Source organism: Ovis aries, chromosome 3 (genome assembly GCF_016772045.2).
Source record: "Ovis aries strain OAR_USU_Benz2616 breed Rambouillet chromosome 3, ARS-UI_Ramb_v3.0, whole genome shotgun sequence".
In the NCBI taxonomy this organism is placed as follows: Eukaryota; Metazoa; Chordata; class Mammalia; order Artiodactyla; family Bovidae; genus Ovis; species Ovis aries.
In genome coordinates, this window is record NC_056056.1 from 222214022 (window position 1) to 222272875 (window position 58854).

General features: G+C 54.3%; 3 long non-coding RNA genes across 3 annotated transcripts; 1 reads left to right on the forward strand and 2 right to left on the reverse strand.

The window, feature by feature from the left end:
• Window positions 1-9262: 9262 nt before the first annotated feature.
• LOC121819242 (uncharacterized) lies at window positions 9263-19513 on the forward strand. The gene is made up of 2 exons (XR_006059503.2): window positions 9263-9745; window positions 10506-19513. It is a non-coding gene; the product is annotated as an uncharacterized LOC121819242 (long non-coding RNA).
• A 16542-nt stretch (window positions 19514-36055) lies between these two features.
• Window positions 36056-37019, reverse strand: LOC105610651 (uncharacterized). Its single transcript, XR_001039592.5, has 2 exons — window positions 36856-37019; window positions 36056-36376 (listed from the first exon to the last, which is right to left on the reverse strand). It is a non-coding gene; the product is annotated as an uncharacterized LOC105610651 (long non-coding RNA).
• A 17109-nt stretch (window positions 37020-54128) lies between these two features.
• On the reverse strand, window positions 54129-55619 carry LOC121819244 (uncharacterized). Its single transcript, XR_006059505.2, has 2 exons — window positions 55445-55619; window positions 54129-54732 (listed from the first exon to the last, which is right to left on the reverse strand). It is a non-coding gene; the product is annotated as an uncharacterized LOC121819244 (long non-coding RNA).
• Window positions 55620-58854: the final 3235 nt, after the last annotated feature.

Here is a 58854-nt window from a genome sequence, read left to right on the forward strand (position 1 = left end):
CATCCCTGAGGAAAGACAGCTGCATCCAGAGGGGAAAACGGAATTCATTTGTTTGGATCTGGTGCTCTGGCTTGAGCAGACCCCCAACTCCAGTATTCTTGCCTGGAGAATTCCAGGAACAGAGAAGCCTGGCGGGCTACGGTCCATAGGGTTGCAAAGAGTTGGACACGACTGAGCGACCTGGTACGCAGCAGCAGAGCATCTTGGTCAACAGGGTAAACTGAGGCAGCTCAGAGTCCCCCTCCAGTAGCATCTGACTCCTGCAGCCTCACCGCCAGCGGTGCCCAGCCTCAGAACCTCTCTGTCTCGACAGGCAGACTCTGGGGTCCCCCTTCCAGCCAGGTGCCCCCGGGGTCACCCATGCCTCCATCCCTGAGCAGCCATGTCATGAAAGTCGCTCAGTCATGTCCGACTCTTTGTGACCTCGTGGACTGTACAGTCCATGGAATTCTCCAGGCCAGAATATTGGAGTAGGGAGCCATTCCCTTCTCCAGGCTATCTTCCCGGCCTAGGGATCGAACCCAGGTCTCCCGGGGCACCTGAAGAGGTGGACCTGCTCTCGTCACCACTGCAAGGCCTCCCGCCCCACCTTCCACAGAGCTGGCGCCAGCACGGGGCTCCGCTCACTGTGCTCCCAGGGCGGGGGACCCTGGGCAGCCCCGCCCTGTCCTGAGGGTCTGGGCACCCCCACAGTTCCCAAGCCCCCCGGAGGCCTGCAACTGTGCAGGTCAGGGTCACCAACGGATCATCTCCCCAGAGCCATTGTTTGGGGCCTGAACTCATGCTGGCTGGGGCGCTGGCTTCTAGAAGCTTCTTTTGTTGTTTTTCTTCCAGAATTATTGTCTCAGCCATACTTTTCAAAGTCTATTTTAACGTCAGAAATCTGGCCAGAATCCGTTATCCTTTCCCCAAGTCATCACCATTCTCTCTGCTGCTGCCCGGCGGGGTTGGGGGGTTTTGGTGCTAATCTTGGGGAGAAAGACCCACTCCCCCCAACACCAGGCAAGGGGTGCCAGGGGTCAGAGGGGTCCTCAGGCTCGACTGAATGATCAAGTCAGAACTGTGCCCTGAGTGAGTGTCTGAGAGCCCGGCACACCCTCGTCTCTGAAGCTTCCGTGTGCCCCCCGGGCCTCCTGCCTGCTCCCTCCTCCCCAGCACAGGGGAGTCCTGCCTCCGCTGACCCAGGCCCCGGTGCCCCAGGGCCAGCTTCGAAGGACCTTCTCAGCTCCTTGGCATTAGAAGGGCCATGGACCCACCTGTCCTGACCGCTCCTCACAGCCTCCTGCCGCCTGCTTCCTCCCACACCCCGTTCTCCCGATCAACACTATTGAGCTTCAGGTCTCACCTGTGAGGTCCCCTCCTCCAGGCAGCCTCCCCTGATGCCTCGCGCCCCCCCAGGCTCTCACAGTCCCGGGACCTGCTCCATCACCTTGCCTCCTGGTGAGCCTGAGTTCCTCGGGACAGAGGCCTGGGGTGCCACAGCGCTGGGGCACTCCTGCTGTGAGCTTGCTGCCTCCACTACTCAGAAGCCTGAGGGCCAGATGAGACAAGGGTCACAGCGGGAGGAGAGCGCGCCCCTGGTGGCTTCAGTGGTGAAGAATCCACTGGTCCGATCCCTGGCCTGGGAGGATCCCACATGCCTCGGAGCAGCTAAGCCTGGGCACCGCAATTATTGAGTCTGTGCTCTAGAGCCCGGGAGCCGCACCTTCTGAGCCCACGTGTTGCAACTGCTGAAGTCTGCACCTACAGCCCGTGCTCCGCAGCGAGAGAGGCCACCGCAGCAGGATCTCAAGCCACTAGAGGGTAGCTCCGGCTCACGGCAACTCGAGGAAAGCCCGCACAGCAACGAAGACCCCGCACGGTGGAAAATCAGTAAATAAAACTATGCAAACCAGGAGGAGGAACAGAGGAGACACTGGCAGCTGCTACCTGTGCCGGGCCCACAGTCCTCCCGTCCTGCAGCCTCGCTGGACGCCTGACCCCCAGGAAGCAGGCGTGCTGGTGGAGGGCAGCCTGGACCTGGTGGGAGGTGGGGAGAAGGGGTCTGAGCCCGAGCCGAGGGTGTGAACATCCCAGGCCTGGCAGGCGTGCTCCCTGAGGGCAGGAGTCCGTGTCATCCACGGGTGGGGGGGCCTCTGCAGGGCTGTGGGGACCAAGGAGCCTGAAGGGAGGACTCAGGGGTCCGTCGCTCAGAAAGGATTTGGTCGTGCGACCAAGAAGCCACGGGGCATGGTATGACAAGCAGAGGCAAAAGATGAAGGGAAAGAGACTTCCCTGGTGGCTGGGTGGTTAAGAATCCACCTTCCAAAGCAGAGGACATGGGTTCGATCCCTGGTCCAGGAGCCACGATCCCGCTTGCCGGGGAGCAGCTAAGCCCGTCTGCCGCAACTGGAGTTATTGTTCAGTCGCTCAGTCGTGCCCAACTCTCTGCGACTCCGTGGACTGCAGCACGCCCGGCCTCCCCGACCGTCACTCCCGGAGCTCACTCAAACTCATGTCCATCGAGCCAGTGATGCCACCCCGCCATCTCATCCTCTGTCGTCCCCTTCTCCTCCTGCCTTCAATCTTTCCCAGCATCAGGGTCTTTTCAGATGAGTTAGTTCTTCACATCAGGTGGCCAAAGTATTGGAGTTTCAGCTTCAGCATCAGTCCTTCCAATGAATATTCAGGACTGATTTCCTTTAGGATGGACTGGTTGGATCTCCTTGTAGTCCAAGGGGCTCTCAAGAGTCTTCTCCAGCACCACAGTTTAAAGCCATCAATTCTTTGGCACTCAGCCTTTTTTATTGTCCAGCTCTCATATCCATCCATGACCACTAGAAAAACCATAGCTTTGACTAGATGGACATTTGTTGGCAAAGTAATGTCTCTGCTTTTATTTATTTATTTATTTTTATTTTTTTATAATTTTAAAATCTTTAATTCTTACATGCATTCCCAAACATGAACCCCCCTCCCACCTCCCTCCCCATAACATCTCTCTGGGTCATCCTCATGCACCAGCCCCAAGCATGCTGTATCCTGCGTCAGACATAGACTGGCGATTCAATTCTTGATGTCTCTGCTTTTAATACACTGTCTAGGTTTGTCGTTACTTCCCTTCCAAGGAGTAAGCGTCTTTTAATTTCATGGCTGCAGTCACCATCCACCATGATTTTGGAGCCCGAGAAAATAAAGTATCTCACTGTTTTCATTGTTTCCCCATCTATTTGCCATGAAGTGATGGGACCGGATGCCATGATCTTCGTTTTCTGAATGCTGAGTTTTAAACATTCACTTTTTCACTCTCCTCTTTTACCTTCATCAAGAGCCTCTTTAATTCTTCTTTGCTTCCTGCCATTTGGTGTCATCTGCATATCTGAGGTTATTGATATTTCTTCCTGCAATTTCGATTCCAGCTTGTGCTTCCTCCAGCCCAGCATTATTGCATGATGCACTGTGTGTATACAGCCTGACTTACTCCTTTCCTGATTTGGAACCAGTCCATTGTTCCATGTCTGGTTCTAACTGTTGCTTCTTGACCTGCATACAGGTTTCTCAGGAGGCAGGTCAGATGCTCTGGTATTCCCATCTCTTGAAGACTTTTCCACAGTTTGTTGTGATCCACGCAGGCAAAGGCTTTAGTGTAGTCAGTGAAGCAGAAGTAGATGTTTTTCTGGAACTCTCTAGTCTTTTCTATGGTCCAGCAGATGTTGGCAATTTGACCTCTGGCTCCTCTGCCTTTCCTAAATCCAGCTCATACATCTGGAAGTTCATGGTTCACATGCTGTTGAAGCCTAGAGAGAAGGCTGCAAAGGCAGCAAAGACTCGCATAGCCAAAAATAAAAGAATAAATGAAAACGCAGTTAAGTTTTTAAAAATGAATTTAGTCTAAGTGGAGCCAGAGATAAGCTCACAGCTCTGGTTCAGAGCTCCTCAGCATCCAAGGCAACAGAGCAAAGTGGCGATTTACACAAATTCTTCCCGTGGTCAGGGTCAGAGGTGTCAGGTCTCAATCCGAATCACACCACTGGGGCACAGTGACCCCTGCCTGCCAGGCCCTCAGCACGTGCCCATCGGCCTGACCCCGGCCCAGCCCCCCGCCTGTCACTCCTGCGGGTGTACAGACGGGGGTGAGGAAGAGAGGCAGGCTGTCGTTCATGCTCAGCGGACCTGTGTGCCCACCACCCCTCGGCCTCAGCCGGTGATTCACTCCACGGCCCCCTTCCGTCTCTCCTCTTTGGCTGACCCCTTGATCCCGTGACCCTGTGATGGGAACACGGGGCCCCTGGTCACCCCGTCATCCCAGCCGGGGGCTTCCGGAGGGAGGATGGGCCTGTGCTGGCGGACTCGTCTCCGCCTGACTCCCGGGTGCTGCCACCCCTATCCTCCCCCTCCATCCCTCCCCACCACTGCCCAGCCCGAGCCTGCTCCCTGCGCCCCTGCAGACCAGCAGCGGGGTGCCCACGAAGGTTAGAAGGCGTCATTCAGAGTAAAGAGAGAGAAGCTGGTGGTTCAATTCTGTCCAGAGAGACAGCGAAGAAATTCCTTCATTTCCAGCACAGAGAGGACCGACCTATGTCGTGATGCCCATTCCAGGCGCTGGGTGAGCTGCTAACAGGTCGCCTCAGAAGATGGGGGCTTGTCGCGATTGGTTTATTACCCTCAGGGGCTCCCTGGGTCCAGGACTTGAACTGGGCTCAGTGGGAATGCCTCATCTCTGTTCCACCAGGTTGGGGGCCTTGCTGGAGGTGGCTCGGGGCCCCCAGGGGGGCTGGGATCAGGGCAGGCAGCCTCGTTCACACGTCGGGCAGGGCCAGCTCTCGCCTGAGCCCCTGTACTTGGTGGCCCCTCACCCGCTGGGTTCCTAGTGCCAGTGCGAGAGAGCCAGGCGGAGGCTGGGGTAGTCACAGCCCCGCCTCTGAACCCACCTGGTGCCCTTCCACAGTCTGTACTCACCCGGGCCATCAGGGCCTCCCCCCAAACCCGAGGGGGAGGGACTCAGACGCCACCCCTGGACGGGACCTCAGCAAGCTTCTAGAGAAAGACCACAGAGCTTCAGCCTTTGGTTTGGCGCCAAGCGGTGTTCTCTGCGCTTCTGCTGCAGGAAAGCACTGTGGCTTCCACCCCCCGCCCCACAGCCCCATGAGGAATGTTCCACAGGTACAGGCTCCCTTCCTCGGGGGGCTTGCTGTCCCCTTTCCTCTTTGCATCTGCAGACCCACTCTCTGCCCACTCCAGCCTCCCAGAGGCTGGCCTGGATGGAGGGAGGCATCGACAGTCTCCTTGAGCACTGACATCCCTTTGGGCTCAGCCAGTGGGAGGAGCCCCAGCAGGACTCAGGGTAGGGGGTCCTCTCCTGCCAGCCGGCTCCAGGTTTGGGACCCAGTGCCCCCCTCACCCTTCCACCACCAGCCCTAGAGGACTGCTCGTCCCCTGCAGCTAGTCCTTGGCTCTGCGCCCACGTCCCTTCTTTAAATGCTCCTCAACCCAAACCCAGGATGCTCTCTGCTTCTCCTTCACAGGGACTTTGCCCAACGGGGAGAGGAGATGCTTCCTCCAGCTCAGAGAGGGTGGCCCCCGGGGTGCTGCAAGCTGCCCGCAGGGGACTCCGGCTCTGAGCAGGTCACTGCCCGACGGTGGGGACAGGGCCGAGTGTTTTAACTCCAGAAGGCCCAGTGGGGGAGCCGGCGCCAACTCAGACAGCTGAATAAACAGCCACAGTCAAGTTTCCAGGCCCCCTGCAGCCTGGCTGCCCTGAGCCCTGGAGGCCACTCAAGGCCAAGAGTCAGGCTGTGTCCCTTGGTGGAGGTGGAGGCAGCCCCGCACTCCCCCGCCCGCAGCTCCTGGATCCCACAGGCCTCTGTCTGGTGGACACTGGGAGGGAGTGGGGGTTGATTGCCCCTGATGGGGGTTCAGACCCTCCTCCCAGGCCTGGCTCTGTCTGCCACCTTCACCCTGGGGCCTTCTGAATGTTCCTTCTGCTCCCTGGCCTCAGTCTCTCCATCTGTGAAATGGGCTGAAAATGCCCCCCAGCTGTCATAGGACAAACAAGGAGGTGGGTGTCGGAAGCCATGGAAATTGGGATGCAAGGTGGGGACTGGACTAGGGAAGCTCTGAGGGGTACTGTGAAGCCTCCCTAAGGGCCAGGGGTCAGGGCTGGGCCATTTGGAATTTTAAGAAAATGGCTCAGGTTGTGGACAGAGGCCGAGGAAAGGTGGGGGAGGTCCCTGTGGAGGCCAGGCAGAACTGGGCCTACCCAGGGGAAGCCGGGCCAGGGCAGGGCCTTGGTGGGAGGTGGACGGGGCCGGGACTTGGAGGGTGGGGTGGAGACCCCCATGCCCTGCTATTCCCGCTGGACCAGCCCTGGGGGGGCAGTGGCACCCTCATGGTCCTCTTTCCTCATGTCCTTGGAATCCAGGGGCCCTGCTTCCTGGCGCCCAAGGGGCTACATCAGGGAAACACACCCTTGAGGTGTCTGGCTGTCACCCTGGGGAGATCAGTTTCGACTTAACCCCAGACAATAACTTCTCAGCTTTCCTAATTGCATCCAGCTGTGCAGGGCCTCCTGCAGGCTCACGCGGCCCCGCCTCCCTCCACACCCCCTGCCTGAGATGGGAGACTCCAGGGCCGTGGTCCCTCACCTTGTGGTTCCGGGAACAAGTTTCATGGCAGACCATTTCTCCATGGGCCAGGGATGGGGATGGTGCTGGGACAGTTCCGTCTTACTGCATTTACTGTGCCCTTTACTTCTGTTGTTATGACATCAGCTCCATCTCAGATCATCAGGTATTAGATCTCAGAGGCTGGGGACCCCTGCTCCAGGGCACGGGGGCAATGAGAGCCAGGTGCCTCCTGTCTGTACCATGCCCTAGGGAGGCACAGTGGTGGTCTTGACCAGGGCTCTTAGGGAGCGTAGCTGTGTCCTTGTGGGCGCCCCAGCCCATGGGTGCCACACATCTGTGGGTGTCTATAGTAGGTGGGTACAGTGGTCATGTATGGATGTGAGAGTTGGACCATAAAGAAAGCTGAGCGCCGAAGAACTGATGCTTTTAAACTGTGGTGTTGGAGAAGAATCTTGAGAGTCCCTTGGACTACAAGGAGATCCAAACAGTCCATCCTAAAGGAAATTAGTCCTGGGTGTTCACTGGAAGGACTGATGCTGAAGCTGAAACTCCAGTACTTTGGCCACCTGATGCGAAGAGCTGACTCACTGGAAAAGACCCTGATGCTGGGAAAGATTGAAGGCAGGAGGAGAAGGGGATGACACAGGATGAGATGGTTGGATGGCATCACCGACTCAATGGACATGAGTTTGAGTAAACTCCAGGAGTTGGTGGTGGACAGGGAGCCCTGGCATGCTGCAGTCCATGGGGTCGCAAAGAGTCGGACACGACTGAGCCACTGAACTGACGGGTACCCCACCCTGCCGGGCTAGGGATTTGGACCGCCATGTGTGACTTCAGCCACCAGGGGGCAGCAGAGGGGAGCATATCTGTTCTGGGAGCCTGTGCTTTGTGCAGGGGGAGGCGGGAGGGGAACAAGGAGGCCCAGCTGGGTCACTCAGGGCCAGCAGAGGAGGCTGGGCTCGGATCCTGGCCCTGCTGCTAACTCCCGCACCCGGCCCTCCTCTGTGCACGGGCACCGCTCTGTGGCCGCTGGGTCTGTTCCAACACAGATATTCAAGCTGAAACCCAGAGACAGGCTGCCCCCGCATAGTTGCGAGGCTTGGTCCCGGGTCGTCAGGCCGGGGGGTGGACGAGCCTCCGGTCTGCAGATGGGAGCAGGGCTTGGCCGTCACACAGCCCATTGGAGGCGGAGACAGAGCCCCGGGCTGCAGACGCCGAAGCCTGCTCTCTTGCTCTGCACACCCCCAGCGTCCCCAAGCCGCCAAGCGCAGGGGTCCTGCCAGGCCTCCAGCTGGGCCCCACTCAGCGGAGGTGACCTCCTCCAGCTCCCAGGACCCAGGGAGGACCCGAGGAGGCCTGTGAGCCCTGCCTCGCCAGCTTTTGCGGGGCGGCTTCAGATCTTAAAGTCCATTCCTCCCTGCGAGAGGCCCCCGGGGGCTGCGGCGTCAGCTGGTTCCTGCGGCCTCCGTAGGTGGGGAGGGGAGTCACCTCTGGGGACCCTTCTGCGCTCAGTTGCCACGTCTCTCCCACTCTCTGCGGGCAGTTTCCATTTTGCAGGGAAGGGGGCCTAGTTTCAAAAGAAGAGGCGCAAGAGGGACGTGGCTGGAGGGGCACAAGGGTGGGCCCCAGCCGGCCTCCTCACGGGCCCGCTCGGCCCCAGCCCCGGAAGGCGGGCGGCCTCGAGCTCTCTGCCCCGTGGCGGGAAAGAACTCGCGTTCCAGGAACACGCAGCCTGGCGGGTCAGAGCCCGCATGCCGGCCAGGGCCCTCCCTCCCTCGTGGCCCAGTGAGCGTCCACTCCCGCCTAGCCAGCCCCAGCTCCCCACGGGCGCTGCAGCGGTCCCAGGCCCAGCTCTGGGCTCAGTGTGAGGCCCTGGGGCCGCGGCATCGAGGCCGGCAGAGGAATGAAGGCCCCGGGTCCCGGCCCCTGGGCGAGGCCACCAAGCATGCCACCCCACATCCTCTCCCCGCGGGGCCCTGTCGGCTCTTCGGGCGGCGGGGCCGGGAGGCCGCGGGCAGCCATCTTCCAGGCGAACTGGGGCCCGGCCAGCAGCATTTCCCGGCGGCCTCCTCCCTCGCTCCGAGCGGCATGACCTCATCGGGAAGCCATTCCGGAAAGGAGCTGCAGAGCCCCTGGGAGTGGGAGTGGAGAGGAGCTTTCCAAGGGCCCTCCTGGCAGCCTCCGGTGCCAGACCAGGGCGGGCGTCACGCCTCCGGGTGTCTGCCTGCTGGGCGACCGCTGGGAGGGCAGCTGGCTTTTGTCAGCTCTTCGGGGTGACCGGGCCAGGCGGGAGCAGGCAGGCAGCGGGGCACTGGCCCCGGGGCTGGCTGGCTACCTGGCGGGCGGAGGCAGGCTTTCAAGAGCCAGAAGCAAAGGGCTGGACGGGAGGGGAAGCCGGGCCCAAGCTGGTGGCAGAGGCCTTGGTTTCCCCTCATCCAGCACGCCCCCCCCCCGAGTTCTCGCCCTCCCCCGCCCGTGGCCCCAAGGAGCAGTGGACGTGAGTGAGCACGTGACCAGCCTCTCTGCTGCCTGCTGATCTAAACCAGAGGCCTGGCTGTCTGCAGCTGGCTCTGAATCGGCCTTTCTGGGCCATGTGGTCAGGGCTGAGAGGGGTGGGGAGCTGCGGGGGCAGCTGGGGTGCTGGGGGGAGAACTTCCCGCCCTGCCTGAGCTCAGTCCAGAAGGATGAGGCTGTGGGGCAGACCAGAGGAGCTCCCAACCCATGGTCCCAGCTCTCTTACTCCACCTAGACTCCAGAGGAACTGCTCAGAGCCTCAGTTTTCTCATCTGTGAAATGGGGCTAACAGCACCCACCCACCTACCCCAGAGAATGCTTAGAAGGGCTCTTGAAACCACATAAAGCAGAGAAGACAGGCAGACCGGCTTTTTGGGGATGCTGGTGGGCAAGCACCAGCATCAGCTTGTCCTGGGCCAGCTGCCAATCTTCATGCAGTTGGGGCCAGAATGGTTGGGGTTAGAGTCAGGGCTGTTTGGTGCACGGCCCCACTAAAACCTCCTTGCCCCAGGGTAAGTGAAACTCTGTCCTCCAGCCACACCCGACTGCGCATGTGCCCAAGCTTACCACACCTTCTTTCAGATTCTGTCTGGAGAACTCCTACTCATCCTGCAAAACTCCAGGTGAGATGCCCCCCCTCCTCTGAAATGTTTCACAGGGTTTCTCTGAGAACCAAAAAGAACACACATGTGAGAGCGCACAGGCAAGGCAAGGAGTACCATGCCCAAGGCTGTCCCCGCTATCCGTTCAAAAGGGGTCCTAACCAAGGGTGAAAGTGTGAGCAGAAAGTGCTACTCAGGAGGGGGGTTATCAGGATGGTTTTCTGGCTTAAGATTTAAGCCCAGCCTTGGCTGACGGCAGCTTCCCTGACAGCTCAGTTAATAGAGAATCCGCCTGCAATGAAGGAGACCCCAGTTCGATTCCTGGGTCAGGAAGATATGCTGGAGAAGGGATAGGCTACTCACTCCAATATTCTTGGGCTTTCCTTGTGGCTCAGCTGGTGAAGAGTCTGCCTGCAGTGTGGGAGATCTGGGTTCCATCCCTGAGTTGGGAAGATCCTCTGGAGCCCCTGGAGAAGGGAAAGGCTACCCATTCCAGTACTCTGACCTGGAGAATTCCATGGACTCTGTAGCCCATGGGGTCTCAAAGGGTCGGACATGACTGCGTGACTTTCACTCACTTGGCCGATGGCAGAGTTTTCAAAACACAGAGAATGAAACTGGAGGCTAGGAATAGGCAGTCGAGCAGCAGTGTTAAATATGGCTGCCAACGCCCTGCCTCTCCTCCCGTGGAGAGCGGAGAGGTCTCTGTCCTCTCCTCGTGGGTCTGGGGGCTGGTGGCTCCTTGGGTCTGTAGGCCGTGATGCTGCCCGTATCCCCGCAGGCTGACCGCATGAGGCTGCACAGCTGCTACTCCGGAGTCCTGAGTGACCAGGAAGGAAGGGTGTTCAACTCCTCCGAGACCTCCGGGCCCTGGGGAAGCCTGAACCACGTGGAGGGGCCACACAGAGCGGTGCTGGGAGATGGTCCTGGCCCAGGGACCAGATATGGCAGAGCAGAGCAGAGATGTCCCCACTGTGGCCTTTCAGGATAACTGGCCCACAGCCTTCATGAGGAGAATAACCATGAGCTTCATGGTTGTGGCTCTACATCCGGAGAAGGCAATGGCCCCCCACCCCAGTGCTCTCGCCTGGAAAATCCCATGGACAGGGGGAGCCTGGTGGGCTGCAGTCCATGTGGTCACGAAGAGTCGGACACAGCTGAGCGACTTCACTTTCACTTTCCACTTTCATGCATTGGAGAAGGCAATGGCCCCCCACCCCAGTGCTCTTGCCTGGAGAACCCCAGGGATGGGGGAGCCTGGTGGGCTGCCGGCTACGGTCGCACAGAGTTGGACACGGCTGAGCGACTCAGCGGCGGCAGCGGCAGCTCTGCATCGCTGTTTTGGGGTGCCTTGTCATGCAGCACTAGCCGACTGGAGCGGGGAGAAGCTCAGAACGTTCGGACCCTTCGAGCCAGCCACGCGGCCCCGTGAAGCACACCTCAGTGCTCAGGCGCTCAGTTACATCCAACTCTTTGTGACCCCACAGACTGGGGCCTGCCGGGCTCCTGTCTCCATGGGATTCTCCAGGCAAGAACACTGGAGTGGGTTGCCATTCCCTTCTCCAAGGGATCTTCCTGACCCAGGGATCAGACCCGAGTCTCCTGCATTGCCGGTGGATTCTTTACCACGGAGCCGCCTGGGAAGCAGGATCGTCCTAACCTGGAACACTGTCCCAGGAGCTGAGTCTCCTCGGATGCTCGTGGCAGCCCTCAGCCCAGCCTGACGTGTGCCCAGTTCTTCTAGGGCTTTGTTGAGTAAATACACAATGTCCAGCCTCATTCATGGTGCTGCTCCCGGGTCACTCCCCAAATCTGGAACTTCCTCAGAAGTTCCCAAGGCCTTTGCAGCGTGGGTGGCCTTGGACCCGAAGCTCTGGGGCATTATCCAGGTTCCAGGCGGCATGGTCACCCCCTGTGCCTCGGTTTCCCCACCAACGGGATCTGGCACTGAAGTCCTGACCTCTGGGACCCCTCTGGGCTCCCAGTCTGCCTGGCTGGGGGCCGAACATGTGTGTCTGCCCTGAAGCCTGCTTATCCACAGGCCTCTGCCTGCCATGGAAACAACACTCCTGACTGTACCGTCACCATTGCCTGCCCAGCCCCTGCCCGTGGACAAGCCCAAAGGCGGACACCACTGATGTTCACGGAACAAAAGAACGGGACAAGGACTGTTAAGTGAAAGGGCCCTTCCCATGCTCATTCATTCAGTTAATCATTCTCCACGCCCACCAGGACTCCCTTAGAGCAGCTCCAGGAGTCTGCTCTTACACGTCTCCTGCGATGGGGAGCTCACCACTTTTCGAGACAGCCTGTCTTATATTGGGGCTGTTCTGATCAGGGAGCAAGCCTCTGAGCTGGCCCCCTGCCTGGGCCCCAGGGGCAAGCGGCTGGAGAGAAGGAGGGGCACGTGGCAGAGGAAAGAGCCCTCAGTACCCGAGATCCTCGGAGCCCTGAGTGCCAGGAGCAGGTGAGGGGACCCCAGGGCTCCAGAGCCCCCGGGCCCCATCTGCAGCGGCCCAGCTGAGGTCCCTGGGCGGGCGGGGCCGAGTCCTGGTCTGCCCGGAGCGCAGCTGGGCCCGGGCCAGCGCGCCAGGAGGCCCGCAGAGACCGAGGCAGCGGCTGGGCAGAGCGCGGAGCAGGGCGGGACAGGGGGTCTGTGTCGTTCCGTTCCCATGGCTGCACGGCTCCTGCCCGCCTGGCTTGGCCTGGGAAACACAGGCTGGGCATGGAGCGCGGCGCCTGTGACCAGCAGGACAAAGGCTGGCTGCTGGGCCCCCACAGTAGCCTGCGGGTCTGGGGGGTGGAACGTCGGTCCAGACCAAGCTGCCAGCCCCACGGCCTACCCCTCGGAGCCCTAGAGGGTGTGCTGGGGCTGCGGGCCAGGGCGGACGCCCCCTCCCCAGCTCCCTGGCTGAGGCTCCCAGGTGACTGGGGCCTGGCAGAATCTCCTAGGATAAAGGAATAAGATGTCCCCTCCGTCGCTGGGCGAGGAGCCGGGAGACCAGGCTGCCAGCAACCACACACCCGTGGATCTCCTGCCCCTCCCAGGGGCACCGCCCCCAGAGGGCATCTCTGCCGCCTTTGCAGACAGACGCTATCTCTGGCTCTGAGTCAGACAAAGCCCAGATGCCCAGAAGCAGCCCCCCACTCAAGCATATCTGGAGCGGGCAGATGACTGCCTCCGGCCGGGGCCACACCAGCCTGTGCCCACCCCAGGCCCCCAGCACTCCCCAGGGGCCTGGAGACTGAGCTCCGGAAGCCTCAGAGGTGACTTGCCTGATGTCACCAGCTGTAATAGCCGGGTGCCCTCCTTGCCACCCTCCTTCACCCCCTCCGCATGTCTCCTGGGGTCCCCTCCCAAGTAAGCCAAGCTCACACAAGTGGTGCTTCAGGGCTGGCTCCTGGGAAAACCTGGGGGGAGCCAGGGGCTCCCAGAGGGGTCTCTGCCAGTGTTTCTGTTACCGGGCTTTGGGGTGTGCAGGGGTGTGTGGAGGTGGGACAGGTCTCCGAGCAAGGAGTCTGCACAAATCACAGCTCTCGGGCCTCCAGAAGCCCCTTGCTCACACTTTGACTGTGCCTCTGCAGCAGGTGGGGCAGTCCCCAGCATCCCTGGCCTGGGCTGAACTGCCCTCTTTGCTGGGGTCTCAGCCCCTCCCCTGGGGGCGGGCACCGTGGTGGAGGGCAGCATAGGCAGTAGGGGGAAGCTACTCGGCGCGGGCTTCGGGGACCCGGATGTCAGTTCACGATGGCCCGGAGGCCAGGAGGGGAGGGATGCAGGCCTGGGCCGGGGACTGACCCCGCCGGAGCTCTGGAACCAGAGGGACCACCAGCACGGGAAGGAGTGGACTGCAGTCAGGCAGAGCCGGTGCGCCGGCCTGCCAGCACCTCTGGATGTGGCCGGCCCGGGAGAGCCGCGACCTCGGGCCAGGCAGGTCTCCACGTCTAGAGGCCAGCCCTGAAGGGGCAAGGGCCCAGGACTGAGCACGCTGCAGGGAGGCCTTCGGAAGCTGGGGCAGAGGAGGCTCGGAGCACCCACGGTGAGGCGCTGCCCCGGGGCCTCTCCTGTCCAGCTGCCCCCACTGTGCCCACAGCCCCTCACCCTCAGCCCCCAGCCCCAGCCACTTCCCTCCTGCTGCAGGTCTGGGAAAGCCGCGCTTCCACGGTGCCAGCCTCGCGCCCCCAGAACCCCTCCCTACTTCTGCACCCTTACCCTAACCTGCGGCCCTGACCTCCCAGGCCCCCAGCCTCCAGTCCCCAGGCCTTGCCGAGCGCAGTCCCTGCCCCGGGTCTCCTCCAGTCATACCCCGGCCTCACCCACGCGCACAGCCTGCAGAGCTTGGCCACACATCCCACCCACCTCCATCTGTGCCCCTAAAACCCTCCTTTGCCCTTTCCCCAAGTCACCTCTTTGCTCTCAGCTGAGGTCTTTAGAGGCCTTCCTTGGCTCATGGCCCCAGCTCAGGGTTCTCCACCACTGACTGGCTTTGCTGCTGCAGGAGAAAGATTCCCTGGGGGCTTCCAGGGCAGGGCCACGTCTCCTCCATCTCACAGCATCCCAGGGCCCAGCAGGCCCACAGTGGACACTCGGGAGAAGGGGACAGGGAGGGAGGAGCCAACAAATGAACACGTGAACAAGCAATGAGATCGGGGTGACCGTGAACCGATTCCATCACGCTGAAGATGGTTCCTTCATGGGAAGGACCGATGCTGAAGCTGAAACTCCAACACTTTGGCCACCTGATGGAAAGAGCTGACTCATTGGAAAAGACCCTGATGCTGGGAAAGATTGAGGGCAGGAGGAGAAGCGGACGACAGAGGATGAGACGGTTGGATGGCGTCACCAACTCAATGGACATGGGTTTGGGTAGACTCCGGGAGTTGGTGATGGACAGGGGAAGCCTGGCGTGCTGCAGTCCATGGGGTTGCAAAAAGTCGGACATGACTGAGCGACTGAACTGAACTGAACTGAAGATGGTGAAGGATTTCCTTTCAAGCCCCACGAAGGGCAAGCCCTGAACTCAGAGGCTGTGGGACCAGCCCAGAAAATGTCTTTGAACTCCGAGAGAAGGAAGGAAGCCACAGGCTCCACTTAGGACCTCTAAGAGGCATTCCCAGAACACACCCAGGAAAGGGCGCTAAGGGTGAGCCGGGACCCCCTTCATCACCCCAGCGGCAGCCCTGCTGAGTCAGGGCCTGAGTCAGCCTCCACCTCCCACCTGCACCCACAGGAAGGCGGGACCTGCTGGGATCAGCCTCCTTTACCCTGGCACTGGGCTCAGGGCGAGACCTGCAGCCTTGGGTGCCTGGCAACCCGCGCCACTGCCCGGGTGGAGCTCTTTGTTGGAACTTGTGCATTCCTGAGCCCAGACATCCTTCCAGCTGTCTTCCCACAGGGCTGCCTCAGCCCATCTGATTGTCACACGGATAAGTCAGCGTCCCAGGTGCTGGGGCAGGCTGGGGCGGGGGGTGGTAGAGGCAGTCCCCTGACCTGGGGCAAGTCGCTGCCTCGCCTACCTTCTTCTCGGTAGCATGCCCTGTCACCCCGCCACCAAAGCCGCCGTCTGGGGTCCGCACCCTGCCCTCTGCACCGCCACCTGCTTATCTGGATCCCGGCCGTCGCCTCTGCCTCAGCGACAGCCGCCTCCTGCCTCTAGTGCCTGTCCCTTGGCCCCCTTCCCTCCAGCACCCAGCGCTTCCCTCTCCCTCTTGGGGGAAAAACATCCTTTGGCGCTCAGCCTTCACTGTGGTCTAGCTCTCACATCCAAACGTGACCACTGGGAAAACTGTAGCTTTGACTAGACAGACCTTGGTTGGCAAAGCGACGCTGTACAGCCGTTTATCCCTTGTTTATCCCATCTCCGTGGCTTTTGGTCTCTGACTCACCCGTGGCATAAGGAGACTGAACCTGTCCTGCAGGCCCCCAGGGGTCACTCTCAGATCGCAGGCTGGTACCCCACATCACCTGGACTTCTCTGGGCCTCATCTCTGCTACCATCTAGATCTGAGCCATGCTGTCCCTCCCCTGGGGTACCACTGGTGTCACCACCCCCCCCCCCAGCCCAGCCCCTTTCTAGCATGTTCAGACCTCACAGGTGAGTCTGCCCCCGGCCAGCCCCTCGACGCTCCCCCGCCCCTCTCCCCTTCTTGGCCAGTTTTCTGCTGACCATGATTTCAGGCCCGTGGAAAACTGCTGTGAGTGAAAAACGATTAGTTCCTGTTGCAAGGATCCATTCTCTGAATAGTGATGAGGTTACTTCTCTGTTTAACAGGTTTGTTCACTTTTAAGCGAATCTGTGTTTTTCTTTTTTCTGTATAGCAGCTCTTTTTCTATTTATATATCATATATTACAAATTCAGCTTCTTGTAGACAAAGAATGATTTTCAAAGAGATTAAAGCTTGATCTTCATGGGACCTCCTTGGCGGTAGAGTGGTTAAGACTCAGGTTTCACTGCAGGACGTGCGGGTTCAATTCCTAGTTGGCGAACTAAAAGAATTAAATTTTTAAAAGCATGATCCTCATGCAGATAGAAAATGAACACATCTAAGGTTTTGTTTAACTCACTAATTAATACAGGGACCAGTAATTTGTGAGAAACAGTTCAAAGGGGAATTTGAAGGGGAGACGTATATGTAGGCAATCAGAATTTGCTAATAGATACAAAACTTGTTAACATCCTATGAAGTACTGTTTTGGATTATCTTTGCTATGAGACAGAATACAGTTGGAGCTCTAATAAAAAATTCACTTGCGTTGTTACGGACAAAAACCATTTGCCCAATAGTCAATATTCTACAGCTTGACTTCTACTCTAACCAAGCTGGTACCTATCAACTTTTATAAGTACGTTTTGTAATGTATAATACCATTATAATCTTTGTAGAATTATTTTTAAAAACTAGTACTATAGTGACTTATAGTTTTAAAATAATTTTAGACCTTTTCTCTCTTTCCTGGATGTCCTATAATTCCATTATAGTGTAACTTGGTGTGGCATTGTGGAGATTTTTCTTTTTGTTCATTTATTTATCTTGCTTGATGTTCACTGAGCATTTTCAATCTAAGCTCTCAGATCTTTCTTCAGTTTTAGGGGATTCCTGGTTAGTTTTGTACTGAATATTAATTATTTTCCCCTCTCACTAATTTCTACTTTTGAGGATCTGAATAGATAAGTCCATGGGGGGTCACAATGAGTCAGACACAGCTGAGTGGCCGAACAGCAACCACAACAGGTAAGTGAGCAACCTCTGGCTTCGCCTCTTTGCTTCTCCGTGAGAAATCAGGTATTAACCGTATCACAGTTCCCCTTCACGGAACAAGTCGGGTTTTTGTTTTTTCTCCAAAGTTTTCAAGATTTCTCCTTTTCTCTGGCTTTCAGACTTTGACTGCGATTTACCTAGAAGTGCTTTTGCTTGTGTTTACCCTGCTTGGGTTTTTGAGCTGCTTGGGTATTTAAGTTAAATTTTCCATTAATATCAAGAGGGCTCCTTTCCTTATTTTTTTCCCTGCCCTTATATCGTTCTCCTCTCCTTCTGGAGAACAGACGTGCATTTGGACCGGTCTCTGAAGTTCTGTTCTTTTTCTTTTTTTTTCTCTCTTCCAATCCTATTTCTCTCCTTTCTTTGAGTGGAATGCTTTCTGTTGGTTTATCTTCAGGTTTGCTGATCCTTTCTTCTGCCGTCTCAGAACTGGAGCACTTCAGGTGAATTTTTTTAAATTTCACCCGTTATTGCCCGTTTCAACTCAAGAATTTCCACTAAGATCTCATCTGTCTGTGGTGGCTCCCTATCTGTTCACTCATTGGCAAGACACTTTCACTTAATTCCTTGAGCATGTTTTTCTCTAAACATGCTTTTCTTTAATTCTTTGAATTTAGAGTAGCTGCTTTGAAGTGCATGTCTGCTAAATTTGAAATCTGTGTCCACTCAAGAGTTTTTATCTGTTGACTTCCTTTGTGAGACACACTTTTAGATTCTTGGATAATGTTTGAGGTGAAAACTGGCTCCTGGAGATAATATATTGCAGCAGCCCTGGAATCAGGAGTTGAGTCCAGAAACACAAGCAGGGGCACAGCATGCCAGGAGGGACAGGCGCAGGACAGGGGAGAGCCCCAGAGTTCCTCGGAGCATTCACACCGTCATCCTCTCTGCCCAGAACAGTTCTCCTCTCCATTCTCCTCACCAAATCCTTCTCCTCGTGCAAGACTTGGCTGTAGGATTGCCCGCTGGGGAAGTCTCCCCAGTCATCCCGACCAGGTTAGGACCCCTTGTTAAACGTATTATAAGTACATCCTACGACTGGAGTAATTACAAACCTGTTTGTATACTTTTTTCTTTCATGTCTATCTCCCCACCACACTGGATGGGAAATGAGAGCAAAGGTGAGCAATGTGTTGTTGCCACGTGCCTGGCATGCAGAGAAGCTTCATAAATATTTGTTTAATGAATGAACGTTGCCCACTTTGCCTCCAGGGTATTTTCCCAATTTGCTGTCTCACCAGCAACACATAAGACTGTTCATTCCCTGAACTCTCGCCGGCACTTATGATCTTTAATAGGTAATTTCATCTTTTCATAAGCTTTTTCAATCTAATATTTGAAGATTGTAATCTTAATTGGCATCCTTTGATATTAAACTTTCTTCACCAATGTATCGGAGATTTGAACTTTCTCTTCTATAAGTTTTCTTCCCATATCTCCGCAGATATTTTGCCTTGTTGATATGCAAGGGGATTTTTGTATAATCGAATTAGAACTATTTTTTCTGGTGCATATTTTTTCTCAGTTCATTCTTTGTCTTTTGACTTTGTTTATAGTGTTTCTATATAGCAAAAATCTCCATTATTTCCTTTATGGCTCCTGACGCATGCGACATTGCTTAGGAAGATTTTTATCCACTCAGAAATTATATAAGTAAATATATTCCCTCCCAGCATATTTATGGCTCTACTGTTTTACCTTGAGATCCTTAATGCATCTCAAGTTTATTTCGGTGCAAGAAGAGAGGATGGGTCTACCGCCAGGTCATTTTTCGGAATGGTTGCCAAGTGCTCCATCCCTAACTTTTGTGCTGTAACTTGCATTGGTCTTAATAGATTGATAGAATTTAAGTGTAACAGAAAAGGAAGGGGAGAAGGTATTCCAGGTGATGGAAACACCATGGACAAATGTTATGAGAATGCTGGAAAGGATGTTTTTAATATGAATGCTGATACTGATCTAAAGAAAAAGGAGGCAAGAGATTTATATCTGCTCTTTCACCATTTGCTTTTTTACCCACTTATCTTCTATAGTGTTAAACAGATACTTTCTAGTGTACCATTAATTTTTGAACTTCTTTATACATCTTTTATATATAAAGTAATTTTGTTAGTGATGCTATAGAAATTATAATTAACATCTTATAAAAACCTAGCTTGGCTCAATACCAACTTAATGGCAAATATCAACAAAACTTTGTTCCTCTGTAACTTTGTTCTCTCCTCTTCTTTGTGCTGAAATTGTCACACAAATTCTATCTCTATGTTTTATGAGCCCATTACCACAGTTTGATATTGTTGCCTCATGCAGTTGTATTTTAAGTCAGAAGACAAGGGATTTAAAAAATGTATTTATATCGTTTTTTTAAAAAAAGGTATGCCTAAACAGAGAAGCTTATATCCCCTACCTTCATTTCTTTCTAGATTTTCTATCCTTTTTATCGATCCACACAGCCCAGTGATAGCCCTACACTTTTTTTTGAAAATATTTGCTTTGTAGCACATTTTACAGATATTAAATTCTTATTCTGCTATTTGTTGGATTCCTATTTTTAGTCCAATACTGTTCTAGGGAGTGGAAACAGAATAACGACCCGCAGGGACAGAAGCTTTGTTTCTCTGAAACTTTCCTTCTGTTCAGACACATGCTGCTCAGCTCCTCAAAGTCCTATGAACCGTGAGCGGCTGGTTCCTTCAGCACCAGAGGGTGGGAGACGGGCTCCGACACCATGGTGCTGTGGCCCCGAGATTAAGAGCATGGCAGTCCAGGAACCGAGGGAAAAACATGGGCCCAAGAAGTAGAACCAGCTCCTCGGTCATCCCCGAGCCTCAGGCTTTGTCAAGCAAGAGGTCTGGTTCCCCCAGGGATTCTTCCACCAGGGGACAAGCTGCAGATCCCACAGCCCTGAGGCCTCAGCCCTCTGCCGGTCCTTTTGGCTCCCCACGCCAGTGTACTATCAGGCACAGTGCGCGGCACCACACTAGCAGGAGGGGCCAGGCCGGGGGCAGGCGGGAGAAGCCTTTCCTGGCCATCTCTAGGGTCTCACTCTCCATCGAGCTACCGGACAGCAAGCCTTCATCTCAGGACCTGCTTTCAAGGACAGCAGATTAAGGCACATGCCATCTCAGAGAGACAGATTATGAAAAACTGAACTCACACTTTTGGATAAAGACATGCGCCATGCGGAAGCGACAGCCTGGTATATGGAGCTGTGACTAGACCCGTGCTGTCTGTCTGCTGCAGGAGCCCTTGGTCACGGGGGACTATTTACGTCAGAATCGATTCACATGAAAAAAAATTCAAAATTCAGCTCCTCGATAGCCACGGTGCAAGAACTCCCCGGTCACATACATCTAGTGGCTATTGCGGTGGGCAGTTCAGATACAGAACGCAGAAAGTTCTACTGGACGCCATTTCTCTGGGTTATTTGCAAGATGCCTGCTGCTTTGCACTAGACTGTTGGTATGGAAATGACAGTCAGTGTCTGCTCAGTTTCACCCTGTGCTTCCAGCGACCAGCAGAGACAGGGACAGAAATAGGAAAAGAGCAGAGAGAGAAAGGAGGGAGGGAGGGAGGGAAGGAAGGGAAGAAGGAGAAAGGGAGGAAAGGATGGAAGGATGGAAGAGGGGGGACTAGCTTAGCAGTGGACCCAGAAAGTGATTTCCTGCCAACCGTTTGGGACCAAGGCCTCCCTCGAGGCCTTCATGCCACTCAGCGAAGCTACCAGCTTTGGGGTCTCAATCAGTTTGACCCCTTCGGCTTGAACCCCTCTCCCGACAGCCTGGGGCAGGACAGCCCCCCCAGCAAGCTCTGCCTGGACGCCACTGATGGGTGTCGGACCTCAGACCCTGTCCTCCAGCCGCCAGCTCGTTCCACATGGTGCAGTTTGAGACCTCAGATTTGGGGACCAGAAGGTGGGGGAGAAAAGACAAAACTGACATGGTTTCCACGTCTGGGTATAGGACTGGGGGTGGAGACTGGGGGTGGAGGCTGGGGGTGGGGGTGGGGGAGTCTGAGCATCAGATAAACCCTGGCACTTCCTGAGCTTTTACTAGGGGCCCAGCACCGGGCTGTTTGCTAGCTGGCTTTACAGGGGGAAAAGATGGAGCCCGGGGAAGTGAAGTGGCCTGCTGCGGGTGCAGGACCGGTGAGCAGCAAGCCAGACTCAAGTTCAGGCCGGCGGGCTCCGGTGCTGCCGTCCTGGCCTCCAGGTCCAGGGCAAGAGCAGGACGGCGCTGGGGGTCCCCCTGAGCCGAGCATCTACATGTCCTTCCTCTCCTGGGCCCAAGAGGCTCTGAGGCTTTGCCATTGCCCCCAGGCCAGCCAGCCGCCCACCTTTACCCCCTCCCTCTGCCGGTGGCCAGCGCCCAGGGTGCAGGCAGGGGTGGGAATGGGGGTGGCGGTGGGCGGGTACTGCCCCAGCCGGAGCCCCCAGCACTGATTTCACGCTGGAGCCCAGCCTGTGATGTCGGCACTGCCAAACAATCCTCGTTAACTGCCCCTGAGGGGGACAGAAGCCAGCTCCCCTCTCTGCACGGGATCTGGGGGGACCCACCACGCCCCAGGTGCTCACAAGGAGCCAGGACGGAAAATATGACTCTCTTCCTCCCCCAGCGTGGGATCGCTTTTCCATTGCTAATTTCCGAGGAATCTGGTGAAGTAGTGGAAAGACGTAGAAGGCGGGAGACCCGGCCTGTCTGGGCTTCAGACAAGCGCGCCGCCGCGGTCTCAGTCTCCCCTCCGGTGGGTCAAGAGCCAGGGGCCGTGCTGCTCAGGGCCCCGTCCCAGTGCGGATTTGCCAAGATGCCCAGGTGCGGGTGAGGCCCGAGAGGGTCAGGGCAGCAGCTGGGGCTTGCAGCCTTCCTGGCTTTTGTTTGTTTTCAAATGTGTCTTTGGGAGTGAAGAGCAGTCAACCGTGACTTACCAATTTTCCGTGGTTCTCCCCGCCGCGCACCCCCCCCCCACCCCCAGCAGCCCTCTGCATGTCTCAGCTTTATCTCTGGAGCAGCCAGATTTTTAGCCAACTGAGGACACAGAGGAGGTGCTTTCTGCCCCTGGAGCTAACCGTGTGCCAGGCTCATTTTCATCCTTGCCCGTCCCGGGAGGCTTGCACCATGCTTGTCGCCATTTTGCAGCCATGCTAACCTGCCTGCTGGAATCAGGCCAACTCTCTCACGTCACTTCCTCCAGGAAGCCTTCCTTGATTTCCAAGCCTGGCACTGCCCTCTCCCTCCCTGCCTCCACCCCAGCTGAGTAGACCATGCCACCCAGCATGTTGGGACGTCCTCTCCCCTCGCGGCTGTGCCCACGCTGAAGGCAGCAGTCCTGGCCCCTGGCACCACACTCAGCGACACCTGCTGCTCAGCTTGTTGGAGGGACGAGGTGAGGACCTGGTCTTGCTTTCAGGGACAGAGTCCAGCTTCCGGTATCCGGGTCACACAGCTGCTGCCCAGCACCCTGAGTCTTCTGCGCTGAGGTCAAGAGAGGCCCCACCTGCGACTCCTCAAGAGCAAGAGGAGTCTTTTCACCCGCCTCAGCCCTCCCCCATCTCATTCTCCTGCCTGAACACCTCCCTTAGCCAGACCTGCTCGGAGATGTTACTTTAATTTTGGTGTCTCTCATTCTGCTGGCCACCCAGGAGGCAGAGCATAGACAGGCAAAGAAGCAGAACACTACCCGCGGGAGGGGATTTCCCTAGTGTGCATTCTTCCCGTCCTTGACCTGTTAGAAGGCTCCCCTGCCTAGAATGCTCATTCTGTGTCCCCTGAACCCGCTCGGCCTGAAGTGTGGCCCACTCTCGTCTCCAGATAAAGTTACACATCCTCCTGAAGACGTGTTAGCTCAGGCAGCCCCCTCCCGGGAGCCTTCCTAGATCCCTCCCACCATTGCTTCCTCCTCTATTCTGCTCCACCATGCACAGCGCCTCACCACCCTCCCCTCCACCCTTCCGATCCTGTCCCCCCCAATCCCCCACCCCCACCCCCGCCTCCAGCTTTGAGCTTCTTAAGGACTGGGCGGGCCTCCCAGGTGGTGCTAGTGGTAAAGAATCCATCCGCATGCAGTGCAGGAGACAGAAGAGGTGTGGGCTCAACCCCCGGGGTCGGGAAGATCCCCTGGAGGAGGGCATGGCAGCCCACTCCAGTGTTCTGGCCGGGAGAAACCCCGTGGACAGAGGAGCCTGGTGGGCTAGTCTAAAAGATTACAAAGAGTTGGACACACAAGGACTGGGCAGAGACTTCGCTAGTCCAGTGGTTAAGACTCCGCCCTTTCAATGCAGGGGGCCAAGGTCCCTGGATGGGGAACAAAGATACCACCATGCCTCAAGGCACGACCAAAAAGTTAGAAAAAACAACAGCAGGGGCAGGGGGTGGGGGTCATGCCCTTTGGGGGTCTATCCCAGCATCTGGCCCAAAGAGGTGTCAGTGTTCCAGCATCCAGCCCAAAGACATGTCAGTATGCGAGTCAGCTGCTAAGAACCAGTAACACCGGCACGGCATGTTCAGGAGCCCTGGCTTCAAAGGACGCAGCCCTGGGCTCTGCTCCATCCTTTGAAAATCCATCCTCCTCGTGTCTCTCAGACAGCGGGAACAACTTTCAGAGACTCTCTCTACAGCTCCCTTGTTCGTCACCTGGGGAAGCAAGCGGAGGCCAAGGTCACTTCGCCCTGGGCCCTCTCTGCGGCAGAACTGGGCTCCCCAGCACCTTGGTGGGAAGGGGCCTGTGCATACTGCCTGCACACACAGGGCCTCCCTCACACCTGGGCAGCCTCTGGCACCCACAGGCTCAGCCCTCGCACCCACTGCGTCTGTGACATGAGCAAGCGGGTGCGAGACCCCAAGTCCCAGGAGAACAAGCTGCCAGTCACCAGCCAGGCTCCAGGCTGCGTTAGGGGAAAATACACTGCCTGACACCACCCACCCTGGCCAGGCACCATAGTAACCATGTTCGTGAGTTACTGTGCCACAGGAGGTCCTGGTAAGGAACACGGAACTAACAAGCTACCACCAACCGGGAAACCAGTCAATCCAAAAGGAAATCAACCCTGAATACTCACTGGAAGGGCTGATGCTGAAGCTGAAGCTCCAATATTTCCACCACCTTATGCGAAGAACTGACTCATTGAAAAAGACCCTGATGCTGGGAAAGATTGAAGGCAGGAGGAGAAGGGGACAACAGAGGATTAAATGGTTGGATGGCATCACCGACTGGGTGGACATGAGTTTGAGTAAGCTCTGGCAGTTGGTGATGGACAGGGAGGCCTGGCATGCTGCAGTCGATAGGGTCACAAAGAGTCGGCCATGCCTGAGCGACTGAACTGAACTGACGGCAAAAGCCGACTCATTGGAAAAGACCCTGATGCTGGGAAAGATTGAAAGCAGGAGGAGAAGGGGGCGACAGAGGATGTGATGATTGGATGGTGTCACCGACTCAATGGACATGAGTTTGAGCAAACCGGGAGATAGTGAAGGACAAGGAAGCCTGGTGTGCTGCAGTCCACAGGGTCGCAAAGGGTCAGACAGGACTTACCCAAATGAACAACAGCAACAACTGGAAGAGTTCAATAAAGGTCAAAAAAGAGACACCGCATGTCCTACTGCCTCCCAGAATCCTTCTCACTGGCATCCATCTCGGCTGAGTAAAGCGTGCACTGCCAGGAAGGACCCTGAGTCAGAGTGATTGGCCAAAGAAAACCTGGAAAATAATCCCATCACCATAAAACTCGAGACTGAGAGCTGTGTGGCAGAGCAGTCTTCCTGGGTTCCCTTACCCTGCTGTTCTCCACCCGGGCGCCTCTTCCCAGCAAAGCCTTTCTTTGTCAGCTTGTGTATCTTCTTGGACAATTCATTGTTGAGAGTTAGACCAGAGCCCCTCTTCAGGCCCTGGAAGGGGTCCCCTTTCCTGCAACAGCTGGAACATCTGTCTCTGGGCTGGGCCTCTGTCTGCTACTGCAAATATGTCCAACTCAAATCCATAGAAGGTGTGGAATCATCTGGTCACTCACATGTGCATAAAAGCCTGCTTAAGCTTCCCAGGTGGTGCTTAAGCTTCCCAGGTGGTACCTATGCTTTCTAAGATGCCTACTTAGTCACATAATAAAGACAGTATCCCGGCCAGTGAGGTCTGATGCTGGAGAACCCACCCTTTGGCCTGGCACAACCTTTCTGGGTTCAGTTTGTGTGTACATGAGCGCTCAGTCGTGTCCGATTTTGAGGCCCCATGGACTGCAGCCCTCCCGGAGGAGAGGGAACCGGGGCAGGAACCCACCTTGGGGAGCACCAGGTTCCTCCGGGGGGAGGCGGTGATTGGGGCCACCTTTATTTTTTACCGATTACTTAGAGGATCTAAAAAATTAACATCAATCAGAGAAAGACAGGAAGGGCGGGAGAGGCAGTCACATAAACAAGCCTGCGAGATCTCCGGGCCGCAGCCGCGCGGGGGCGCGGGGGGCGCGGGGCCGGGGTCGCCGCCCGCGGGCGCGGTGGATCCGCATTGGCATTCCGCGCCGCGCCGCCGGGTGCGTGCCCGCGCCGTTCCCAGCCCGCGGCTCCGCGCGGGGACAGTGGCGCATTGTTCGCCCGGACACCCCGGGCGGCGCAGCGCCCTCGGGGCTTGGCGCGGCCCCGCCGCGATTTGCATGCGCTCCAGTCACAAAGGTTCAAGGTCAGGAGCGCGGGGCGACCGAGCCCCGCCCGGCCCAGGCGCTATTCTTCGCCCCTGGCGGCGGGAATTCCTCGCCGCCCGCGCCCGGGCCGCCCCTGCGCGTGAATGGCCGAGCGCCGCCGCCGCCGTCTGAGGCGCTTTGTGTCTCGGCCCGGCCAGCTGGGCCCGCGAGGGACGTGCCAGCTCGCCCGGCGCAGGCCCCGCGCCAGCGCCCCTCGCCCATGCTAATCAGCCTGGCAGCGCGTCCGGGCGGGCGGCCCGGTGGGCGCCCCCGCGCTCCCTGCCAGGAGGCCCTCAGCCTCCCCCTGCGGCCCCGGAGGCCCTCGAGTCTCCTGCCAGGGGTTCCCCACTCCCCGCGCCTCTGCCGGGTCCCCCGTCCCTCTCCACCACCACCCCTTCGACCACGAGACCCTCCCCTCCTCCCGCGGCGCCCGTGGGAAAGGCAGGCCCACCGTTAGGGGAGTGGCTGGCCAGCGCCCGGACAGGCCCCTGGGGCAGCCGGGGCATCCTCTCCGGGCTTCAGGTTCGTGAACAGCCCCGCGGGTTGCCCTGGAAGGTCTCCAGGGGCCCATCTGGACCGGGCTGTGTCTTCCTGCAGGCCTGAGCGAGCGGGGTGCTTAGACCACCCTCCCTGGGGTCTGGCCTCTTCTGCAGCCCTCCAGCCTGGCAGCCTGGAGGCCTTGGGCAGCCGCTCCTTCTGAAAGCCTGAGGCATTTCCAGGGCGGACTGTGCATCTCTGTGGGAGATGCCCTCGTGAGTGTCCCGCCCCTCAAGGCCACCACCCCCTGGTGTTCTGGTCCCCCACCCACTGATTTCCTGGGGGCAGAAGCTGCTATATCCCCACCTCACAGTGGCACTCAGGATGTACCTACTGTCTTCATAATCGAACGCATGGATGCCAGCCTGTGCGGGTGCAGCTGTGTGGTGGTGGAGGTGTACAGGCCATGGCGTTTGGTGTTTAAGGGAAAGAGGCAGAGAGAGAGCTTGTCTTGTGAAGCGGAATCAGGCCTCTATCAAGGGGAACCCCACTGTCTCCCAGGAGTGTCCCCATGTGTGACTGTTCGGGGAGGGTTATGAGTTGGCACGCAGGGCCCCAGTGCGGTGCGGGAGGTCTAGAAGCTGGCGCTGCAGAATCAGGGGCCCCTGGGGCACCTGCTCAGGCCTGCAGATGTGGAGGTGCGTGCTCTGGGCTCATTCCTGTGGGTCTCCAGCAGCAGCCGGGGGTTGAGCTGAGCCTTGTGGCCAGTCTGCCCTAGGCAGGCTCAGGCCCTAGAAGAGAAGCGGGGAGTGGGTGGGGTAGGGGCACAGGGCACCAGAGAGGGGACTGCCAGCCTCAGAGAGGCCCTCCAGAGGTGGAGAGTCTGACCTAAGGAATCAGGCAGGTCCAGGTTCAAGTCCCTTCCCCAGCCCCTGCCTCCTTCTCTGAGAGCCTATGGAATGGGCGTGATTATGTTTTCCTCATTGCCGGGGCATTCCTCAGGATCCTGGGGTTAGACTGTCCAGCTTCCCTAACCCCGTCCCCATTCAGCCAATCCCACTCCTAGCTGTTTCAACCATCCCTTCCTGCGATGCTTCTCAGGGGCTCAAAAGGCCCTCCTGCCTGCCCCCAGCCCTTCTCCGCCCACCTCTTGCCCACTACTGAGCCTGTAAGGTGTGGTTCAGTTACCGCCTCCTCCGGAAAGCTGCCCTGACCCTTGCTTTCCTCCTTCCCTCCTCCCGCCTTCCTAGACTTCCCGTGCCGCATGAAGATACTAGGCTCCAAACCCGAGGGCAGGAGGGAGCCAATGCAAGCTTTACACTCAGAGCAGCAACGGTCGCCAGTGGCCTCAACAGGGAGCACGCAGAAAGGGGTCCTCAGACATCTGGAACTCACAGATCTGTCCCAGTTTCAAAGAAAATCTTGCAGATCTGTTGGCAACTTTCTGCTTTTCCATGTTGGGATCTTTAGAAAAATAACTATAATTTCCTTTTCTGAAAGCATGCTTTTAAACAAAAAGAAAAAAAATAGGAAGAGAATCTCAAGATAAAGGCCATCTCTTCATGCTGATCAAACGTGGCATTATGAATAACTTCCACGTCACCCTCACGTTTGTCATGTCTTCGTCATCAACACTTGCAGCCGTGGTCCCATGGCAGGGCCCTCACTGAGGCCGGCCTTCCTTGGGGCATTTTGTCCTCTCTGAACTACTCCTTTCCTGACTCCACTGGACCAGGTGGTCTCCTGATGGTCCCCTGACTCCACTGGGGTCCTCTAACTCTGCAGCGCTCAGAAACCATCCCAGGGTACATGGTCAACCATGAATGTACAATCCCATTCATGGCTGAACCATGAGGAGGGTCCCGTGGGCGGCCTGCAGGGGACCTACCACAGGCAGGGGAGCACCAGCCACTGGAGGAGGAGGGGAGGGCAGGGCCACCTCAAGTGAGGCTGTGGCACTGCACCTTGAGGAACATTCTAGAAGGAGAGTCATCCTCACTTCCACCAGCAGGCTGCACCATGGACCTTTGGCTGATGGCAAGGTGGAAAAGTGAGTGAGGTTGCTCAGTCGTGTCCGACTCTTTGCGACCCCATGGACTGTACAGGCTCTTTCCTCCATGGAATTTTCCAGGCAAGGATACTGGAGTGGGTTGCCATTTCCTTCTCCAGGGGATCTTCCAGACCCAGGGATCGAATCCGGGTCTCCCGCACTGCAGGCAGAATTTACCATCTAAATTCTGGTGAATAGCTATCTGTCCAGGGTCCGCAAGGTGGATACCATCGGTAGTTAACATTGATACCCTGCACCCCGTCTTAGAGCTGGGAGGCCTTGGGTGGTCACTGAAGGCTGAGACCCAGAGAGGGACAGCTCATGCCCAAGGTCACATAGCAGGGTTACACTGGAAAAACAATTGCTCTTCTGGGTGACATGAACTTGTAATCTTGTTTCCAGCTTTCCTTTACCCTTTTATCCCTCTGTTGAGAAAAAAGTTCAAGCTTTCCTGTTTCCAGATGGTTGTTTGAAACTAGATGGTCTGAATTAACTTCTGATCAGCTCTGCTCGGTGTATGAGTGCTCAGCTGCTCACTTCTACCTGCCGTGGGGTCCTGGACTTGCTGCCCCAAACAGGATGTGAGTGGACACCAGGGACAGACCCTGGGCTGGGTGCTGAGAACAGTAAAGACTCATGTTCTTGCTCTCCAAACACCTACAGCTCGGTGGGGCTCCAAGGCAAGGATGTAGAGCTGGTTACCAAAGCTGGATGGCTGGAGTGGTGGGTCTCAGCCAGGGGATCCACCCCAGAAAGCTTCCTGGAGGAAGTGGTAGCTGGGCTGAGCCTTTGTCTGCGATATTTGCTCAGTAACCAATAATGGCAGCTGCTATTGTTATTCACGGTAGGAGTAAGGGAGCAGGAGCTGGGAAGGCAACGTGGGTGGGAAGAACATCCCTTTCAGAGGGAACAGCAAGTGAGAAAATGCAGGCAGTTCTCTCTGGAGGGAGAAGAGGGAGGCAGTGTTGGAGAAAGGGTGGGAGGTGAGGCTGGAGAGAGAAGCATGGGACCACGTGCTTAAGAGGGGGGCAGGGACTTTCCTGGCAGTCCAGTGGTTAACACTGCATTTCTCCACTGTAGGGGCCACGGGTTAAATCCCCAGTTGGGGATCTTGCATGGTCCAAGGCACGATCAAAAAATAAAAGCATAAAAATAAAATGTACAATCCCATTCATTAAAAGATTTTTAAAAAGGTTGGCAAACACTCTGTTCATCTTTCCTGGACGGCCAATTGGTAATATATTCAAGAGCTTTTAAAAAGCAGATCCTCTGTGATGTCACAATTCTTCTCCTGTGTGTGTGTGTGTGTTAGTCGCTCAGTCATGTCTGACTCTTTGCCACCCCATGGACTGTAGCCTGCCCCAGGTTCCTCTGTCCACAGGATTCTCCAGGTAAGAATACTGGAGTGAGTAGCCACTCCCTTTTCCAGGGGATATTCCCAACACAGGTATTGACCCCAGTCTTCTGCATTGCAGGCAGATTCTTTACCTTCTGAGCCACCAGGGAAGCCCAATTCTTCTCCTGGTTTAGTTGCTAAGTCATGTCAAACTCTTGTGACCCCATGGACTGTAGCCCACCAGGCTCCTCTGTCCATGGAATTCTCCAGGCAAGAATACTGGAGTGGGCTGCCATTTCCTTCTCCAGGAATTCTCTGAGGAGTACCTAAATTAATAGGATTTAGAACTTGGTGGATGAACAACAAGGTCGTACTGTATAACATCAGTTTAGTTCAGTTGCTCAGTCGTGTCCTACTCTCCACAACCCCATGAACCGCAGCATGCCAGGCCTCCCTGTCCATCACCAACACGCAGAGTTTACCAAACTCATGTCCATTGAGCCAGTGATGCCATCCAACCATCTCATCCTCTGTTGTCCCTTTCTCCTCCTGCCTTCAATCTTTCCCAGCATCAGGGTCTTTTCCAATGAGTCAGCTCTTTGCATCAGTTTAGTTCAGTCGCTCAGTCGTGTCCGACTCTTTGCGACCCCATGAATCGCAGCACGCCAGGCCTCCCTGTCCATCACCGACTCCTGGAGTTCACTCAGACTCACGTCCATCGAGTCCGTGATGCCATCCAGCCATCTCATCCTGGGTCGTCCCCTTCTCCTCCTGCCCCCAATCCCTCCCAGCATCAGAGTCTTTTCCAATGAGTCAACTCTTCTCATGAGGTGGCCAAAGTACTGGAGTTTCAGCTTTAGCATCAGTCCTTCCAAAGAATACCCAGGGCTGATCTCCTTCAGAATGGACTGGTTGGATCTCCTTGCAGTCCAAGGGACTCTCAAGAGTCTTCTCCAACACCACAGTTCAAACGCATCAATTCTTTGGCGCTCAGCCTTCTTCACAGTCCAACTCTCTCATCCATACATGACCACAGGAAACACCATAGCCTTGACTAGATGGACCTTAGTCGGCAAAGTAATGTCTCTGCTTTCAATATACTATCTAGGTTGGTCATAATTTTCTTCCAAGGAGTAAGTGTCTTTTAATTTCATGGCTGCAGTCACCACCTGCAGTGATTTTGGAGCCCCCCAAAATAAAGTCTGACACTGTTGCCACTGTTTCCCTATCTATTTCCCATGAAGTGATGGGACTGGATGCCATGATCTTCGTTTTCTGAATGTTGAGCCTTAAGCCAACTTTTTCACTCTCCTCTTTCACTTTCATCAAGAGCCTTTTGAGTTCCTCTTCACTTTCTGCCATAAGGGTGGTGTCATCTGCATATCTGAGGTGATTGATATTTCTCCTGGCAATCTTGATTCCATCTTGTGTTTCTTCCAGTCCAGCATTTCTCATGATGTACTCTGCATAGAAGTTAAATAAGCAGGGTGACAATATGCAGCCTTGATGTACTCCTTTTCCTATTTGGAACCAGTCTGTTGTTCCATGTCCAGTTCTAACTGTTGCTTCTTGACCTGCATACAGATTTCTCAAGAGGCAGGTTAGGTGGTCTGGTATGCCCATCTCTTTCAGAATTTTCCACAGTTTATTGTGATCCACACAGTCAAAGGCTTTGGCATAGTCAATAAAGCAGAAATAGATGTTTTTCTGGAACTCTCTTGCTTTTTCCATGATGTTGGCAGCGGATGTTGGCAATTTGATCTCTGGTTCCTCTGCCATTTCTAAAACCAGCTTGAACATCAGGGAGTTCACGGTTCACGTATTGCTTGGAGAATTTTGAGCATTACTTTACTAGCATGTGAGATGAGTGCAATTGTGCGGTAGTTTGAGCCTTCTTTGGCATTGCCTTTCTTTGGGATTGGAATGAAAACTGGCCTTTTCCAGTCCTGTGGCCAGTGCTGAGTTTTCCAAATTTGCTGGGATATATAGTGCAGCACTTTCACAGCATCATCTTTCAGGATTTGGCCAAAATATTGGAGTTTCAACTTCAACGTCAGTCCTTCCAAAGAACATCCAGGACTGATCTCCTTTAGGACTGGTTGGCTCTCCTTGCAGTCCAAGGGACTCTCAAGAGTCTTCTCCAACACCACAGTTCAAAAGCATCAATTCTTCGGCGCTCAGCTTTCTTTATAGTCCAACTCTCACATCCACACACGACTACTGGAAAAACCATAGCCTTGACTAGACGGACCTTTGTTGACAAAGTAATGTCTCTGTTTTTTAATATGCTGTCTAGGTTGGTCATAACTTTCCTTCCAAGGAGCAAGCGTCTTTTAATTTCATGGCTGCAATCACCATCTGCAGTGATTTTGGAGCCCCCCAAAATAAAGTCTGACACTGTTTCCACTGTTTCCCTGTCTATTTGCCATGAAGTGACGGGACCGGATGCCGTGATGTTAGTTTTCTGAATGTTGAGTTTTAAGCCAACTTTTTGACTCTCCTCTTTCACTTTCATCAAGAGGCTCTTTAGCTCTTCTTTGTTTTCTGCCATAAGGGTGGTGTCATCTATGTATATGAGGTTATTGATATTTCTCCCAGCGATCTTGTTTCCAGCTTGTGCATTTCAGCCCAGCGTTTCACATGTGCATTCCAGCCGGGCATTTCACATGATGTATCCTGATATAAGTTAACTAAGCAGGTGACAATATAGAGCCTTGACGTAGTCTGTTCCAGATTTGGAACCAGTCCATTGTTCCATGTCTGGTTCTAACTGTTGCTTCTTGACCTGCATACACATTTCTCAGGAGGCAGGTCAGGTGGTCTGGTATTCCTATATCTTGAAGAATTTTCCACAGTTTGTTGTGATCTACACAGTCAAAGGCTCTGGTGTAGTCAATAAAGCAGAAGTAGATTTTTTTCTGGAACTCTCTTGCTTTCTCGATGATCCAGTGGATGTTGGCAATTTGATCTCTGGCTCCTCTGCCTTTTCTAAATCAAGCTTGAACATCTAGAAGTTCACGGTTCACTGAAGCCTGGCTTGGAGAATTTTGAACATTACTTTGCTTGTGTGTGAAATGAGTATAATTGTGGGGTAGTCTGAACATTCTTTGGCATTACCTTTCTTTGGGATTGGAATGAAAACTGACCTTTTCCAGTCCTGTGGCCACTGCTGAGTTTTTCAAATTTGCTGGCATATTGACTGCAGCACTTTCACAGCATCATCTTTTAGGATTTGAAATAGCTCAACTGGAATTCCATATAAAGGGGTAGTCTCCACATTTTAATGTTTGCAGAATAGTCCGTTGTTCAGACATCTCCTTTGTACAACTTCTGTACCCGGTTCACCGTTGGCTGAAGTCACTTTGCTGTATAACAGTAATTAACACAACATTAAAACAATGATACTTCAATTAAAAACTAAAAAAAAAAAAAAGAAAAGAAAACACAGCTTAGACTCAGAAAAAAAAAAAAGAATTTAGAACTTGGGAATTATTAAAGATGTGCAGGGAGGATGTTCGGCACACCACATTTGTAAATCACCCAGATAGTCAACGGTGACCCAGGTACAGAAGTTATATAGAGGGGATATCTGAACAATGGGCCATTTTGCAAGCATTAAACTGCGGGCTATAATACGACCCAGCAATCCCACTGCTGGGCATACACACCGAGGAAACCAGAATTGAAAGAGACAGGTGTGCCCCAGTGTTCATCACAGCACTGTTTGCAATAGCCAGGGCATGGAAGCAACCTAGATATCCACTGGCAGACGAATGGGTAAGAAAGCTGTGGTGCATATACACAATGGAGTATTGCTCAGCTATTAAATGAATGCATTTGAATCAGTTCTAATGAGGTGGGTGAAACTGGAGCCTATTATACAGAGTGAAGTAAGTCAGAAAAGCACCAATACAGTATATTAATGCATATATATGGAATTTAGAAAGATGGCAACGATGACCCTATATATGAGACAGCAAAAGAGACACAGATATAAAGAACAGACTTTTGGACTCTGCAGGAGAAGCGCAGGTGGGATGATTTGAGAGAACAGCATTGAAACATGAATATTATCATATGTGAACCAGATCGCCAGTCCAGGTTCCATGCATGAGACAGGGCGCTCAGGGCTGGTGTACTGGGTTGACCCAGAGGGATGGAATGGGAAAGGAGGTGGGAGGGGGGTTCAGGATGGGGAACACATGTACACCCATGGCTGATTCATGTCAATGTATGCCAAAAACCACTACAATACTGTAAAGTAATTAGCCTTCAATTAAAATAAATACATTAATCATAAAAAAATGTGGGCTATAGGAATATATTGAAAGACAAAGTGAGTTGTTCATTGTGTATTAGCGAAAGTGAACAAGATGATAAAACATGCTGTATAACCACCACTGGTCATGAATCATCACGATATATGAATATTCATTGGAAGGGCTGATGCTGAAGCTCCAATCCTTTGGCCACCCCATTCGAAGAGCTGACTCATTAGAAAAGATTGAAGATGCTGGGGAAGATTGAAGGCAGAAGCAGAAGCAGAAGGGGATGACAGAGGATGAGATGGTTGGATGGCATCACCTACTCGATGGACATGAGTTTGAACAATCTTCAGGAGTTGGTGATGGACAGGGAGGCCTGTGTGCTGCAGTCCATGGGGTCGCAAAGAGTCGGACATGACTGAGAGACTGAACTGAACCGAACTGATAACCATCATGATGTTAGGTATGTGTTACAAATACAGAAGAAACACTGGTCAAGTATATGGTTGAATGTAAGCTGTGGTTTTTCGGAGACAGGATTTTATATATTCATTACTTCCTTGTGAGTGCCTTTCTACATTTGTTGATGACAATAAACGTGTATCATATTTACAGTCAAGACAAAGAGATTTGCTTTTGTGTGTGTGTGTTTCAATGGCCCAGAAAGAAAACACCAAGTTCAGGTAAAGATCCACAGTGATGCATTACTTCCCCAAAGCAGGTTTCTCCTTCCAGCTTGGAAATGTTTATGGTAAATGCTGGATATGTAAGGCTGATCTTGGCCCCTTCTTCTCTAGAACAGAGCTCCCCAGAAGGGGCTGTCCTGATCACCTGGGCAGGGTCACCCACCAAGAGATTTGTGAAATGTACAAGCCTTGTCCCACCCAGGCACCTTAGACCCAGAATCTGGGGGAGACCGCTCCACCCTCCACAAGAAATGTCTTTTGTGTGTGTAGTAAAACACACATAAAAATTACCATTTACCGTGTCACTGTCATTGAGTATTCACATCTGGGTGCAACCATCATCAGTACTGTCCATCTCCAGAACTCCTCATCATTCCAACAGAAACTTTCTACCTATTAAATAACAACCCTCCATTCTCCCTCGCCCCAGCCCCTGGTAACCAGAGTTCTCCTTTCTGTCTCTATGAATGTGATCACTCAAGGAGCCTCATATAGTGGGCTCACACAGTATTTATCCTTTGCTGTCTGGCTTATTTCACTTAGGATATAGTCTCAACTTTCATCCATGTTGCAGCATGGGTCAGAAGTTCATTCTTTTTTAAGGTGAATAATATTCCATTGCATATATGTGCTACATTTTGTTTATCCATTCACCTGTAGGTGGACACGGGATTGTTTCTACCTTTGGTCTACCATGAATAATGGTGCTACGAACATGGATGAGTGAATAACTGGAGTCCCTGCTTTCGTTCCTTTGGGGCATACACCTAGCAGTGGAATTTCTGGGTCACATTCAAGTTTTATGTTTAATTTTTCAAGGAAACTGCCATACAGTTTTCCACAGCAGCTTCATCATTTCACATTTCCACTAGCAAAGGCATGAGGGTCCTAATTTCTTTACATCCTCACCAATGCCTGCTATTATTATTTTAATAATAGCTATCTTAGTATGTGTGAGCTTCATTCTGGTTTTGATTTGCATTTCCCTAATGATTAGTGATGTTGAGCATCCTTTCCTGTGTTATTGGTTATTTGTATACCAACTTTGCAGATATGTCTGTTTAAGTCCTTTGCCTGCTTTTTAATCAGCTTTGTTGTTGTTGAGTTGTAGGAGTTCTTTATATATTTTGGATATCAGTTCAGTTCAGTTCAGTCGCTCAGTCGTGTCCGACTCTTTGCGACCCCATGAATTGCAGCACGCCAGGCCTCCCTGTCCATCACCATCTCCTGGAGTTCACTCAGACTCATGTCCATCGAGTCTGTGATGCCATCCAGCCATCTCATCCTCTGTCGTCCCCTTCTCCTCCTGCCCCCAATCCTTCCCAGCATCAGAGTCTTTTCCAATGAGTCAACTCTTCTCATGAGGTGGCCAAAATACTGGAGTTTCAGCTTTAGCATCATTCCTTCCAAAAGAAATCCCAGGGCTGATCTCCTTCAGAATGGACTGGTTGGATCTCCTTGCAGTCCAAGGGACTCTCAAGAATACGCACAGTCATTTTTTCAATATGTGTATTTTGGGGTCATATTACTTGTTACAACATTCATTTATTACTTTTTTAAACTTGGAAAACACGGAAAGAAAAACGAGGGCCACAAGAAGCATTAGTGACTTTATTCATTGACTCAGCAATTCCACATTTGGGATTTGTCATAAGGAATTTTTGTGAACATGCACAAAGATTTAACCATAAGAAGGTTCATCATAAAGGAAGGAGGAAGCAAGGATTAATGTCTAACCAGAGCATATAGGTTAAACAAAACACGGTGACTCTACACAGCACTCTGCCATTACCAGTAACATTGTAGATGAGTCCTCTGCACGATGAGTGGACATTTGTCATTAGCCATGCATGAAAGGAGAAAACTGCAAATCTATTTACAGTGCGATCCCAGTTTTGTTTCAAACATATGTGTGATTCTGTAAAGAGGAAGGAAAAATGCCAACATATTAATAGTGGTGATCTTCTGTGGTGGAACTCAGGTTATTTTTATTTTCTTCTCCGTAGTTTTTTCCAGTTTCCAATTATTTCTGCAATAAACATGTGGCTTTACAGTAAAAAAAAAAAAGTCAATTATTTTTATGGCATCCACAAGTATATACACAGTGTTACCCTGATTATGTGAAAATATATTCACATATATATTCATAAAGAGTCAAACACAACTTAGCGACTGAACGACAACATCGAAAAACGAATAAAAAAGGTCTCTGCGCTATGAGATTCTGAGATGTCTCATTTTTATTTGTATTCTCCTAGGTTTTCCAAATTCCCTAGGGTCTGGTTGTTTTGTTATCTGGTTAGGCAAGATAGAAAAAGAAGGAAAACTGCTAAACTTTCAAAAATGAAAACCTAAAGTAAATGAGAATCTGAATGAAATAAAATTTAGCTCAAATACCTCGGACACGCGACCAAACAGCGAGCCAGAGGCAGGAGGCGGGATGCGGAAACCGACCTACTACCGCAGCGCTAGAAAAGAGGCCCCGCCCAGGCCTCGGCGGCTTCTCCGGGACACGACGTCCGCACAGCCCGCTTGCCCAGGCTGTTCGGTGACGGTCCGGCAGAGGCCCCGCCCCCAGGAACGTAAAGACCACGCCCTCAGACCCCGCCCCGCCCCTCGGCCGCCCCGCTGCGTCGGTCCTCTAAGCCCCCGGGCCGGGCCCTCCCCAGGGCTTCCGGAGCCGGCCGCGCCACGGGCCCCGCCCCCGGGAACGTAGGGCCACGCCCCCTCGCCGCCACGCTGCGTCCGCGCCGCCCGTCGCGCAAGTCCTGGCTTCCGGAGCGGGACGGAAGGGCGGGCAGCCAGTCAGGCAGAGGCTGCGAGGCCCAGCCACGGAAGGGCGCGGTTCCCTGAGGAGCGCCCGAGCGTGCTTCCTTCTGTCCGCCTCAGCCGTGTCCCCGCCTGCCCCCAGGTGCTCAGGTCGCGGAGGGCACAGGAGGCCGCGCTGCCGAGGGGGGCAGAGATCAAAGCGGGGCGGGCTGTGGCCCCCCCCCCCCCCGCCCCCAGGGACGCGCGCCGCGGGCGGATCAAAGCGCATCAGGCCAGGGCCCGCCCTTCGGAGCGAGCGACTGGCCGGGACGCCGGACCTGCAGTGAGCCGGCCGGCAGGGCCCAGCCAGGCGACTTCCTCCGGCCCCCGGTGGACTCTGCCCCGCGTGAGGGGTCGCGGTGGCCTCAGGGGTGTGAGCCAGGCAGAGTTTGCAGTGCCGCGTCTAAGATAGGAGGCCTCGCAGTCATGAGAGCAGCTGCCGGTTATTGAAAAACGGTGCCAGGCAGGCCTGGGCCGTGTGCCTTCGTAGCAGCTCCGTTGAGTACCGGTCACCTCCTTTCACAGATGAGGGCAGAGCTCTGAGAGGAGGCTCCTCCAAGGCCTCCCAGGAGAAGGTTCACAGTCTGCATTCGGGTCCCGATCCCCAGCTGTGGATCTTAGGCTTACACTTGGTGCTAACCTGACTCTTGAGGGGTGAGGGGCACAGCTGGCTGCCAGCCCGTAACTTACCTTAGCTCACTGCTGCCTCATCCCCAGCAGGTAGACCCAGAGCTAAGAGCTAAGGCCATCTTGCCCCACTGAAGGTGCCCAGCACCCACCAGCTCTGCCGCAGGAGCCTAGTGACCTCGGTCCATACCCACCTGTTTGCCTCAGGTGTTGGGAAAGACACCCTCTACCCAGCATCTGAGAAGAGGGTATGAAAAATCGAGTGGTTCCAGAATGGTCTGGTTTTTGGACCAGGTCAGCCATGCCAGTGGTGCAAGGCCAGGAATTGTGAGTGAGAGCAACCCAGGATATTCACACACACACACACACACACACACACACACACACACACACACAGACTCTGTTGAAGAAACCAAAGCCCCAGCTACACCAGGGCTGCTTGCCTCCGTCATCTCCATGCACCCCCTTCCTGGGAGGCGCTGAGGGGCATTTTGTTTTCCACAGGGCTTCCTGGGTTGGTATTTGAAGACCACGTGATGCTGGACGTTGGCAGCCCTGGCCAGCTCGGGGCCCAGCACGGCATGCCTGCAGCAATCCAGATTTTCCAGCCTCCAAAAGTACCTCAGAGAGGAAGCTGCACATTTGATTTTTTTTTTTTTTTTTTTGGCTCCATATTAAAGAACAAAGCATGGGAACTGGACAGGGCTCTCTGTAAACAGAAAACACATGTTTTCTGAGAGAATGGGCTCTTCCCTTCCTGGTTTCTTCTCCCATGGACAAAGGCCTTCTTAGGTCTCCTTGCTTCAAGAGCCAGGAGGCCTCAGACCCAGGGCCAACAGAAGGTGATTATTTTTGCCCCAACTCAGGGCACAACACCCACAGTCTTAAATGGGAGTGGGAATGGGTGTTAGGAGTCCACTCAGCACTGGGGTGGGCCTGGGGTGTGGTCCTGGGAAAGAAGACCCTCAGGAGCCTGAACAGGGTTGGGGTGGAGGGAGGGGGAGTCTGGGCCATTTGTATCTTCCAAGCACTTGAGAATCATCTTGGGCTGTGCTCAAGCCGTCTTCGGGTGAATGTGTGTTTCTTGAGGCCTACTAGTCAAACATCTCTTAACTCAGAAGAAAGGCTGGGGCTTGATGTCTACAGATAGCAGGCACACAGACAGTGTGCGCTGCTGTGTGACCTCAGGTAAGTTTCTTAACCTCTCTGAGCCTAAGTGTTCTCATCTGTAAAATGGGAATAATGGTATTTGGTTGTTGAGGCTGAAATTAGATAATGAGTATAGCCCTGTCAGACACAGAGAACAAATGAATAAGTAAATCAAGCAATGCCTAAGTTCCATTGGTGAGCTCTGTCCACAAGAGTGGCCTGAAAACCCTCTACAAATACGGAGGACTCCCTTACTTCACAGAGCACCTCCACACCCCCTGTCCACTAGGTGAGCATGACGACTCAGCGACCCCTAGACCAGCCTCAGCATCTCTGGAAGCAGTCATCTTGGGAACACATCATTCTTTCGAAGCACCCCACCGGCCTGATCGTTGTCCTTGGGAGAGATTTGATTTTGGAAATAACCAGATGTGCTTTGGGCCAAGTTGGCTGAGTAGAGGTGCAGAAGCCAAGCCAGTGCCCCCCTCCCCAACCCATTCAGTGCCAGAATGTGCCACAACTGCAAAGTCAGGAGGCCTGTGGCTCCCAGCTCTGCAGGCAGTTTGGAAGGTGAATCTTGACCGGATCGTCTGGACTGGCCGCTGCTAGTGTTCGCGGGTGTGAGACTGCCAGCATGCGGGCGTATGAACCCAGGAGAGGCACACACACCCAGGCTCAGTGGACGAGCTAAACCAAAGCCAGGCTAATTAACACAAGGCTGCCTTTCATCTCTCAGCTCACAGTTCGAGTTTCATGGAAATCTGTGTGGGAAAATTCCGAGCGTTTGTGGCACAGGCAGATGCGTGAGAGGGAGGCAGGAAGTGGTCCTGGAAGAGTGCAGGGCTCGGAGGCTGGGGTTTCCTCCTGGCTTTGTACTTAACGGGCTCCGTGGCCTCTAGCTAATCACTTCTCCAGCCCTTGGCTTTTCCATCTGAACAATGGGGATCTGGCTGTCTATCCTTAATGTGAAAAGTAAATTGGGAGCTGGAGGGATGGATAAAAACGTATCTAAAAGTCCTGACCTCATGCAGCGAGGGCCTTAAAAACACGGATACCATTTGACCTAACATGCCTGCTTCTGGGAATTTATCTTCAGGAAAGAAACATAGCCACACTTGAAACTGTCAGTACAAAGATGTTCCAGTAGCATTTTGGGGGTTGGGGTCGGACACACCTTGCTGCTTTCGGATCTTAGTTCCCTGATCAGAGGTTGAACCTGTGCCCTCTGCAGTGAAAGTGCGGCGTCCTAACCACTAGTTCCCACCAGGGGAGACCCCCAGCAGCATTATTTGTAGTAGCAAAAAGTTTATTTTCACTTATTTTATTTTATTTTGGCTGCGGTGGGTCTTCGTTGCAGTGTGCCGCCTTCTCGTTGCAGAGAATGGGCTCTAGCACCCAGGGCTCAGTGGTTGCAGCTTGCAGTCTTCGTTTCCCTGCTAGCATGTGGGATCTTAGTTCCCAACCAGGGATCAAAACCTGTTCCCTGCTTTGGAAGGTGGATCATTAATCACCAGGGAAGCCCTGCAAAAACCTTAAGGAAAACTACACGTCCAACAGGGCTTCCCTTGTGGCTCGGCCTGCGATGTGGGAGACCTGGGTTGGATCCCTGGGTTGGGACAATCCCCTGGAAAAGGGAAGGGCTACACACTCCAGTATTCTGGTCTAGAGAATTCCATGGACTGTGTAGCCCCTGGGATCACAAAAGAGCTGGACACAACTGAGCAACTTTCACTTTCACTTCATACGTCCAACAGTAGTGGCAAGAATGATAAGACGGATGACTACACGGCTCTCGGGTGTACTCCAGGCAGGCAATACACAGGCTGTGCCCGTGTGATGTTGGTCCTTAACCTATGCCAGTGACATTGTTTAAAAAAAGCATTCATAATAGTTCTATTCCCAACAGCCAGAACATAGAAACAACTCAGTCGTCTGCAGCAGCAGAACAGGTAGACAAGCTGTGATGGGCATATAATGGGATAAAATAAAACAGTCGACAGAGTGCACTGCTGACGGACATATTGACAGACGGATGGATGTCAACGAGGCTGTGTGAGTCCACACTCTGACCCCATTTATAGTGAATAAAGGTAAAGCATTTATAGTGGTAGAATTCAGATCGGTGGTTGCCTGGGCCCGAGGAGGCAAAGATTGCCTGCCAGGGGACATTTTGTGGTGATGGTATTTTCTTTCTCGATTGTAATGGTGCTTAGAGGGATGAAAACGTTTGTAAAAACTCATTGAACAGTGACGTGAAAAGGATATCATTGCATGGAAATTAAACCTCAGTAAAGCTGATTTTTAAAAAATCAATGGTATTTAAATTTCATTTTTCAAATTCTGGAAAGAATAAAATTTAATGACATGAACAAAGCATGTTAAACCAAAAGATTCTTAAATAACCTATACTGTGATCACACACACACTCACGGAGTACATATACATATGTGGTTTGGAAATACACCGGGACTTTCAACAAAGTGTACCTGGTAATTACCTCATGGGTAATTTTTGTTTTCTTTTTTGTGCTTTTCTATATTTCCAAATTTTCTACAACAAACACTTTTCCTTTTATAAACAGATTAAATAAAAAACAAATACATCTCCTGTCCCTTCTTCCAGCTGTAGCAGGCCAGGGACACGGGGCTGTGCTCTGGGACAGAACAGTGACTATGCCCGGGTCCAGCGAAAGGGAACTGCCTGGAAGGCAGTAGTGGCGATGGGAGCGTGAGGGTGGGGCAGAGAGCCCCACCCCTTTGGCCCAGGTTCTGTGCTGGGTTATTCTTGAGAGCTGCCATGCCCACTGGGCAGTATGCATGCAGGGAGAAGCAGGGTCCCTGGGCCAGCCTGGGTGAGCGGGAAGCCAGACCTTCCTGTTTGGAGTGACAGGAACCTGTGACTCCAAGCCCTCCCTGCTGCAAGTGTGCCAGTCTTCCCTGCTGCCGTGGGCAAGGGCAGGTGGGGGTTCTGGTCTCTGCCCCAGTGCCACTGTCCCTGCTACCAGAGGTCCTCCTTGGGGAGGTCTGCAGAGGGGCTGAGGGGGTGGCAGACCCGGTGCCAGCAAATGAGCAGCAGTCTCCTGCCCCTGCGGCCTCAGGAGGCTGGGGCTATTGTTTATTACTCCCACTCCCTCCAAGCTGGGGGACACTGAATGGAGAAGTGACTTGCCCAGAGTCAACCTGTTGGTAGCCCCCGGCAGCTCAGATTTGACCCAATGCCTGGGTTCCTACTGCCTTTAAATTTCAGCTCCCAGGAGCTTCTGGGACCCAAACAGCTCATGAGTGCAGCATGGGTTTGGGGGTCACGGGCTGTGTTTTTCTTGTGCCTGTTATCTGCTCTTGGTATCGTGCGATTTACCATCTACTACAGTTTTGGTGGACCGGTCAGCTGGGCTGAGTGGCTGAACGTGCGCTCCTCTGAGCGTAGGGCTCTGCCCGAGTTTAGAGCTGCTGGGATCCCCTCCCCTATCAGGCCTCTCCCCTCCAACCAGCTGGCTTCACAAAGGTGCTGAGGAGGAGACCTGACTGAATGGGGTTTTTTGCCCTCTTCGACTGAGCAGATTTGACAACAGACTGCAGAAATTAAAAATAAGAGCCTGAAACTGTTAAAAAAAAAATTTTTTTTTTAACCAAGTCACAAATGGGAAAGATGAGGCACAGCAGGTTAAGGACATTTTGTGATGTAGAGTTTTTATCACCCGGCACTTTGGTGACTGTGAATGTCACAATGCATGGTCCTTGGGAGCAGGCGGCAGTAGAAACGAGGGGTTCACACCCGTGTGTGAAGCTGCGCAGCTGTGTGAAGCTCAGCCTGGCTTCAGTTCCCGGTGCGGGGGCCATTTGTTCTGCTTGGATTCTTCTGCGGGGCCTCACAGGGTTCCCATTTGAAAACAAGTCGATGGAGTCAAAGAAAACAATTTTTAAATGAAGTGCAGGGGGACAGGATGGATCGGGAAGTTAGCGCTGACTATTACACTATAGGACTGCACACGACGGACACCATGTATGAAATAGGTAACTAATGACAACCGGCTGTATGCCACAGGGAACTCAGTGCTCTGTGGGGACCTAGATGGGAAGGAGATCCAAAAAAGAGGGGCTACAGGTGTACACAGACCTGATTTATCTTGCTGTGCAGCGGAAACTAACACAACACTGTAAAGGAACTGTTCTCCACTAGAAGCTAAGCTTTAAAACACGAAATGTGTTTGTATGTCAATTTATATAAAGAAATGAACCGTAGCGTGAGTGGCCAAAGGCGGCTTTCAATTAAAAGGATTAAGAGGGACATGCTTACTTTCCGTATGTGTGCGCATAGTATCGTCTGTATTGATTTTGTAACAAGAAGGGACAGAATATACTCTTATCAAAACTAGTCAAATTTCACCTGAGCTTTCATGGCAATTGACATAACACAACAAACAATCCAGGGTATTTTTATTGAGTATCTTATATGTGCCAGATATTCTGCCAAACTCTCCCACCATCCTGGCTCCTCAGACGCGCCACAGGCGGGGGATGTCACCCCTGCACACGCCAGCCGAGGCCCTGAGTCCTACATGCACCCACGTGGCAGAGCTGGGGGCTGATCATAGATGGTTCCAACTCTTAAAACTGCATTATTTTCCGAAACAATTTTCTGCTTCTTCAAGGTGAACGTTTTTCCTACATACAATGACCTTTCATTCAAATATTTTATCTTTTTAGATAGAACCTGAAGTTATTTCTATACACAAAATTTAATAAACCAAATATAAAAATCATCTCTTTTTTTTTGCCTTTAACTTTATGACCCTGTTAGCCAACGGGCAAAGTAGGCAACAGCCCAGGACCCAGGGCAAAATGAAAATGCAAGGCCCCTTGTTCAAAAAGGATTAAGAATTTTAAAAACAACGAGGTCCTGATAAATCATAATGGAAAACAATGTAAAAAAAGAACATATATATATACGCATGTGTATATATACATAAATATCTGTATCACTGAGTCACTTTGGTGTACAGCAGAAATTGACACAGCATTGTAAATCAACTGTACTTAAATTTTTAAAATTTGGTTAAAAAATAAATGTAAGACAGGGACAGCAGAGCGTAGAGCATAACTGTGCAGGCTACATACCCATAAACAAGATCTTGGCAGTTTTTGGCAAAGCTAAGGTGATGTCCCCTTTGGGAACAAGCTGACCACCAGCGACCACATATTTGAAAGCAAATGGGTGGGCTCAAGCTTCAGGAAGCCATGCAGTTATGGGTGCATTTTTCAGTCTTGGAAACACAAAGTGATTGTAGCTCGGGAGTGGAGTCCCCAGTGAGGATGCCGGGGAGAGAACAGGCAGCTCGTCCCCACCCCTAGAAAGGACCTGGCCTCTGAGCGAGGGGCTTTCGTGTCAATGAGAAATACCTACTGTGGCACGCACCTCAACACTGAGCCGGGTGGAACTTCAGCGCACTGCCTGAGTGTGGGCCTGACCGACTAGGTCTTGGGGAGAAATGCTTGGTCCTGTGAAACCACCACTTGGGGAAGGCTCCTGGGCTTCATCAGTAGGTGGCTTCTTTTCCAGATGAGGCAAACTGCAGGTGCTGCAGGGGGTGAGCCGGCAGCCGAGGTCCGTAAGCTGACAGAGGCCTGAGGCTCTGAACACCTGCTCCACACACCGCCCTGGGCAGCCCCAGGCTGACCTGCCTGCCTCCGCCACCACTGTGTCCATGTCAAGTTCTGAAGTTTCCAGATGAATGGGCGGCACCCACCAGGTGGCCCCATGTGCAGCCTCTTCCGTGACCTGCTTGTGGACATCCAGGACTGACTCCGCAAAGGGTCACATTTGAGAAGTCACTGGTGGAGGGGGGGCATTGGGGGCAAATATCCACTGCGGGGAGAAGTTCCCTGACACTTGGAGGGAATACCCAGTTTCCTGGGACAAGAGACAACATACCCCCCTCTCCAACCCCAACCTGTCTCCACAGTTCCCTTGCCTATTTTTCTTTAAAAGAGCAACCCACCCCATTCTCCCAGCCTCTCACAGAGCTCTGGAATAGTGGGCCAGGGACTGTTTTCTCTATGAACACATCTTCCTGGGAAAGACAGACAAACTGACGAACAGGGCTCGAGTATCCCAAGGCCGAGTGACAATGGATGCTCCGTGTCCCTCTGCTCCTGTTTCAGGGTTCATATGGCCCTTAACGGGACTGGGCTTGGCCGCTCAGAAGGTTCCCAGGCGCGGGGGCTGCCTCTTCTAGCCCCAGACACGTCCCCAGGACCCTGCCAAGCAGAGCCCAAAGGACAAAGGATGGTGCCAGCATCCAGGGAGCTCCTGAGAAGAGGAGGCCTGCGCTTCCAGGTGAGAGCAAGCCTGTGAACCCTCCTGCCTTGCCCAGGACAGCTGCCCAGAGGGCAAAGACGGTCTTACATTCACCGCACACGCGGCCGGGAGCAGGTGGGCAGGACCCCGGACCCTGTATGGAGCCCAGGTCCTCTCTGGGCACCTGCGTCCCAGCTGTCCCCCTGCTCTCAGACAGAAGCACAGGGAGCTGCTTGTAGCAGCTGACCTGGCCAGTGTGCTGGGGGGACAAACAGGAGGGAGCCCCTCAGAGCCCAGGCCTGCTGCTGCTGCACTGGGGTCCACCACCTTCCGGGAAAATCTGGGGCCACCTCACTCCCCACCCCCGACCCCCCCGCCAAAAATTTGCCCAGGATGCACTGGCATGGGTTATAAAACAGGCAGGTGCCCGAGGAAGGTGCCTCAGCCGCGGCAGCAGGGGCCCTGGAAACAGCCCCGCCCTGAGCTGGGGGCGGTTGTTTACCACTTAGGAAAAGAACATCCCCAAACAGTTTCTGGGTGGAATTTCAGGTCCTGGAGATTTCTGAGTAGCCAGGCGTCTCCCCATCGTATTTTTTTCTTTCCTCCCCTCTCCAGGCCTGCGTTCCCTCTTTGTTGCCAAGCTCAGACGACGCTGCTGAAACCCAGCCCAGAGCCCCGCGAAGCCCGGAAACTTCCAGCTCCGCGACTGTGCGCAAAGTTGGGGTCGCGGGACCGGGGTGACAGCGGCGCCGCGGGGCCGGGTGCGGCGTGCCCCGGGGCCGGCGGCCTCTCGCGGCCTCACTCGGCCCAGCCGCGCCTGGACCTCGGACCGTGCGCAGGCCGGACGTGAACTTGACTCCGGTGGGGACCGCGGGGCACCGGGGATGACCTGGTAAGCGGCGCCCGGCTCTGCCGCCCTCGCCCTCGGCGCCCCCCGCGGCCGCCGGGGTCCGGGGCTGGGCTGGGGTTCGGGGCCGGGGATCGGGCCGGGAGGGGGCGCCCGGGGTGCGGGCGCGGGCGCGGGCGCGGGGGGCGCCGCCGTGACCGTGGCCGCCATGGAGCGCACGGCCGAGCCCGCGGCCCTCCGCCCAGCGAAGCCGCCCTCCCTGGCCTTGCGAACAAAGACTCGGGAAGTTGGGAAGGGAATCTTTCCCGACATTTTCGTCCCCCTCTCCACCTCCGCCACCCTCGGCTGCTGGGTCTGGGCGGCGGCCATCAGGGCTCTTAAAGGGGACAGAAGCTCGCTCTGGTTTTCTCTGTCCTCCGGTCTTGCTCGACCCCCACCCGCGTTGGCCGGAGTAGAAGAAGGGGGCACCTTGCCGCTCCAGCTTTCAGGTGTTAAGCACCACCCCCACCCCCACCCATGTCCGGGCCAGCCTGGGGCTGCAAGCGGATCAGGGCCTGTGGGGTAAGAGACCCCCGCAGCCAGGGGACACAGCCCTGGACCCCCGCCGTGTTGACCCCGGCCACTGCCATGCCAGGGGGTCCTGGGCGCTTCTGATCCTCCCCTTCTGCTTGAGCTGCCTCCCTGTGGCCCTCCAGAGTGGACCCCCAGTTGCCACCAGCTCTCCCCAGCGCCCACCGTGCTCTGCCGGGAGGCTGCTGCGCCCAGGCAACATCAGTGCCAAGTGCAGTGGTTGGTTTGGGGGACACAACCTCGCAGCGTGGTCAGGGCCTGAGGGACGGGGTTGGCCTGGGCCCTGTGGGGCCTTGTCCCCGGGAAGCAGGGCTAGGGACACTGTGCCCCCACTGGCTTCTGCCCACAGGCCTAGGCCCCCTCGGGCCAATTTCTCTGCACCTTCCTCCTCCATTTGCCTGAGACAAGGCCCCCTGTGAGTGGCTTGATCCCTGGGGGACACCTAGGCAGTGGGTGGTGGCAGAGCGTCCTAGACCCCCAGAGCAGTGCCCGGCCTCTGAGGCTCTGAGGTTGACTACCACCCGTTTCCCCCTGTCCCAGGCCAGATCCCCCAAACCCCAGCAGGGAAGGCCTGACTGGGCCTGCTCTTGCCCGTGGGCCAGTTCCCAACCTTCCAGAGGCCATGGCTAAGGTCACTTCCATCTCCAGGACACCTGGACCCCAGTGTCCCCTCCACAGAAGGCCATGAATGGAAAAGGCCTGGGCTGGTCCAGGGGCTGTACCGGTCACTGCCCTCAGCACCCTGGACATTCCAGCAGGGGCCTCGAGTGGACAGTCTACAGGGATCTGGTGGGGTGCAGTGCAGAGTCTGGGGGACGGTGGGAACAGAGAGCCCAGACCTGCCCTAAGAGGAGGCCTCGTGTCAACTCTGGCCACTTGCTGCCCAGCGGGTAAAAGCCTCTGGTTCCAGAGCTTCTGGCTGTTTGGGGGAAGGAAATCTAGATTTGTGCACAGGATGCCCAGAATCTGAAAACCCCAAATGCAGGACAGAGGAAACGCATCCCTGGGGTGAAGCCAGCCCGTGGCCCCCTGGGTTGCAGCCCCTGTGTCCCCGTGAGCTGTTTAGTGTTTAAGGGGGGGCAGGTTTCTTAGAGAACCCAGCCCCAACCCAAGCTATGACAAGGAAGCCCTGTAGATCTGGGGTGCAGGGAAGGGGGAGTTTGTGCCTCATTTATTTCTCATCTCAAAGGAGTCACCTCCATATACTGAGTCATTCAGTTGGCTGAAGCTGGTTTGTCTCTTTAAGACCCGATCTGCTTAACTGAACTGTTCTGAAATTAAAATCTTCCTAAACTGAAGTACCCAGTCCTCTGGGCAACCTGCCTGTCCACTCGAGCTGGGCCCCTGGTGCTCTGCAAGTGAGGAAGGAGAGGCAGGGTGCAGAAAATGAACCTGAACTTGAACTTTCTTATGTCCCAGGCAATTAAGCCACTGCTGCTGCTGGTTAAGATAGCCTGGGTGTATTGCAACGAGGGTCAGCTCTTTTGTGAGGCAGGCCTGCACTTAGACCCTTGTCTTGTGATGGCTGGATGACCCTGGGCCAGTAATCTAACCTCTCTGAGCCTCAACTTCCTCACTCATAAAGTGGGCTAAATAGCAGTTCTGATTCAGTGGAGTCCTGGGGGAGAGTTGTGACAGGCGTGTGACTGCTCAGCGTGGCTTGAGCATGCGGAGGCACCCGGTAAATCTAGCTGCTGTTATTTGAGGTGGACTGTGGCTTCCTGCTTCTCTAAGACTGCACCTACTTCTGGGGCAGCTTCTCAAATCTCGTATCAACTCTCAACTGCTTGCTTCTCCCCACTTTTTGTGTTTCTTTTCTTACCCCTAAAGAAACCATCACCGAGCCACTCCCTTGTGTTTATAGCCCTGTGCTGGATACAGCGGGTCAAGCAGCGAGTCTGACATAGGCCCTGCCTTGAGAAGCTGCAGGGTGCCCTGTGCAACTGTAACACCAGGTTGAGCCTCTCTCAGCTGACTTGCTGTCCAGAGAAGGTTGTTTTCTGCAATGCTCCTGTTGCTGGCTGTGCAGTCTTTGTTGAATGCCCCCAGGGGTGAGCAGCTCACTACCTCTTTAGCAGTGTTTCTGTAGAAGCTGTCAGAGGAAGCCTCCTAGAAGGCTCTTAGGAGCCTTCACTGGTAGGACCAGAGGGAGACAGGACTGCAGCAGTGGTTCTGGGTCCAAGGCATTTGGTTTTCCTGGGGAAAACACACACCTGGAAAGAAGGCCCTGAAAACTTGGCGAGATGCTGATTCTCAGTCTCCAGGGAAAGCACCGCACGTGATCGGTGCACGTTTTTGCAGAACAGAGCCCTGTTTCCTATTTTTGCCAATAGTATGTGCTGCAAGGAGAGGCAGAAGAAAAGGGCCATGGAGTGGGGACTAAGACAAACCGAGGGCAGAAAGCTGGCCGCTGCCCGCGAGCAGGCAGCTGGAAAGTGTGGGGAGGCTCGAGGCCCCGGGTCCCTCGCTGGGGCTGGCTGCAGCGGTGTCAGTCGCTTGTCGTGCCCGACTCTTTGCCACCCCGTGGACTGTGGCCCAAAGGCTCCTCTGTCTGTGGGATTCTCCAGGCAAGAATACTGGAGTGGGTTGCCCTTCTCTTCTCCAGGGGACCTTCCCGACCCTGGCATTGAACCTGGGCCTTCTGCATTGCAGGCAGATTCTTTACTTCCTGAGCCACTAGGGAAGCCCAACATCGGTGCAGAACCCAGTGCAAAATTTAAACTTGAAAGTATTAAGAATTTCAGGACGGTGACAGCAGAGCATTAAAGCAAGTATGGGAGCTTCGGAATGCAGGGCCTTGCTGAGTGTGGGGCCCTGTGTGGCAGAGGCCACAGACCGCCCTCCCCTCCGCCCCCCCGCCCCAAGCTGGCCCGGCTCCCTGCACGTGTTCTTGCCGCGTGCGGAGGGCCGGGGAGGGCCTGCCGGCAGCTCTATTGAAGGAGCATGACTCTTCTCCTGCGATGATTTTTTTTTTTCCATCCCTGATGTTACATGCTAATTTTAGAACTTTTTGAATCCTCATAAAAGAAGAAAAGAAGTCTTCAATCACCTGTGAAACCACCCTCAGAAATAGCCAGTGGGAACAGTTCATCTAGCTTCTGTGAAACATGATTTTAAGCAGACCGAGCATCTTAGCACCTGATTATATGGATCATTTTGTCTTCTGCTTGTTTCACCAAGTATTTGATCCCAACTCCTTCTGCAAGTCAGAAGATGCTTTTCTGCAAGTTGGTTTTCAACGACTGTTTAATATTCCGTTGCTGAAGCCCCTTACGGGCTCAGTCGCTCAGCCGTGTCCGACCGTCTGTGACCCCATGGACTGTAGCCCGCCAGGCTCCCCTGTCCATGGGATTTCCCAGGCACGAATACCTGAGTGGGTTGCCATTTCCTTCTCCAGGGGATCTTCCCGACCCAGGGATCAAACCCACGTCTCCTGTGTCTTCTGCGTTGGCAGAGGGACTCTTTACCACTGAGCACCCGGGGAAGCCCCGAAGCTCTTTAACTAACCCCTTATTACTGGACACTTTGGTGGCTCAGAGGTAAAAGCGTCTGCCTGCAATGTGGGAGACCTGGGTTCGATCCCTGGGTCGGGAAGATCCCCTGGAGAAGGAAATGGCAACCCACTCCAGTATTCTTGCCTGGAGAATGCCATGGACGGAAGAGCCTGGTGGGCTACCGTCCACGGGGTCGGAAAGAGTCGGACACGACAGAGCAACTTCACTTTCACTTTCACTTTGGTTATTCCCAATTATTTCCGGTTTTTTGTATTGTTTGGGGAATGTCTGTGTGCCCACTGGGGCTTATTTCCTAAGAGATAGAAGGCTGTTAGGAGAGACTTTCAGGTTCCAGAAGCCTTTGGAGGTTGTCTGAAATTCCACCTTGGCCAGGGGCTCAGCCCCCAGCACCTGCACAGCAACAGTACTGAGGGGAGGGCCTGCTGGACCCTCTTTTGACTTTTAGACTTAGCCCTTGCCGGAGCTGACTCGACCGGGCAGTGGTGATCACACACGGCACGGCTGCCCCGCGAGGGGCTGTGACCAGCCCCCTTCACAGAAAAGGCCAGAGGCACTGGCCCGGGGCTTCCTGCCTGTCCTGTGCTGAGAAGGCCACGTCTGTGATGATGAAGCAGGAAGCGGTCCCTCTCCCCAGCAGACTCCTGGGACGATCTGGGGGTCCAGGCTGCCTAGAACCCCAAGGCTGTCAGGCTGGGGGCAGAATGAGACAAGGTTTAGCGAGGTGCCCACTCGTGGGCGACGTGCAGTAAGAGGTGACCAGGAGGAGGAGGAGGTGGGGAGTAGAAGGAGGGGGAGCCAGGAGGTGAGGTTACAGCCCCTCGGGCGAGGAGGGCTCTCAGAGCAACCCGCCACCCACCCTAAGGCTCCTGAGCGCAGGAGTGAGGTCTGCTGACCCCAGCCCAGCGCTGCCTGGCGCCGCAGAGCTCCGTGTGTGCAGTGAATGGGCCGCACCCCCAGGGTCTCCTTCGGAGGCACCTGGGCTTGCTGGGGGCAGGGTGGGGCGTAACTTTCCTGGTGCTGCCGTGACAAAGTACACTGATCTGATGTCTCAAGCGGTCGGAGGTTATGGAGGCTGAAGTCCGCAGTGTCTCCTGGGCCTCAGATCAGGTGGGGGCAGGATTGCCTTCTTCTGGAGGCTCCAGAGGAAAATCCGTTTCCTGGCCTCTTCCAGCTTCTGGAGGTGCCCGCATTCCTTGGCTCATGGCCCCTTCCTTCATCTTCAGAGAGAGCGGCGTGTTGCTTTCTCTGATGGTAGCTGGGAAGGAGTTCTGTTGTCAGCTTGTCCCCACCTGGATAATCCAGCTGCTCTCCCAGCTCCAGGCCTTTAACTTCATCACTTCCAGAGTGGATTCAGACTGTTTTGGATTTATTCCTGGGTTGCGGAGCTTCCTGCCTGAGGCTGCTCCGGCTCCAGGCTCTTGTCCACCTCAAAGGCAGAGGATCTGGGGACTCTGGCAGCTTCTGTGCCAATTTGGGAGCTCCCCTTTCTCTTCCTCAGCCCTGTGGGGCAGGCACAGTGGGCACTGCTATCATCCCCATTTTACAGATGTGCAAACAGAGGCCCAGACAGGCCAGATAACTTGCCCAAGGCCATACAGCTGGCAAGGGGCAGGGCTGAACCTTGATGATGGCTGGACCTTAAACTAGGGATCCAGGGGGCCTACCACTTGCTTCCAGGAATGTGGTCTTTCTCAGCTCTCAGACATAGTTCATGATTCTTTCCAGAAGGGTGGCGAGGCTTCCTGCCCTGTTTTCAGTATAGGCCACTGCTGTAGGGGACAGAAGGGCCTTGGGGCAGCCCTGGGCAGGGGGCTTATCTGAGTGTGGAGGGATCTGGGGGGGTTCACGGTGGGCAGGGCCTCACTGCAGGCTGCATGTCGGTAGGGAGGGTCAGGGTGCCGAGGGCAAAGGACAAGTGGTCCCAGAGCTCTTCACAGGCCAGTGCCCTGCCGGGGGCTTTGGGGCGTCCTTCCCCGCCACCGGCACAGAGCCGAGCCACTCGGGACAAGAAAATGAGGAAGAGGATGTTCCGCGGGCCTCCTTTGAAGCTGGGGTGGCTCAAGGGCGGCCGAGGGTGTGCCTCACCCAGGCCTGGACCCTCCCCACCACCGCCTGCTGCCGCCGCCTCCGCACCGGGCCTGGCCTGGCATGGGAGGAGTTAAGCCGCCGCGGGCACCTTGGCACGTCGTGCCGCCCAGAACGTCCAGCTCCCCACCCCCACTGCTTTTCTTCCCTTTTTGCCTTTTTTCCTTCTTAATTAATCATACGCTACTGCCCAATTTAAATATGGAAATGCCCAGGCCAGGCAAGGCAATTATTCCTCCGGCCAGGCGGGCTGTCCGGGCGGGCCCTGGGCTGCGGGGAGCATGGTGGCATCGCCCCCTTTCTGATGCGTGTGAAATTACGTGCACAAAAGGCGTCTCCTCATCTGAGTGTGTGAACTAAATAAATAAATAAGGGCTTTTGTTTGTTTGCCGGCTCCTGCACATGACTGTTTTGACTAAACCGCTCGTGTTGTCTGTGCCTTTATGGGACTCGGGAGACGGGGGCCGGGGGTGGGGGGGGCGGCCGGCGGGCATCTGGGCCTCTCTGTCCCCCGGCACCAGCGCACCCCCGCCCCTCCCCGCACACACACCCTCACAGGAAAGTTCCCCAGCCCGGGCCGGGCTCCCAGGCAGCTTGGCGCCATGCCAGGCTCGCCGCCGAGCGCGGGCAGCCGGGTGGGGTGAGCAGCGGCGACACTGAGGACGTGGCCGGGCACCCTGGGCGCCAGCAGGACCCAAGGCCCGGAGGCCGGGGCCCAGAAGGTGAGGGACCCCCGGGTGGGCACAGGGTGGCCCAGCAGCAGGCCGCGGGTGGCACGGCCAGCCTGGAACAGGCCCGGGGTGGGCGGAGGGGAGGCGGGCAGAGGACGAGGCCACAAAGCCGGGCAGTGCCAGGCATCGCTGCCTCCCGCCCGCCCGCCCTGCCGGCCCGGCTCCGCGGGGAGGCTGCGCGTGCACGGGGCTGGCCAGCCGCTGCAGACCGCGCTGTGGCCGCTCTGGCCAGAGGAAGGCCCAGTGAGGCGGGGCCCAGGACTGTCAAGGAGAAAAACATCCCAAGGCCTGCAAATTGCTGCTCTCAGCTTTTTTTTTTTTTCTCCTCCTGCTTGAGAGAGAGAGAGAAAAAAAAAGCAGCGCTTCCTCTGGAGGCGGATGCAAAAAGGATGCAGAATTTTAACCATCTCCTGCACCGTCTTCCCCCACAGGGTGGCCCAGGCCCTGCACGGTGGCGCCAGAGGAGGGGTGGGTGGCCAGAGCTTTGGATGCCTCCTTCCGAGAGGGGCTGAGAAGCCCAGCCTCTTCACCCCAGTTCCAGAAGCTGGGCCCCACACGGGGGTGTGAGGCCTGGAGGGCATGGGTGCCCAGAGCTGGCTGGTGGTGGCCCACTGCACACCCTAACACTTGCCCCTTGGGTCGCCATCACATATTTAGTGGGCTCGTCTCATGGTGGTGAATGTGGCACCCAGAGCACCCGGTCGGGGACCCCAGCACTGAGCTGGGTGGGAATGGGGGGGCTTGGTTCTCGCCGACTTGGGGCCTTCAGTCATGCTGCGATCCTGGGCCTTGCTCATGATCAATACTTGTATTTTTAAAATAATGTAGAAAGGTTTTGGTGTCTAGTGGGACTTCACAAGCCATTCATCCACGGCAGGACTTGAGGAAGGAATTCTAGAGGGTGATCTGGTCACTGGAGGGGGGGCAGGGGAGCCCCAAATGCAGAAAGAGAGGCCTGCGCGCCTCTGTGGGTGAGGACGCTGCTCAGTGAGTGGTCAGGGGTGCTCGGAGCGATGGTCCAGGCGAGCACAGTACCCAGGGTTCAGAAATAGGTTTTAATTTTAATCAGAAGAAAAAAAAATGACTATAGCAATAATGAACACATAATGATGAATTCAGTGTGGGTTATATTGTTCTTGACACCAATGCAGTCATAAAATATAATTTTTAATATTTACGGAGGAAGGAGCCATGAAAGCGAAAGTGCTTGAGTCCAGGAAAGTCATGATGGGGCCTTGGGCGAGTCCCAGAGCAAAGGGTCAGATGGCCTTTCGGTGCCCTGTGAACCGACTCTCTCTGAACACCAGCCGGCACAGTTGACATGGCCTGCAGTGGAGAGTCAGGGCCCTCGAGCACGCGTGTGCGTGTTCCTATGCACACTTACATGCTTTACAAAGGAGTCCCAGACAGCTGAGTGTGCAAGACCCATCCCCGAGTCAATGCACACAGGCAGTGCACACAGGTGAGGCCGTGAGGGCCTGGGTTCCTGGCCGCTGGGCGAAGGGTTTTGTCCCTGGGTGGGGAGGGACAGTGGTGTCCAGAGGAAGCGGGCTGCGGGCAAGGCCCATTCCCAGACCCCAGTACCCACAGCCCAGCGTAGCTCTGTCCGGTAGAAACATCGCGTGAGCTGCCAAGGCGGCCGCATCTGTAATTTAACATGTTCCACATTTTTACAAAAGTGAAAATAGACAGGTGGAATTCACTTTAACAATACGACTTCTTTAACATACATCCGAAATAATGTATTTCAATGTGTAATTAATACAAAGCTATTAATGAGATATTTTCCCTTCCCTGCCCCCCCCACCCCTGGTTTTGTATTAAGTCTTTAAAATCCAGAGTGTATTTTGCGCATACATCTTCGTTCTGAGGGATTCTCCGCAGTTCAAAGGTTCAGTGGCCGCGTGTCGGGAAGGGCCATGGCACTGGGCAGGGCAAGTTTAGCGGTACCTAGGGCTCCCCTCCCCCAGAGTTGGGGAGACTGGTTTTTCTGCTTCTTCTTTTTTTTTTTTTTTGCTGATATCCCTTCTTGACCAGGGGAAAGGACGCTGCCACTGGCTAGTCATGCCCCCAGCAGCCCCGAGAGCTGAAAGAATGGGTGTCGAGGCTGCAAGTTTCCAGGACAAGGAAGGTTCCTCGGCCGCGCTCCCAGACGCCAGGGGGATGGTACAAAGGGCTGGCTTCAGGGCACAATAGTGGGGCGGTTAGTCACAGTGCTGGGCAGCGGGCGGGCAGACAGAGCTCCCTGTGTCTGCGCCTGTTCGGGCTGGGCCCTGCAGCCCGGTTTGCCCTGCCCGTGGCCTTTTGTTTGCACCCTTCCCCACTCGTTGCTTAACCCCCTGCTGCCCGCTGCCTACCTGGCCACCTGGCCGGGACAGCGTTCCCAGGCTCTGGTTTCCATCAGCCACCCCGGCCAGAGGCAAGCTCTCCCCTCGAAGTCGGGCTCAGGCCTGCGTGATTTCATTGGCATCTCCGGGGACAGAGGCGTCAGGACAGCTCTGTTGCTGTCAGCGTGGCCAGGGGCATTTGTGTGGCTCTGGGACTGGATCCGTGTGACTTAAAGATCCCATCAGCATTTGAGAGTACTCGCCACACAGGGAATGTGCCTTTCTGGAAACAATGAAAAGCCAAAACTGAAAAACTGAGGAGTGGCCCTGGTGCCTGCACTGCGTGTTTTAGAGTGAACAGACTGATATAAATATTTTAATCCTGTGCACAGATAGATGGATAAGATAAAATAAATTAGTCATGTCCCAGCCTTGTCTGGGGATTGAAAACAGGACTTCTGTCAGCATTTGCTATTTAGCAGTTACAATTAAAATCTCCCCTTGTAGGTTGCAATCCTGGCATCTCAGAAATGGAATTAGCTGTTTGTTGTGATTTGACAGTTAAATTATTAACACGTGGAGAAGGTAACTGCCCCCCCACACACAAAAGGTATAAAACACAGTTAACAGTCTCCCCCCTCTCTCTCTAATTTAAAAATGATCCGTGCAGAGATTCTGCATGTTGGCTGTCTTTGTGAAATTAAAGTGGCATGTGTTTTTATTTTAGAAGGCAGAGATGGTTTGCTGTGCCCTGGGTAACAAGGGGAAGTAAAAGAAAAGGTGCTGTGAAAATGTGCCCATCTCCTGACAGCTTAAAAAGCCAAGAGCCAGACGTGTTTTCTTGGAGGAAATAGATGTCTCCAATGCATCCACCTCACCTGTGGGTGACATTTTGTAATTATTTATCTAAAAATTGAGGATGGCTTAGACCTGTTTGGCCCCTCCGATGTTGGTGACTCTTAAAAACCACTGAACGCTGCCTCTGGGCCCAGCCTGCTCTCGGGACAGAGCATACGGTCTGTGCACATCCCACTTTTGGATCATGCGTGATGGGAGACTTATGGTCAGCTCATACCCTTTCGTTCTGATGTATTTTAAACCAGTTAAGATGATTTTCACACAGAGTGGTATAGCTTACTTGCTTTCTGAGGGCCACTGGATTTTCAAGCTGGAGTACAATTTTTTTTTTTTTTTTTCAAAATCCAAATTTAGAAATTGCCTTTTAGAGTAGAAAACAGCATTCTGGTTTGCCTTTTAACTCCCCTGGAAAGAAAGACACCAAAGATCAAATGTATTTGATTTGTGGATTTGCTCCCATCCATTGTCATCTAGGGGCTGGAAATGGCCCACTACAACAAAGTACGATAGGAAAAGGCGTGTGCCCACTCAGGCAGAGAGAGTTCTTCAGGGTGGACTCAAGCTCCGGAGGGGCCACAGGGCTGTTTTTCCTTCCCAAGAGGAGTGCGGTGTTCAGCTCTAGTGTCATCGTATGAGAACAGGACAGCCCCTGCCTTTCTGAGACGCTGTCACACCTCTGCCAGGCCGCTTCTCTGCAACACACCTCTTGAGATAACTGGATCCTGGGCAAATACCATTGTTTTCGAGCAAACCCAACACAATCTTCCTTCATTGCAGTTCCGCCCCGGCCATAGGCACCACCTCCAGTCATGAGGAAAAATAATGGAAAAAACGGGAAACACACTGGATCCATGGGAAAAATATCTCCCCTGCAGGAAGGTGCTAAGATGGAGTCCCGGAAGCTCCCAGAGGGACAGTGGGGTGGGGGTGGTGGCGGGGGGGTGAGGGGGGCAACTCTGAGCCTCCATTCAGATCTTGCGGCTCTTAACTCGGCTCCTCCACCCCTGAGTCTCCCAAATTGAAGAGGAGGAAGGTGTCCTTCCTTGCTCACTGTCAAGGATTGTTGTGAGAATTAATCACCCGGTGGCCAGTATTTGCATAGCAAGGCTGCCGGGTTTCATTTTCTGTTTGAAAGCGTTTCTCTAAAAGGGTAAAGTGCCAGAGACACGCGACTGAGCGTTATCATCTTGAAAACTTGCCTGGCAACAATATATGGTTCTTATTGTTTATGTTCAACCCCTGAGTAGTAATAATCATTTACCTCAGTCTTAAGATGAATTCAGTCTATTGGACTTATAATAGTTGTATTAGCAATAGGATCCCTTTCTATTATGAAAGCAAATAATTGGAAGATGCAGGGAAAGGCATGACAGGGAGAAATTGTTTAGCACCCACAAAAGCTCTGGTCACGTCTACAGATTTCCTTCGAGCCTGTCTTCTCTGCCTAGTCGTAGCATCTACTTTCTGATGACTCCACGGCACTTTTGGGCTGGGGCCACCTGGCCTCTTTGTGTTTCTGTTTTCTGGTGGCAGCGCCCAGCTCCAGGCCACCTCCTTCACGCAGGTCCTGGTGTTTGGAGAGAAGACCTCGGCTCTGTGGTCTCGGGGCTCCTTCCCCAGTCCTCCTGGGAGCTGTGTCAGCAGACGACCAGGTTGCCAGCGAGGCCCCAAGGCAGAGCCCAGCCTCTCCCAGGACCTCGGGGACAAGGGGCAAGTGGCTGAAAACAGCCTCTCACGGTGCCCACGGTGGTGATGGCCAGCAGCTTGGCCGGGCCTCCTCCGAGCTGATCAGGGCCGGGTCATGGGAGGATGGCAGGCACCCCGGCAGGCGGTGCTGAAAAGCGGGCCTGAGGTTTTGAATTCTCCCAAAGAAAGCCCCTCAGGCCAAAGCACTCCTCAGACGTGCAGAATTTCGACAGAGCTGTTGAGATAATGTTTCCAAGGTGTTCAGCTCTCTGGTCCTGACTTAAACTCACCAAGTGGATGGCCGTTAGTGCCAAGTGACTCGATAGGCACACAGAGGCCAGGGCTTTCATGCAAGGGCACAGTTCCCAAACGCTGTGTTGCAATCAGGCATGTGCCTCAGCTGGTCCCACAAACCCATCAGGCAAAAGTTCCACAGTTACCAGGCCTCTGGAGGGGAAACAAACTAACTCCCACATCACTATCTGCAGTGACTGTGATCTGAAGGGAATTCTAGAATTTGTGAGTTCATTGTTGCTACTGAACAAAGTCTCTGAAGCTCTGTCTTGACCCCCCTCAGATAACGCTGTGGCTTCAACGTCAGATTACCAGTGGATCCTTAAGAGATTTGTTAACAACCCACATCGCAGACAAACTTCACAGGCAAGGTCATTGGTCATAGTGTTAGTTATGGTACAGAAATACTAGCAAGAACTGAAGTTTGTAATAATATAGGGAGTTCTGGGGTAAATTATCACTTAACAGTATAATGGAATATTAATTATGTCACTGTTAAAATAGTGTTGACAAAGAGTTTGTCAGCCCGTAGGGACGTATGGGAGCCAATACTTCCCAAACAGTAAATATGTATGTAAATTATGCATTAATATTGTATGCAT